Source organism: Miniopterus natalensis, chromosome 20 (assembly GCF_054644295.1).
Source record: "Miniopterus natalensis isolate mMinNat1 chromosome 20, mMinNat1.hap1, whole genome shotgun sequence".
Lineage (NCBI taxonomy): Eukaryota > Metazoa > Chordata > Mammalia > Chiroptera > Miniopteridae > Miniopterus > Miniopterus natalensis.
In genome coordinates this window covers 3,483,090-3,555,178 of record NC_142100.1, presented here as the reverse complement: position 1 = coordinate 3,555,178, position 72,089 = coordinate 3,483,090, and the positions used below count along the sequence as shown (strand labels likewise).

General features: G+C 39.5%; 3 protein-coding genes across 3 annotated transcripts; 1 reads left to right on the top strand and 2 right to left on the bottom strand.

Moving 5' to 3' along the window:
- The first annotated feature begins 15,102 nt into the window (after positions 1 to 15,102).
- On the top strand, positions 15,103 to 16,038 carry OR4D5 (olfactory receptor family 4 subfamily D member 5). Its single transcript, XM_016217462.2, is given in 3 exon segments — positions 15,103 to 15,930; positions 15,932 to 15,995; positions 15,998 to 16,038. Coding segments are annotated over 3 exon segments (933 nt in total).
- A 7,413-nt stretch (positions 16,039 to 23,451) lies between these two features.
- LOC107540659 (olfactory receptor 6T1) lies at positions 23,452 to 24,414 on the bottom strand. Its single transcript, XM_016217465.2, has one exon. It carries the CDS (start codon positions 24,412 to 24,414, stop codon positions 23,452 to 23,454), a length of 963 nt encoding a protein of 320 aa, XP_016072951.2.
- Positions 24,415 to 46,195: 21,781 nt separating this feature from the next.
- LOC107540658 (olfactory receptor 10G6) lies at positions 46,196 to 47,185 on the bottom strand. The gene is given in 1 exon segment (XM_016217464.2): positions 46,196 to 47,185. A coding segment is annotated over 1 exon segment (936 nt). The 5' UTR covers positions 47,132 to 47,185.
- Between the last annotated feature and the right edge of the window lie 24,904 nt (positions 47,186 to 72,089).

Genomic DNA, 72,089 nt, shown 5'->3' with positions numbered 1-72,089 from the left:
CAACAGCATGAAAAAAAATATGGAAACTATGAAGGAAATGAAGAGTGACATAGCAGAAATAAAGAATACATTAGAAGGAATAAACAACAGATTAGAGGAAGCTAAGGATCACATTAGTGAATTCAAAGACAGGGTAGAAAAAATCACTCAATCAGAGATCCAAAAAGAAAAAACAATTAGAAAACAGGAGGATTGTTTAAAGGAGCTGTGGGACAACATGAAATGTAACAATATTCACATTATAGGCATACCAGAAGGGGTAGAAGTAAGCAAGGGTTAGAAAACCTGTTTGAAGAAATAACTGCAGAAAACTTCCCTAACCTGGTGAAGGAAAAAGTCACACACGTTCAGGAGACACAGAGTCCCAAGCAAGAAGAATTCAAAGAGGCCCGCATCCAGACACATCATAATTAAAATGCCAAAATTAAAGACAAAGAGAGTCTCTTAAAGGCAGCAAGAGAAAAGCAATCTATTACCTACAAAGGAGCTCCCATAAGGTTGTCAGCTGATTTCTTATCGGAAGCCCCACAGGCCAGAAAGGAAAGGCATGAAATATCCAAGGTAATGCAAAACAAGGATCTGAAACCAAGACTACTCTATCCAGCAAGGCTATCATTCAAGATAGATGGTGAAAGAAAGAGCTTCCCAGACAAAAAGTGCTAAAGGAATTTATCACCACCAAGCCAGCACTGCAGGAAATATTTAAAGGAACTGGTGTAATTAAAAGTAGAAATAGAGAGAAAGAGAAACATAGTCATAAAGAATTAAAATGGCAATAGATAAGTATCTAGCAGTAATGACCTTAAATGTAAATGAAGTAAATGCTTCAATAAAAAGAAATAGGGTGGCTAAATGGATAAGAAAACATGACCCAAATATATGCTGTCTACAAGAGACCCACCTCAATACAAAAGACTCACACAGGGTGAGAGTGAAGGGATGGAAAAAAGTTTTCCATGGAAATGTAAAAAAAAAAAAATCTGAGGTACTAATAGTCATATTGGACAAAACAGACTTCAAAATGAAGACCATAATGAGAAACAAGGAAGGTCATTACATAATACTAAAGGGATCAATACATCAAGAGGCTATAAGCCTGATAAACATATATATACCCAATATATAAGCACCTAAATTTATTAAAAACTTCTAGAGGACTTTAAGGAAGAGATGGACAGCAAGACAGTCATACTAGGGGACTTTAACTCACCACTGATTTCACTGGATAGATCTTCCAGACAAAAAAAATCAACAAGGAAACAGTAACCCTAAATGACATACTAGATCAGATGAATTTAATTGACATTTACAGAACATTCTACTACAAAGCTGCTGAAAATACATTCTTCTCAAGTGCCCATCAGTAGATGAGTGGATAAAAAAGCTGTGGTACATGTACACCAGGGGATACTATGCAGCTGTGAAAAAGAAGGGTCACTTATCCTTTGGGGCAGCATGGAGGGAACTAGAGAGTATTATGCTAAGTGAAATAAGCCAGTCAGGGAAAGACAAGTACCACATGATCTCACTCATGTGTGGAATGTAATAAACAAAATAAACTGATGAACAAAATAGATTCAGAGACATAGAAGCATGGAACAGACTAAGGGATCTCAGAGGGAAGGTGGGGTGGGGGAGTAGGTGGGAGGGGTTAATCAAAGAACTTACATGTGTATAAGCATAACCCATGGACACAGACATTGTTATGGGGAAGGCCTGGGAGTGGGGTGGATGTGGGGTGGAAGGGACCAATGGGGGAAAAAGTAGGACATCTGTAATACTTTCAACAATAAAGATAAATTAAAAAAACACACTATCATACAAATCATATGGGCAGAATGGCCTTGATGATAGGAAAATAGCTTACATTTTATGGGATCTTACCATGTCAAGAACTATGCTAAGGTGGGGGGCAGTGCAGTGGAGGGGATCAGTGAGGAAAAAGGGGGACATCTGCAATACTTTCAACAATAAAGATAAATTTTTAAAAATACAACTGCCATGTAATCCAGCAATCCAACTGCTGGGTGTATATTTAAGGGATTGAGCTCAGGATATTTAGGGGATAATTGAACTCAGGATATTTAAGGGATTACTGCATTCTCACATTCATTGCAGCACTATTTACAATAGCCAAGATATAGATACAACCTAACTGTCAACTGATGAATGAATAGATAAAAAATATTGTGCTATGTATATCCAATGAAATATTATTCAGCCTTAGAAAAGAAGGAAATCCTGCCATATGCAATGTGGGGAGGAAAAATGGTATCTCTTCTATCATTCTACTTCTTCTGGCTGGTCCAATAATCAAATTGACATGAGACATATTAACAGGAGAAAATAACAGAATTTATTATATGTGTACATATGGGGGTTTCCTAAGAGTGTGGGATCTGAGCACACATTGGGCTCTTTCTAACATATGTTAACTGCTTTCAAAGTTCAGAGGCATTCTTGAATACTCCATTTCCAAGAATTTTAATATCTTACCCTCCTTTGTCTCTGTATTAAGTAGGGGGGTACCAAGCATGTACAACGATACCCTAGATGTTTCTTTTACTCAGAGAACAGTTGCATGAGCTAAAAGGAATGTGAGGGTTCTTAAGAGCACCAGAGTCATCTCAGATATTCAAATATATTCATTTGAATCAACCGATGCTGACTGAATTCTGTGTGACTTATGTGCTTAGAGGTGGCAGATTGAGACTAAGAGTATGTAACACACTGGTGGGCAAAGGAATTCAGTCAATTTATATGAGAATTTTGGCAGAAGACAGGCTTCTGTGGGAAACAGCAGGTTTGGAACAATAACACGGTATGTGCTTCAGATATTGGTTATCTAACCAACCCATGCGGTTCATTTTTAAATCTAATTAGAAGAAGGGTAAGTGAAGGGCTCTCTGAGACATGAGACATCTGTGCCCAGGCAATGAAGTAGGAATAATGGGGATTCTCCTACGTTCAGCTTGAATACATCTTAGTGTCCCTCTCTGTCTACAGCAGGGATATCAAAGAACAGAGCAGCATGTCCACCACCGTGATGGCTGCCTGTTTGGGGATCACTGAAAGACAGCTTCTCTGTCACTGACGTTCGCTTTCTCACAGGGGCATAGACTGCAATGACAGAGAGAAAGCTGTGGCTTCAAAGTGGCTTCAAAGGTGGTGTAAGTCAGCGAAGGGCAGCCAGAGCCAGGCAATATTAATATTTCATAACTACATACAGAACATCCTTCAGGGATTCCAAGAAACACTTGGTAGTAATTGTGCAAGAGACTGAGGTGAGGGCCTGGTATGTGTCTGGGTGAGAAGGTCAAGAGACGTGACACTTGGAATTTTATTGTGACTTCCTTTGTGTCCGCAGATTGGTGAAGTCAAGAAGCAATTGGGTCCCAGTTTCCCCTGCGTGCAACAGAGAGGGTAGAACTAATGGAAGCTGTCTTTTATGGACGTTTTGTTTATCGCTCATGCTTCCGCATTTCAGGCAAAAACACTTCTGGCAAAGCTCTTTGTATAATATTTTAAGAGTGTGGTATCATCACAGCCAACTCTGTCTAAGAATAATGGTTATTAGCAAAAGTAAAATAACATAAACAATCAAAGACTTTTAAAAGTCATGAAAGAGCAGGACAAAGAATGGTTATGATGCTGACAGTTATGATGCTGACTACCATTTTAGTGTATTTATATAATAAATTATTTTAATCATTTCATTTTAATCATTAAGTCACTGTACATTCTGTACTCCTGGGTACACAGAACATATTTTCTTTTTTTTAAATTTGGGTAACATTGGTTTACAACATTATATAAGTGTCAGATGTACAACAGTGATATTTAGTGGTCTCTAGAGCCTCCCATTTTTGAAAGTCTTGTCGTCGTCCTGGCTGGTGTGGCTCCGTGGCTAGACCGTCACCCTAGGACTGAAGGGTCTCGGGTTCCATTCTGATCAAGGGAACGAGCCTGGGTGGCAGGCTCCCCCCGCCCCGGTCAGGGGAGCGCAGGAGGCAACCAATCCATGTGTCTCGCTTGCATCGATGTCTCTCTCTCTCCCCCGCCCCCCACCTTCCACTCTCTGAGAAGCAGTGGAAAAATATCCTCGGGTGGGGGTTAAAATAAATAAAGTCTTTTGCTGGCAGATACAGACCTGTGGAAACAAACCAGGGATATTTGAAAGGACGCTGGCTCACGGTCCCCGCTAATCACTTTAGAAGACACATCAGAATGGAATAATGGGTATCTTGTTATTAGATTACGTCCTGTGCTTCAAACCTAACTCCCATAAGTCTATGACGTAACACGTACGTCATCGATCTGGCTGCTGATTATTTGAGAAGACGTTATGTAATGTGATGAAATCAGAGAGGTGTGAATTATAGGCAGGAAGGCAACGTGGAGGACATCAGCTTACCTCACTCAGTCCACCGAAACTGTAAAACGACATCCAGCTTGTTACTCATCCCTGGGTCAGAGAAACAGTTCTTTTGCACATATTTTTTCATTTCAGGTTAAAACTACTCATTCTTTAATTCCTACCCCGGAATTTCCCTCTCGATTTCAGGTCATTCCTTCGTGATAAATGAGTCACAGCTGCTCCTCTCGTTTCACCTTTTCCACCTCACTTTCTTCCAAGGTTCAAAGGTTTGCCTTCATAGTTCATTTTTCATTCATACTTTATGCTGTTACAGAAATAAATTTCTCAGTGCAAAGAATTAGAAAATGCAAATGCAGGAAACAAAAATAATCTGTAATTGAACCCGTTACAGCTGCAGGGGCAGCCTTTTGTTGTGTGTATTTCGAGGCTGTTTCAAAGTTCAAGTTATATCCGTGTACAGGGTGGGGCAGAAGTAGGTTTGCAGCTGCTTGTGTGGAACATAATACAGTAATTAATAAGTAATACAAGGGTAATGCTGGGTGTGAGCCAGGGGGCCTGTGGGCCTGCGGCTCTGGGTGTCCCGTCCACGACCCGACCGTCCTGCGCGTGATTCCGCGTGACGGTGACCTCATGTGATTCCGCAGACGGTGACCTCATGTGATTCCCCACGACGGCGACCTCATGTGATTCCGCACTAGGGTGACCTCATGTGATTCCCCACGATGGTGACCTCATGTGATTCCCCACGAGGGTGACCTCATGTGATTCCGCAGGACGGTGACCGCATGTGATTCCCCACGATGGTGACCGCATGTGATTCCGCAGGACGGTGACCGCATGTGATTCCCCACGATGGTGACCTCATGTGATTCCGCAGGACGGTGACCGCATGTGATTCCCCACGATGGTGACCGCATGTGATTCCGCAGACGGTGACCTCATGTGATTCCGCAGACGGTGACCGCATGTGATTCCGCAGACGGTGACCTCATGTGATTCCGCAGACGGTGACCGCATGTGATTCCGCAGACGGTGACCTCATGTGATTCCGCAGACGGTGACCGCATGTGATTCCGCAGGACGGTGACCGCATGTGATTCCCCACGATGGTGACCGCATGTGATTCTGCAGGACGGTGACCTCATGTGATTCCCCACGAGGGTGACCTCATGTGATTCCCCACGAGGGTGGCCTCATGTGATTCCGCAGGACGGTGACCTCATGTGATTCCCCACGACGGTGACCTCATGTGATTCCGCAGGACGGTGACCTCATGTGATTCCCCACGAGGGTGACCTCATGTGATTCCCCACGAGGGTGACCTCATGTGATTCCCCACGAGGGTGACCGCATGTGATTCCCCACGAGGGTGACCTCATGTGATTCCGCAGGACGGTGACCTCATGTGATTCCCCATGACGGTGACCGCATGTGATTCCGCAGGACGGTGACCTCATGTGATTCCCCACGAGGGTGACCTCATGTGATTCCCCACGAGGGTGACCGCATGTGATTCCGCACGAGGGTGACCTCATGTGATTCCGCACGAGGGTGACCTCATGTGATTCCCCACGAGGGTGACCGCATGTGATTCCGCAGGACGGTGACCGCATGTGATTCCGCAGGACGGTGACCTCATGTGATTCCCCACGAGGGTGACCTCATGTGATTCCCCACGAGGGTGACCTCATGTGATTCCCCACGAGGGTGACCGCATGTGATCCCCGTGACTACCTCGCACGCGGCTCAGCCTGATGCGCGGGTGGCTCGGGGCGCCCCTGGCGCGCAGCCCGCGCGGGACCCAGCCACGGAGGGAGCTGTTCCCGCCCCGCCCGCGCCTTCCGCGCTGGGGCCGCGCCCGAAGCCCCTCGCAGCCTCCCTCCCCCGACAAGGAAACTCCGTGCTTCACACGCTCACAGCTGTAAGCCTGCTTTTGTTCCGTGCTGTACATCTAAAATAAATCATGCTAACATTACTCTGTAACTTTTCTTAGTTTATTTTTATAACAAGCATCTTTCTGGGTCACTTACTACAAATCTATACAATTATTTTTTAAAAACAGCTTTTTCAGGGTATAATCGATATGCAGAGAACTGCACGTGTTTCATACATACAGTTTGATGAGTTTGGACCAATGCGAACACCCATGATACCAAATGGTCCTGTAAATTGCTGCACAGAAGCAGCGAATCATGAATGCACATACCAGTATAGCAGCCTATGAAACCCCGTGAAACTTTGTCTGAGGCATGCTGTTGTTTGTTTTGTGTGTTTTTTAAAATTATTATTTCCATGAGATTGTTCAACGGGCAAATGATAGCTCACATTTTAAAATTCACATATTAATTAGATTAATTTGAGACACAAAAACTGGGCACCAGCCCTAGATTTTACCACTTTCAGTTTGTCATATTGGGTTAAGTACTTCAACTGAGTCATAGCTTCTTTATTTAAGAAGGGAAGGTAATTATAACATTCAAAAGGAGCTGCTGTGGGGTTTAAATTAAAAAATATGTGTGACAATATCTAAGAGAGTTTTCCTAAAAAAAATATAGTTCATTCAGAAAGGATTGAGATGGGCTTAAAGAAATGAACAGAGCTATTTATTTTTTATTTTAATAAATAACAAATTATGAAAAGCTTAATTTGTAACTGAGGAATATTTTTAATGTGTACTGGATTAAATCCACTCAGATGGACAGATCAGAGACTATACACAGAAAAATAAATTGAACAGTGACATATTAAGAAATAAAACATTTATCAAAAAGTACGCTTACATTTCACCGATTATATAGATGATGTAAAATTCTCCCAACACTTTTTGTACATGTAGACATAGTAAGAGACTCAAACTTTGGTTATTGTGTGTGCACGAATTAATTCTAAGCATTGTACTTTGAGTTTTTGCCAACTCTGTTCCTATTTCTAGCTAACAGAAATATCTTTCAAAGATAAAATAAACCTTACTAGGTCCCTGAGCTACCTAACCCCAGTGAAAGTCGTTCTGATTTGCACCCTTACCACATACCCATCCAGCCATTGCTTGGATGACTTCAGTGTTGGGCAAGTTACTATCTCCCTTTAGCACCGGCTGAATGAAAGCTCTTATCTTGAATGGAAAACTCGGTAACTTCCAAATCCCCATTCATGCACTGACCTTACAGATGAAATACCAACCTTTTCACCATAACGGCCCTCAGATACCTCTGTGATCTAGATATCCTCCTAAGGGCCCCAGAACATCCCCCTGAGTTCAGCGAAACGTAAATTCTAGAATCTGTTTTTTGCAGATAGAGAATGTAGTAGTTGTGGTGAGTGACTCTAAAAAGGTTCAGGAATAAGTCAGTCATATCCAGCTTAGAGTATGTCTTCTCTGATTCCCATTTAAGAAATTTATACTGGAAAATCATTGATTCTCAGTTCTCAGGAATGTTTTGCTATATTTTGTCTCTTTAGTTAATTCCCAATCATTTTAATTATTTAGTAGCTGGGTTTTTTTTTATGTGGAATTTCATACAACTAACTCATCCACATGTGGCAGATGCAGAATCCTTCTCAGCATCCTTGCCGAGTGCGCACCAGAGAAGGGAGCTCAGGGCGTTGTTTGCTGTCTCCTCCCACCTTCGCGGTTCCTGGAATATTAGTCTTTCCGTTTAAGCTTTTGCTAAATGGTCTTGCATGCTCCAAATCACTGGATTAATGGTGACTTGAATTATTTTTAAAGTTACCCATCCTTTTCTATATACACTAAAGCTTTTTGTCTTGTATGAATTTTTTTCCTAAGAGGATGAACGATGTTTTTTCATGAGCTTATTTGCCTTAGAGACTTAGAGGAGAATAACCTGGGGATATGGGTCCAAAAAGCTGATTGATAATATTGTTATAAAACACTTTTTATCCTGAGCTACTTAGTCACGGTTACAAAGTAAGAGAAAGTGCCAAGCAGCCCTATCAGCGGCTCCTTGGGGATTTCCTCAGATACTTTGTTTTATCCACTTAAAAATCTATGAAGCAGCTCAACATAGAAAACTTCTATGCCCTGTGAGTGACTGCTGCAGTAGACAATATTCCCAGCCATAAACGTGCTGGAGTTTCAGACACCACCCTGCTCTGTATCAGCATCGGTTTTTTAAAAAGTTTTAAAGTTCCTGATGGTTCCGGCACATTCCTGGCCTTCTCCTTCCCGGCCTTTCCCTGTTCAGCAGGCGCAGCGCAGCTCTGCGAGTCCATCTCCCGCGCATCTCCGCCGCAGCTCGCCCTGCGCCGCCAGTTTTCTCTGATACCTGTGTGGATATATTGTTTCCGACAATATTTTCTTTAGACATTCTCCTCTTAACTGCAAACACTGTGACTTTTTATGCACATCGGTGTGCCTCTCGCTGGGGACAGGGATGGCGCGGCTGCCCTGCTGGGAGCGCGCCCCTGTCCTCCCAGCTCCCACTTTCAAAGTCACTGTTCCTTGGTTTATGGTAAAACTCCCGCAAGACTCATCCTATACAACCTTGTAAGTTTTCTTTTTCTCTGCCGTTTCTTTCCTGAGTTTCAAAAAGTAAACAACTGCCATAGTGTTCAAAAAAAAAAAAAAGGAAGCTGATGGAGGAGGGTATTTCTTTTTTTATATAATTTTTATTGAATTTGAAAACATGAAAATCACTCAGACACACTTAGTAGAGGCTTTTTCAGTGCTTCATGGTCTACTTCACTGTAACAATTACTGTCATTGCAGGGAACCTTAATGTCTGTAAACAGCTGATAAAAAGACTAACAGTTGAATTTCTTAATCTTACTTCCAATGCATATCACCTGCATTTCTCTTAAGCATCAACTTTGTTATTACAACCTGGATTTTTTTGAACATATAATGAAAAATTTTATTTTTTTCTGAATAGGTTTTATTAAATTGCCTTCATGTCTTTCATTATTTTGTAATTATATAATTTTTTTTTAATTTTTATATTCTATAATATTCTGTACTAGTTTCAGGTGTACAGCACTGTGGTTAGATAATCATATACTTTACAGTGTTCCCCCCAATATTTGCAGTACCCAACTGGCACCATATATGGTTATTACAATATTACTGACAGCATTCCCTATGCTGTGCTTTACATCCCTGTGACTGTTTCGTAATGACCAAATCTGTCCTTCTCAATTCCTGCAGCTTTCCACCCAGTCCCCAAACACCCCTCCCCTCTATGAGCCTGTTTTGTTTGTTTATTTTGTTCATTAGATCCCACATATAAATACAATCATACGGTAGTTGTCTTTCTCTGAGTGACATTTCTCTTGGCGTAAAACCCTCGAGGTCCATCCATGCTGTCGCAAATGGTAATAATTACATTCTTTTGTACGACAAATAATATCCCACTGTATATATGTACCACTGATTTTTTATCCACTTGTCTATTGATGGGTGTTGGGTTGTGCCCATATCTTGGCCATTGAAAATAACACTGAATGAACAGAAGAGTGAGCATGTCCTTTTGAATTAGTGTTTTGGGTTTCTTTGGATATACATCCAGGAGTGAAATCACTGGGTCATAAGGCAGTTCCATTGTTATTTGTTGTGTTTTTTTATCTTTACCTGAGGACATTTTCCCCCTTGCTTTTCAGAGAGAATGGAGGAGAGAGAGATTGATGTGATGAGTGCCTCCTGCACACGCCCTGACCAGGGCCGGGGATTGAGCCTGCAGTTTAGATACCCCCAGGGCCGGGGATTGAGCCTGCAGTTGAGATATCCCCAGGGCCGGGGATTGAGCCTGCAGTTGAGATACCCCCAGGGCCGGGGATTGAGCCTGCAGTTGAGATACCCCCAGGGCCGGGGATTGAGCCTGCAGTTGAGATACCCCCAGGGAAGGGTCCCTTCGCTGGAATCAAACCCGGGACCCTTCAGTCCACAGCCGAACACTCTAATCACTGAGCCAAACTGGCCAGGGCCATGGTTAGTTTTTTGAGGACCCTTCATAGTGCTTTCCACAGTGTCTGCACCAATCTGCTTTCCCACCAGCAGTGCACAAGGGTTCCCTTTTCTTTTCTTTCCTTTTCTTTTTTAAAATTGTTGGGAGTATTACAGATGTCCTTCACTTACCCCCCACCCCCTTTGTCTCCCTCCATCCAGCCCCCACCCCACCCCAGGACTTCACCACATTGTTGTCTGTGTCCATGGGCTGTGCATAGGTGCACATATGTTCCTTGGTTAAACAGTTCCAGTCCTCTCCCCGCTGAGGTCTGCCAGCCTGTTCCACGTAGCCATGCCTCTGGTTTATACTGACCATTAGATTTTACATGTGAGTGAGATCATGTGATGTTTTTCTTTCTCTGACTGCCTTATTTCACTTAGCATATTAACCTCCAGGCCCATCCCTGCTGTCCCAAAGGGTAAGAGTTCCTCATTTTCACAGCTGCATAGTGTTCCATGGTGTAAATATCCCACAGCTTTTCTGTCCACTCACCTACTCATGGGCACTTGGGCTGTTTTCAGATCTCAGCTGCTGTAAATTGTCCTGCTATGAACATCGGGGTGCATATGTTCTTTCTGATGGGTGTGTCAGCATTCTTAGGATATATTCGCAGAAGTGGGATCACTGGGTCAAATGGCAGTTCCATTTTTAATTTTTTGAAGAAACTCCATACTATTTTCTATGGTGGCTGCACAAATCTCCGTTTCCACCAACAGTGAACTAGGGCTCCCCTTTCTCCACACCCTCGCCAGCACTTGTTGTTTGTTGATTTATTGATGGAGCCATTCTGACAGGTGTGAGATGATATCTCATTGTGGTTTTAATTTGCATTTCCATTGATTCATGACTGAGCTTTTTTTCATATGTCTCTCAACCATCTGTATGTCCTCTTTGGAAAAGTGTCTATTCAGGTCTTCTGCCCATTTTTTAATTGGATTGTTTTTCTTCCTTTTGTTGAGTTATAAGCACTTTATATATTTTGGGGATCAACTCCTTACCAGATGTGTGATGGCAAATATGTTCTTCCATACAGTGGGTTCCTTTTTCACTTTGATGGTGGTTTCTTTTGCTGTGCAGAAGCTTTTATTTTGATGCAGTCCCATTTGTTTATTTTTTCCTTTGTTTCTTTTGCCCTAGGAGATGTATTGGCAAACATATTGCTATGAGAGATGTGAGATTTTGCTGCTTATATTTTCTTCTTGGATTTTTATTGTTTCATGACTTAGTATTTTCTTAAAATCCTTTGCATTTCTCTGGTGTCAGTTATTACTTCAGTTCTTTCATTTTTAATTTTATTTATGTTGGTCCTCTCTCTTTGTTTCTTAATGAGTCTTGCTGAAGGTTTATCAATATTTTTTTTTATCTTTTCCCAGAAACAGCTCTTGATTTCACTTATCTTTTGTATTTTATTTTAGACTCTATGTCATTTATTTCCACCCTGATCTTTATTATTACTTTCCTTCTATTCACTCTCGGCTTTTCTTGTTGTTCTCCTTCTAATTATGTTAGTTGTAGGGTTAGACTGTTTATTGCAGCTTTTTCTTATTTCTTGATGTAGACCTGTACGGCTATGAACTTCCCTGTCAGGATGCCTTCTCTGTGTCCCATAGATGTTTTATTGTTCTGTGCTCATTTTCATTTGTTTCCAGGTAGTTTTAGATTTCTTCCTTCATCTCCTTGGTAACTCATTCATTGTTTAATAACATGCTATTTAGCCTCCATGTGTTTAAATGTTTTGATTTTTCCTGTTGCAGTTCATTTCTAGTTTTATGCCACTGTGATCTGAGAAGATGCTTGATAAGATTTAAATCTTCTTGAACTTGTAAAGATTTATTTTGTGCCCTAACATGTGGTCTGTCTTTGAGAATGTCCCATGTGCACTTGGGAAGAATGTATATTCTGCAGCTTTGTGGTAAAATGTCCTTTAAATATCAATTAAGTCCACCTGGTTTATTGTCTCATTTAAGGTTGCTGTTTCCTTTTGATTTTTTGTCTGGAATTTTTGGCCAGTGATGTCAGGGGAGTGTTAAAGTTTTCTACTATGACTGTATTCTGTCAATCTCTCCCTTAAAGTCCTCCAGGAGTATTATATTTTGGTCCTCCTCTATCTGGTGCATATATGTTTACAAGGATTATTTCCTCTTGTTGGGGTGATTTTATTAGTATTATATAGTGACCTTCTTTGTCTCTTGTTTTGGCCTTTATATTAAAGTATATTTTGTCAGATATAGGTATTGCTACTGCAATCTTTTTTTGTTGGCTTCCATTTGCATGGTAATTTTTTCCCATCTACTCACTTTTAGCCTGTGTGAGTCTTTTGTTCTGAGGTGGGTCTCTTGTAGACAGCATACATATGGGTCATGTTTTCTTATGCACTCAGCTAGCCTATGCCATGTGATTGGAACATTTAATCCTTTTACATTTACAGTTATTATCAATAGCTACTATTTATTGCCATTTTTATTCTATACGGCTATGTTCCTCTCTCTATATTTCTTCTTACGGTAATCTCTTTAGCATTTCTTACAATGCCAGTTTGGTGGTAATGAACTCCTTTAACTTTTTTTTAGTCTGAGAAGCTCTTTATTTTGCCTTCAATTTTAAATTGATAGCCTTGCTAGATGGAGTAGTCTTGGTTTCAAGTCCTTGCTTTTAATTACTTTGAATACTTCATGTCAATCCCTTTTGGCCTGAATTGTTTCTGTTGAAAAATCAGCTGACAGCCTTTTAAGAACTCCCTTTTAGGTAACTGATTGTCTCTCTCTTTTTGCCTTTAGGATTATCTCCTTTACTTTAACCTTTGCCATTTTAATTATGGGTTTGTTTTGATTGGGACTCTGTGATTCCTGAACTTGTGTCACTTTTTTCTTCACCAAGTTAGGAAAGTTTTCTGTCATTATCTCTTCAAACAGGTTTTCTATCCTTTACTCACTTTCTTCTCCTCCTGGTACCTCTATGATGTGGATATTGTTACATTTCATGTTGTCCCAAAATTCTCTTGAACTATCCTCATTTTTAAAAATTCTTTTTGTTTTTGTTGCTCTGATTGGTTGTTTTTCTCTACCTTGTCTTGCAAATTGCTGATTTGATCTTCTGCTTCATCCAGCCTACTTTTAATTTCTTCCAGTGTATTCTTGATATCAGATATGATATTATTTATTTCCAACTGGTTCTGATTCATGGTTTCTTTCTCCTTTTTCATGCTGATGTATTTCCCACTTAGTTTTCTTGTAGTTCCCATTAAGTTACTTTTAGTTCTCACTAAATTCCTTGAACATCCTTATAACCACTACTTTGATCTTCATTTTTGACAAATTGTTTACCTCTATTTCATTTAGCTCTTTTTATGAAGATTCCTCCTTTTCTTTCATTTTGGGGTTATTTATTTGTATCCCAATTTAGCTGACCCTTTGTGTTTGTTTCTATGTATTAGATAGAACTTCTATAACTCCCAGTCTTCATTTGGTGGCTTTTTGTAGTAAGCATCCTGTGGGACTCAGTGGTGCCATCTCCTTGGTCTCCTGAACTGGATGCTCTTGGAATGTCCCTTATGCGAGTTATTTAGATGCTCCTATTGTAACTGTGTCTGGATTGTTGTTGTCCCATTTGTGGGTGGGAGCTCCCCTCATGTTGGCTGACTGTGCTACTCAGCCCCAAGCACATCATGTGAACTGTTGTACAGGTGCTGAGAAAGAGTGTTTGCTGAAACCTCTTTCTTTCCCCTTCCTCATTTTCTGGTCTTCTGCCTCAGGAAAGAAGAGTCTTTAGCATTAAATGCTCCACAGTGTGACCTTCACTTCATCTTTCAAGTTCTGCATTCAAACAAAATGGCCTAGTTAGTGATTTTTAAGCTTCAGTTAATACTTAAGGCTTACCTTTTTCTGCTTCTCATGTGAATAAAAATTATTCTTTGGATAATGTCCCCGAAATTAACATTGATACTTAAACTTTTTAGTGGTGGTATGATATTCTAATTTCCCTTTTCTTTATTTCCCTGGGGACTATAGTTTCTCAGAGCTATAATATAAGAAGCTTTCTTTTCCATGTTTTATTATATAACTTTAGACAAGCAGTAGTTCTTCATTACCCTTATGCAGTGCAGGAAAAGTACTGTTTGGTTCCCTTTATCATAAATGTAGCATCATCTTAGGGCTGAAAACAAAGCTCTAAGGTAGTAATATCTCAGAATTCAGCTAAATATTTTCCCAGGGGTATAATGTAGAGCTTGCATAGTTGTTGTTTTGGGATATAAAAGAGATCTATCATCCAATGAAAATTCTGTTTAAATATCTAGCATGTGGGGATTTCTCAGGTTTTCTTTAAAAGGCTACATACAGTTATAAGATATTAAACTATAGGAGACTTTGCAGATGTTTTGGCTAATTTATATCATAGATGAGGGAAGTGGGGCTTCTAGTATTTCAGAAGATTGTTTCTGTCATTTATGGGAGAATTAAAATGTTCAGTTTTGCAATCTTTCTTCTATAGGCCACTTCTCAATTTTGAAAGCTGATTATTTTTGATTCTCATAAATTGTAAGTAGTAACAGTGCCATCCTTAGTTTTATGTTTTTGGTGTTTGATTACACCAAATACTTAGTGTTCTATAGAACCACTTGCAACATTTTTTTTCTTATGTAAACGAGATAGGGGAGAATTCCCCAGAGTGGACAGAGGAAATCATTTCCAAGAAGTTTGTGGCTTGCATGATGAATATGTCCATTTTCCCCAGAAGGTTCATTTATCAGGTCATACCATGCAGATGAATCCAGAAAATTATCCTCAGGTGACAGGGTTTTCTCTCTTGGGGCTCTCTTAGGTAAGAGAAATTTGGTTCGTCTTCTTTGTTGTCTTTTCTGTTGTGTATTTCATGACTGTAACTGGAAATCTCATTGTGGCCATAGTGACCTCTTACCCATACCTGGACACAACCATGTACTTTCTCTTGGGAAATCTTTCTTTCCTGGGCTTTTGCTACTGTTTCATTATGGCACCTAAAATGTTGGCTGACTTGCTCTCAGGCAACCTCATCATTTCCTTTGTTGGCTGCCTGACTCAACTCTTCTTCCATTTCATTGAAAGCATTAAGATCTTCCTGCTGAGTTTCATGGCATATGACCACTATGTTGCCATTTCCCAGCCCCTGCACTACACACTTATTATGAATAGAGTGATCTGTGGGCTCCTCATGGCAGCTTCCTGGTTGGGGAGCTTCATCCACTCCACTGTAGAGGGTGAAATGACTATTCAGCTACCATTCTGTGGGCTGGACAAACTGGACTTTTACTGTGATTTGCCTCAGCTGATCAGATTGGCCTGCACAGATATCTTTGTCTTAGAGCTTCTGATGGTGTCTAACAATGGCTTGGTGACCCTGACGTGTCTCCTGGTGCTCCTGGGATACTACATAGCACTGCTAGTCATGCTCCAAAGCCACTCATGGGAGGGTCTCAGGAAAGCCCTATCCACCTGTGCCTCCCATATTGCTGTGGTGACCTTAATCTTTCTGCCTTGCATCTACATCTATGCAAGGCCATTTAGTATATTCCTCATGGATAAGGTGGTTTCTGTGCTATCCACAGAATGGTCACCCCATGCTGAATCCTGCTATCTATACCCTGAGAAACAAAGACATGACTATGGCCATGGAGAAGCTGTGAGGAAGCAAAAGAACCTTCTGGGTCCCCTGGAGCTCTGACCCCCAGATAGGCAAAGGTGGTACCTGAGGACCTAAAAAATGCTTCAATGTACTAACCTGCTTGAGAGGACTCACAAAGTAGCTAAAACCACTTGTCCACAGCTTCTCTATTGTTCTTACCCTCAGTCAACTTCTGGTGATCTAAACTTTTAACAAAGCTATGAAATAGAATGAGTATCCTAGAACTTCTCCCAAGAGCCTCCTAGAGACAAAGTTTCAAGTGCTATACAGAAATGATGTTTGGCTCAGAGAGCACTTTCCTATATGAGCCTGATAGTTGGTCCTGCTGAAAAACTTCCAAATGCAGTATGCATGAAGCTGATACATCTGGTGTTTCTTTTCTGATATGCCTTCTTTGATACAAAACACATCTGAGAAACTCAAAACAATTATAAACGTCTTGGAGACAGGAGGGACCTGGAGGTTTAAGTAAATATCATATGCTGATTTCTGATTTCAGAAGGCTGATTGAATTTAATGTCAATAAAGAGAAAATAAATTATCTTGGTCAAATTACTTTTCCCCTCATCATTTCTTAAGGCCCTATCATTATTATCTAAATAATATTTAAGAGCTTACTATGTGACAGACATTGTATCAAGTGATTTACATTTATTATTTATTTTAATTCTCTCAACATTTTTCTTAAAGACATATTTTTATTTTTTATTATTTATTTATTTATTTATTTATTTATTTATTTATTTATTATTTTTGATTTATTTAATTATTACCTGAAGATATTTTTTTCCATTGACTTTTTTTCTTTTTTTTTTTTTTTAGAGAGAGAGAGTGGAGGGCAGGGGAAGAGAGAGAAAGAAAGAAAGAGGGAGGGAGAGAGAGAGAAAAACATCAATGCGAGAGAGAGACATCAATTGGTTGTCTCACACACGTGCCCCAACTGAGGCCAGGGGTTGAGCCTGCAACCCAGGTATGTGCCCGTGACTGGGAATTGAACCTGTGACCCTTCTGTGCAAGGGCTCATGCTCTAACCCCTGAGCCAAAGCCGCCAGGGCAAAGATATACATTTAATTTGATAAAAAAGTAAGGTTTGTGTTTGGCTAGAAAATCACATAAATACAGTTTTAAAAAAACAAGCAACAAAAGTAGGGAAATATTTGTAACACATTACTGAGAAGGGCTAATTTTATTAACAGATATAAAAATTATTTTTCATGTTTGAAAAAATAGAGTTTGTGAAATGTTTGAGTAAACACATACTACCTCTAAAACCTTTTCTTGTTCCGTTCTGTTTTTAAATAGCTTTATTAAAATATAATTGACATATAGCCTATACTTAAGAAATTCAGTTTTGATGTATATATGAAACACATGGAAACATGAAAATAATGAAGGTATCTGTGATTTCCAAAGTTTCTCATGTCCCTGTAATTTCTTCCTCCCTCTTTCCTCTTACTCATCCTCAGTTTACAAGCAGCTATTGACTTGTCAGCCCTATAGATTAGTTTGCATTTCTCTAATTTTATACTTATAAGTGAAATTATTCAGGATAAACTCTTTGTTATCTGGCTTATTTAACTCAGCATAAATATTTGAGACTTACTGTTGTAATCCAGAAGTTCATTCTATGATGGCATAATCTATTTCAGTGCTAGTTTTAACTGAATATTGATTTTAGCAGCCAGCCACTTGGAATTCAGCCAAACTGTGAAGTTGGTGTTGAAACACATATAAAATCATAGGTATTTTAAAAATGTACATGAGTGAGATTAAACTATTTATGCTATATTTAATATTTTCTGAGTAACATATCTTTGATGTCCTCCATACCAGGCTATACCATCATAGGTATTTATTCAAGAGAAAAAAAAGCATATGTCCATACTAGCTTTGTACACTGATGCTCTTAACAGCTCCATGTGTAATAGCATCAAACTGGAAACAACCCAATGTCTATCAGCGGGTGAATAGCTAAACACATTGTAGAATATTCATACAATGGAATACTAATCAATAATTAAATTAAAAAATAATAAATTATTAATAACCACAACAACTTGGATGAATCTCCTGATAGGCAGGTATCATTCTTATGACGTAGGGATCATTTTTATGAGGTAGGCATCATCTTCATTTTAATAATAAGTCTATTGCAAGTTAGAGATATCAAATCATTTATTTAAGATTCCAGAACTTGTTTCTGCAATTCAGCTCATGTATATTTAACTTTGGAGCCCAAGTTATTGATGGTATTTAAAACTCTATATTGCTACTAAGAGTCAGTCTCTCTTTATGTGTTTGTGCCAGGTAAATTGACATCATGAATAGAGATAATATGTTAGTTGGTTTTGGCCTAGTGTGATTGAGAAAGTCAAGCAGACTAGATATTGCAATATAGGGGCATGGAATAAAAGATCATTTATGGACAACTGAACTCAAAAAAGAATGCAGAATTAGGTTATAATGTGGACAGGGAGATTATATTTTAGTCTCTAAATAAATAGTTGTCATTTTCTCTAGATCTCTGTTTTAAACCATTTATTAGTGATGATAAATTCTGTAGGAGGGTCTTTCCTGAGCCATTCACTTCCTGCATGGGGAAAATGGGTGGGATGGTTACCAGAAAGATCATGAAGCAGGGTGGGCTGTGAGTAGAGGGTTGGGTATTTGTCTTGAGAATTAAAAGTATGAAACACTTTTGTACACAACTGATTTAAAAAAAAAAATAAACACATTAAAAAAAGAAAATAAATATATAAGTACCTCTAGAAGTTCTACTTCAATTTAAGAGGGTATGGAGAAATGGCTATGGCCCTGTTTTCTATCATCTTTTTATTCTTTCCTAACACCTTAACTCCTTGATCCAGACTTCTGCATCTCCTACCACCAAGTTAATCAGTTAGCTTCAGAGGACCTGCACCTTTTTATCCTCATGTCTATACCTAATTTTAAAATAACAAAAGGAATTCTTTATTTAACTTGTTGAATGTTATTTAATCACTCAGCAACACCCTCTGTGGATGTGGGATAGGAAGAGAATGACATTTAACAAATGTATTTACAATCTTAACATTAAGTTAATACTCATCACTTACACTTTAGGAAGTAAATTAGTATAAGCAAAGTTTCTTTTTACACACAAAAATAGACAGCTGACAGGGACTGTTTAGTATACAGGACCTAGAACATGGGTGAAACTCAAAAGAGGAGAGGCATAGGATTAAAGAAAAGAGAGTTGGGATATTGAAAGAGAAGCTATGACAGCAAACACTGCTATTTAAAAAGAGTATACTTTAGTGGAAAGAGAATTCTGGAATCATAAGACTCAAGTCAGAGTTCTTTTTCCATGCAATTTAGTTTAGCAACAAAAGTCTAACTTGTAGCAGGCTATATGTGCAAATAAAATGTGTATTTGTTGTTTGTGTGTTGTGATATTTTTAAAAATTTATCTTTATTATTGAAAGTATTACAGATGTTCTCCTTTTCCCCCACATTGACCCCTTCCACTCCATTCCCATCCCCCCCTCAAGCATTCACTGAACTATTGTTTGTGTCCAGGGGTTATGCATATATGCATATCAGCTCTTTGGTTAATCTCCTCCCTCCTTCCCTCTGAAATATATCAGTCTGTTGCATGTTTCAATGTCTCTGGGTCTATTTTGTTTGTCAGTTTATTTTGTTAATTAGCTCTTCTTAAAGAAGACCTTTCAGCATTTTGTGTAATACTGGTTTGGTGGTGATAAACTCAATTAGCTTTTTCTTGTGTGTGAAGCTCTTTATCTGACCTTTAGTTCTGAAGGATAGCTTTGCTGAGTAGAGTAATCTTGGTTGTAGGTCCTTGCTTTTCATCACTTTGAATATTTCTTGCCACTCCCTTCTGGCCTGCAAAGTTTCTGTTGAGAAATCAGCTGACAGTCTTATGGGAGCTCCCTTGTAGGTAATTAACTGCTTTTCTCTTGCTTCTTTTAAGATTCTGTTTGTCTTTAACCTTTGGCGTTTTAATTATGATGTGTCTTGGTGTGGGCCTCTTTGAGTTCATCTTGTTTGGGACTTTCTGTGATTCTTGGACTTGTAAGTCTATTTATTTCACCAAGGGGGGGAAGTTTTCTGTCATTACTTTTTTCAAATAGGTTTTCAACTTCTTGCTCACTCTCTTCTCCTTCCTTACACACATAATGCTAATGTTGGTACCCTTGAAGTTGTCCTAGAGGCTCCTTACTCTATCCTCATACTTTTGAATTCTTTTTTCTTTTTGCTCTTCTGATTGGGTGTTTTTTGTTTCCTCATAATCCAAATCGCTGATTTCATTCTTGGCATCCTCTACTGTACTGTTGATTCCCTGTAAATTATTCTTCATTTCAGTTAGTGTAGCCTTTATTTCTGACTGCTCCTTTTTTATGTCATTGATGTTCTCACTAATTTCCTTGAAACTCTCACTAAGTCCCTTGAAGCTCTCATTAAGTTTCTTGAGCATCCTTATAACCATTGTTTTGAACTCTGTATCCTGTAGTTTGCTTGCTTCCATCTCATTTAGTTCTTTTTCTGGAGATTTCTTCTGTTCTTTCATTTGGGACATGTTTCTTTGTCTACCCATTTTGGCTGCTTCCCTGTGTTTGTTTCTATGTGTTAGGTAAAGCTTCTGTGTCAACTGGAATTGGTAGAGTGGCCTTGTGCAGTAGGTGTCCTTTCAGGACCCAGTGGCTCAGCCTCCCCAGTCATCTGAGCTGGGCACCCTAAGTGCTCCCCTAGGTGGGCTGTGTGCACTGTCCTGTTGTAGTTGAGCCTTGGTTAATGTTTTGTCACTGGGAGGCACTCACCATCAGGCCAATTGGCTGTGAAGACCAGCTGGGACTACAGTGGAAGAGCTGCTGTTCTGGAGACATCCCTATGGAGAAGAGAATCTTTGGTGCTCACTGAATCCAGCCCTTGAGAGTATTACACGTGGATGTGGTAGGGTTGTAATCCAGGGTGGTCAAAACTGACCACCAGGTGCATAGTCTCTGGGGTCTCCTGGGAAGTGCAAAGTCAGCTTCTGCTTGTGCCCTGCCCAGGGCCACCCAGCATGAGCTACACAGAAATCTGTAGATGGCTGCTACTTGTGTTGGGCTTAGACGTGCCCAGGAGAGGCCAAGCTATGAACCAAGGTGAGCTGCCACTAGTGATGAACCTGGGGACACATATCGAGAGTTATGGGGCACACTGAAGCCAGCTGCTGCTTGTTTGAGAGATTTTAATAAACTCTGAAGCATAAGGCAAGAGAGGCCAGTTGTATGGAAAAGCCACTGGAAATGGCTTGAATGAGCTTGCAAGTAAGGAGGGGTGTGATCTCAGGACGTCACCCGAGTGAAGTGAAAAGTGTGAGCCAGATTGATGGTGATGCAGATAAGGAACCTGCCTGCCTGCCTGCTGGGTCTGTGAGGGGACAGCTCATCAAAGGAGCAATGACCTTTGCCAGCACTTCTGTCTGGGAGAAAGCTGCTCCCTCCAGCTTTTTTCCTGATTCCAGGCAAGTTAGTTCCTCCCTGAGTGTCCCAGGTTCCTTTCAACCTGCTGCCCCAGAGCTGGAGCTCAGAGGGAGTGAATCCAATTAAGTCTGTGTGTGGGCCCTTTAAGAGGATCTGCCTGGGACTCTGTGTCACTCAGCCACAATCCCTGCTGGTTTTTAAAGCCAGAAGTTGTGGGAACTTCTATTACCAGCACTGGAACCCTGGGCTGGGGGCCTGGTATGGGGCTGGGACCCCTTCTCCTCTGGGAAACCTCCAGAGCCGAGATATCCCTCCCAATTTGAAACCACCACATGTGGGTGTGGGACCAGCCTGTTTCCCATCTCCACCCTCCTACCAGTTCCCATGTGGCTTCTTCATTAGTTCCCTAGTTGTAGGACTTCCATTCAGCTAGATTTCAGGTGGTTCTAAATGATGGTGGTTCTGTATTTTAGTTGTAATTTTGATGTGGTTTTGGGAGGCAGTGATTACTGTGTTTACCTTCCCAAGATCTCAACCAGACTGTTATTTTTTAAATAAGCAATATGATTTACCTCACAAGCATTATCCTGCTAGGTTGTAGGGAGTAAATAGCTAAAATTTAGGCAGGTCTAGTACTCCTATACACATAAAATCAAATAAACGCCTTAAGTAAGTGGTCATTCTCTTTAGAAAATAACTCAGTCCCTTGGATTCTACTCTCTCCCTCTTTTCAACTTTGTCTTATTTTAAAAATATGTCTTTATTGATTTCAGTGAGAGGCAGGGAGTGGGAGAGAGAGATAGAAACATCAATGATGAGAGAGTCATTGATTGGATGCCTCCTGCGCACCCCCGACTGGGGATCGAGCCCGCATCCTGGGCATGTGCCCTGACCGGGAATCGAACTGTGGTTTCCTGGGTCCTAGGTCAATGCTCAACTGCTGAGCCACACCCGGCAGGGCAACTTTGTCCTATTTTAAAGTGGTGTCAAATGTATGGGGGAGAAGTGTAGTTTATTAGAATGCAAGGTGGTGAAGGAAGACAGGGGCCTCAGGTCCACACGGTGTCTTCTGGGTGCTTGATGGTCTCTGTTGCAGAGTGGCTGCCTGGGCTGCTTTCTGGACCTGTGACTAGGACATGGGAATAATTGTCTCTGAGTGTTTTGATCACCCCTGTTGCAAAGGTTTGTGACTGATCATGCTCAGGGCTGGTTTCTCTGCTTGGTTGTGACTGGGTGGTGCTCCTGCTCCATCTTTGTCTCCGCTGAGCTTGTTTGTGTTCTGGGCCCCATTGAGTCTCTTGGTCTTTATCCATCTATTCCCAGACCAAGCTTTTACCCCAAAGGCTTAATCATCTCACTGTGGCCACTGTGAACTCCATGACACATCTACTGACTCTCAACTCAGACTTTATCTGTATTTACCACCAGGAGTGCACCAGATCTTGAGCTCCATCTATTCCACATGGACACTGGGTGTTTGGGAAGCTCAGTTCTCAGCCCATTCTTTGCCTCACCATCCTGCTTCTTTTAGATAAAATTTTACTGTGACCACATCCCAGGTTGTCCTGTGCACAGCCTGTTGAGGCTAGCTTGTTCACAACAGACCTAATTATAAAGCAGCAAGAGGCCTTCTGCTGCTGGGACTCCCCTCAGCTTGTCCTCCAAGGCTGTGTGGTAAAGGAATATCAAGACACACCTCTGATCAACAGGTTCCTCCACCTGTATACGTGTTTGTTTCCTCTCAGTGTTTCCCTCTTTTTTTACCTTTCTGTCTAGGACTTTCTTTAGGTGAAACTCTGTGTTGTAGTGAGTTTTTCAGACCTAGATCTTGATGTGGTAAGGGAGCATTAAAGGGATGTAGAAAATTCCTTTTTTTCTCAGCCAACAGCCAGATCTCATGACCACTATTATCTTGACAAATAGGTCAAAATAAAATTTTAAAGATCAAATAAAATTTTAATCTCCCAAACCAGTAGAATATTTCTTTTCACAGGTGACCCTCATTCTTTCTCCCAGCCATGGGTCTGTGCCGCCTCAGGGTGTCTCTTAGGGCTTGCTTCACCTTGTCATTGCGGAGACTGAAGATGAACGGGTTCAGGAGGGGTGTGACGATACAGCTCAGGACCGAGGCACCTTTGTTGAGCAGCGTGGATTGCGCCTCTGACATACGAATGTAGAGAGAAATGGAGCTGCCATAGACGATGACCACCACTGTAAGATGTGAGGCACAAGTGGAGAATACTTTCTTTCTCTCAGTAGCCGTGTGGGATCTGAGAACAGTGGCAAGAATGCAGGCATAGGAAACTGAAGTCACTGCCAGTGAGCCCAGTAATACTGATGTGGAGAGCACAAAAGCCACCAGCTCCAGCAGGTGAGTGTCCCCACAAGAGAGCCTCAGCAAGGGCCAACTGTCGCAAAAGAAGTGGTCGATGCCATTGGGGCCACAGAAAGGTAAGCTGGCCATGAGGATGGTGGGGCAAAGGACCCAGAGGAATCCAGCTATCCAGGAGGCCAGCACTAGCTGGAAACAGACGCGACCACTCATCAGGACCTCATAGTGGAGGGGTCGGCAGATTGCCAGGTAGCGGTCCAGGGACATGACAGCTAAGAGGAAGAAGTCAGTGGTTCCTAGGAGGAAGTAGAGGTAGGACTGGGTGATGCAGCTGGCAAATGAGATGGAGCCGTCCCCTGTGAGGCTGACGACAAGCATCTTGGGAACCACAACAGACACGAGCAGCAGCTCCAGGAAGGACAGGTTCCTCAGGAAAAAGTACATCTGTGTGTGCAGGCGCTGGTCCACCCAGCTGAGCCCAATAATCAGGAGGTTGCCTGTGGCTGTGACAGCGTAGGTCACGGTCAGCCCCAGGAACAGCAGAGACTGCAGGATGTGGCCGCTGGGGAAACCAAGAAGGACAAACACTGTCACCTGAGTCCAGTTTTCAGGACTCATTTCCAGTCACCTGCAAAAGAAAAGAAACATGATTTTGTAACTGGGCCCATAGCCTCCAATCATTGTTTAATCAGTCGATAAAGGAATAAGCACCTAACACTTCCTTACATTCTGAGAATGTATTAATCTACCTTTGTGCCTGCAAGCGACTTGCAAGGAGAGTAACAAATAACAACGGCAAGCAGTGTACCAACAACAACATGATGCTGTTGAACACCGAGTGACGCTCAAGGAGACCACGTGCAGAATCTCCTCGTGGCACTTCTGTCCCTACAGGCGAAAACTCTTCTGCGGTCAGATAGGGAGCAGGTGGTACAGGCAGGGTTCATACCAAGTCCCTGCGACCCTGACCCCGCGTTGCGTCCCCCGCTGGTCGGAGGAGACCTTGCAGAGTCAGTGCACCACGAGCGGAATCGGCATCAGTATCAAAAGCCCTCCGTGTTTGCGGCCTGTCTGTGTTCTGGCTTAGCATAAAATAACCGAGTAAAAGTCTGGGCTGTTAATATCTGTAAGATTTTATTGAATGGGATTGGATTATACAAAGCGCCAGACCTGTTGTTGTATTATTAAGACTTCCTTCTAGACGTTCCCAGAAGTCCTTGTTCCTAGTGTGACGTTTACTAGCCGCCTCTGTGTCAGCTCTCCCGACATCCTCATGGCATAAGGTGGGAAGGGAGAGGAAATGCTATAAAAAAAGACAGGCTATATCAACTTGCATCTTCAACTTTTGCCTTAATTTGGATATATGTTCTTTTGGTCCTTGAAGCTTTTGGCATCTTGTGAAACTCACTCATAAATTTTGAAGAATTGGAGTTCACTAGGTATCTTGGTTCCAAGATCCTTTTCTTACATCTGGCACCAGATACTCAGAATTACAGAGATCCTGCCTGTCGAAGTCAAAAGGATGCCAATCATCTTCAAGTTACTTTGTTAACTGGACAAGGAATGATGTGTTGAGAACTTGGACAAAGTTTAATCCAGGGTCATCTTTACTCCAGACATCCAGCATGAAAGATGTGATGTGCATATATTTTCTCAATCCTGCCTGAGGACACCTAGACAGAGAGTTTTTCAGGAACAAGTCCTGGGAGTTAAGTAGATAGATAGCTAATAATAAAGCTTCCTTCTTCTAGCCTAGAGCTCATATCTCCAAAATCAAATAAATACCTCAATAAAAAACCAGGAAAAGACGCTAAAGGACTGTTTCAGGATAACATGATCATTTCAAATACAGAAATATGTTAACTGTGACTCTTTACAAAGTATCAGGTAAATATTCTGATTAAAAGTAGCTTATAAAGACTACTTGTCAAACATGCAATATTAGCTTCTGGCTACTGTTGTAAAATACATACACTGAGGTCTTCTACTGAATATTCCATGATCAGTTAACCCGAATATTTGTGTACCTGTGACTTTTATTACTCCAGATAATAACAATATAATCCTTGTGTATACATGTTTAAAATTTGTCATTTTTAACCTCAAAATAATCTTGTTGGCTGACCTACTTAATGCCAAGAAGACTTGCCTAAATCCACAGTTAGAAATTATTAGTATTATTCTTGGAAATGGTTTCTTGTTCCCATGCACTTCGCACTAAAAATACTGCTTAGCAAGGTAATGAGAGCTTTGAGGGACACACACACACACACACACACACCCCTTTTATTCAGTTTACACAATGACTTCATTTACACAATAAAATATCTATTATTATTGTCCACTTTACAGTTGAGCAAACTGGAGCACAGCAAATTTAAAAGACCTTGGAAGGAGAGTCAAAATGCACATTTATGCTTGTCTGACTATGGAACTAGGAAATATGGTTATTTGAACTTGAAACTTAAATCTGCCAGGAGGGATAGGGCATTGAGTTGGAATGCCACAATATTATAATGAAGTGTAATAATACCAATTAACATTTAGTGAACAGTTACTGTGTGCCAGGAACTTTTAATTTATTTCATTGTTAAATTTCTCAGCAAGTATAAAGGTAATCATTACCTGCATCGTGTAGGTAAGGGGATTCGAGTTACAGATATTAAGGACCCATATTTAGTGAGTAGTGAAGTTAGGGATTGGAATTATAGAAAGTCTGATTTCAGGACCCATACTTTCAACTGCTTAGCCATATTGTCTTACTTTATTTCTTAATGATAGGAATTCTGCATGTGGAAGTTAATTGTTGTAATTTAAAGATTTGATCCTGAAAAAATGAAAATACCCCTCACAGTGTGTACTAGACTGGGCCTTGTGCCAGGGGCTCTTAGAGCCTCCTTCAGAGCAATGGAAGGTAGGTGTCCTGGCCCTGATCACCACTCCCGACTCCCAGAAGATGAACCCCTACCTAAATACATTGAGGAAACTTGTCCTTCAAGTTTTATCACAGGGTATGCTGGCTCAATATCATGTAGAGAGTGAACTATGTGGATTATTTATAGACCTAGACTCACACACACTACCTACCTATGTTATCAATCCCAGTGAGTATTCCCTCTGGGCATTGTACATTGGGCTTATTGCCCTAGATCTGGATGGAATCATCAAAGCCCTCCTATCTCCCTCCTGGGAGATGGGATGCTCCTGCATACTGTGCAGGTTTGAGTATGATTAGGAACAAATTCTAAGGTGTAAGAGAGGACTGGGTTGTAGGTAAGACAGAAAAGAACCCAGATGTGGTGGTAGAGCTAACTTTAACCTGACCCAGAACAGCTATAAATCTAGGCTTTTGAACTCTAACAATATTCTGATGGTCGTTTAATGCCCCGATATGTCCATGGATATGATAGTGAGCAAGGGCACGTAATAAGAACAGAGCCACAGTTGTTTAATAATTATTCACCTTACTAACTATAGATAAGAGGTTTTCTTACGGACCCTGGGAAACTGGAGGATGTGCTGCAAGAAGAAAGATAGGGCTGTAAACAGAAATTCATTTTGACCCCCCCAGGCATGGCTCAGTGGTTGAGCATCCACCTAAGATCCAGGAGGTCACGGTTCAATTCCCGGTCAGAGCACAGGCCCAGGTTTTGGGCTTGATCCCCAGTAGGGGGCATGCAGAAGGCAGCCGATCAATGACTCTCTCTGATAGTTCTCTCTCTCTCTCTCTCTCCCTTTCCTTTCTTTCTGAAATCAATAAAGATATATTTTTAAAAATATCCATTTCGAGAACAGACCAAGGACAGGACGCACTTTGACGTGGTTGCTGTGCGTGGATGCTGACCCTCCCCTGCTCCCTTCAGGAGTTTGTCTCAGGAATGCTGACCGTTCTCTGGTCCCAGGAACAAGCTGAGCTGCTTGTAACAACATAGAAGATTAGCCACCTTGTTATAGGACTTTGAGCTCCTGAAGGCCATGCAGAACCTCCCCTCCCCTGTCCCTGTTACACTGGCAGCTCGTAGCTGCATGTAGTTACCTTCTCCCTCACCTGTATATAATCAGCCAACTGGCAAGGGGAGTCAGAGGTGAATGTCCAGGGTGACTGACTGCTCTCCCCGTAGTGCAGGCATTATTGGAATAAACACTCATATATGATTCAACCCTGTCTCTGCTTAATTTGGCTCAAGTAGGTGACAGGTGGCCTTGAACCCATTGTCTGGCTTCAGATATACAGAGATTATTTTTCTTCAGGTGAGATTAGATTCAATTTTGAGCACTCACTATGTGTCAGGGACTAGGTACTGGAGATGCAAAGTTCAATAACCTGCTACTAGTGTAGTAAAGGTTAGATATATGCAAGTGATAAATTCCAGAAGGATTAAAATAAGGTCACAATTAAAGTAAAAGTCTTGTGGAGGCAGAGAAAGAAAAAGTGCAAATTTTGTTCGGGGCAGCACGGAACACTTCATAAGGTTCAAGGTTAATAACATTTAACTGAGTGTTTAAGGATGAATTTCTTCACATCCAGAAGGAATGTGAGTCTTTCACATTTGCGGTAACCTAAAGTACCAGAACTTTTGAATTTTTCAATAGAAAAATGAGCTTATAAAGAGTATTTATTTTTTATTATCAAACTAATGCTTAAAATATACTCATAGTTGTTATATAAGTATATTCTTCTTTTAATAAGAAGAATAAAGTTTTTCAAAAGCTGGGGGCTTGGTACTTCAGGCCTTAAGAAGAGGAAGTTGTGTGTCTCACTATCTGGGAAGTTGTGTGTCTCATTGTGGGTCTCATTATTCAAAACATAAAAATCAGAACTTCCCATAGTACAGTACTATACACTGGCTCAGGTGCTGGCCTGTGTATGTAGAACTCAACAACTGAAGACAGAAGTGGAAGGTTCTCATTCCTGTTTTTCCTCAGAAAAACTACTTGTATTGCTCAATACAATAAATCGTACCATACTTTTCAGTACTCCAAGTCTAGATGCTCTAGAGTATGTGTAAGCCAAACTTAATTAGAACAAGTTCAGTTCTAAGTCAGGAGTAAGAATACAAGTGGCCTGAGATAAGCGGAGGACATAAGTTGTTCTTGTACCTGTTCCAGTATTGCACTTCTCAGGCTCCTTCCTGGCCGGTTTGAAGAACGTGAACTCAGAGGACATGCCTGGCTCTTGTTTATGGTCAGTGGAGCACACAGAAGGCTTCCTGCATCAACAGGTCTTGTTGCTTCATGTGATACCAAGCAAATCCCCTTTGCAGTGTTGCAAAAAGTTTCTGTAACTTAGCAGGATTATTTCTTTCCACGCCAAAACAATTAAGATTCACTTTGGCTTGCTTTAAACTCCCAAAAGGGAACAGCATGGACTGAACTTTCCTAAAAAGAAACAAAGTAATTAAGTCCTCTGAGGCTATAGGGGCTGAGTTTGAGATTTGTCAGAGTGGCAAAAGACAGAGATATTTCTTAAGAATAAGGGAAATGAAAATTTGCTACTGCATTCAAATTTTGGGAAATTCTCTTAAGCTGCGTAGTGACTCGGTGAGGCCTTGTATATCTTAGCAATTCAATGACATTATAAAAATCATCTATATATCTATATAGATGTATATATACATATATTACAATCTTATATATGTATATGTATATTATCAGCACGAATAACAAAACAAAACATTTCTTTAATTTTTTAAAAAAAATTTAAGTGTAGTTACTATACAATCTTGTATTGGTTATATTAGCTTCAGCTGTACACATAGTGATTCAACATTTTTAAATCATACAATGTGGTCACCTCACTTATTTCAGTAATCACCTGTCAGCATGTTCAGTTATCACAGTACCACTGACTAACCCTCTTTTCACCCCTCCCCACCCCTCCCTCTGGTAGACTCCTTTTGGTCTCTGTTTCTATGAGTCTGCTTTTGTTCAGTTTTGTTGGGTTTTGTTTTGTTTTTTAGATTCCACATATAAGTGGAACCATATGGTAATTGTCTTTCCCTGCCTGACTTACTTCACTTAACATAATACCCTTCATGTTTTCCCAAGTTGCAAGATTTCTTTCTATTTTATTGCTGTGTAATATTCTATAATCTCAAAGTATCCATTTTCTCTGCCTAGCTAACTCCCCATCCCCACAATAAACGCTGAATTTGAAGTTCATTAAAACAACGCCATGGACTGTAATGAGCCTTAACCTTTGTAGGTGTAGTTCTGCTGAAAGACTTTGCACACACTGGAGCATGAAGTGAATTTTGAATAGTGTTTGCTTAACAGAGATTGAATGAAACCCAGTGGCTGTCTTTAAAAGTTCTATTGATGGTTGTCTGACCTTGGATGAAATTAAGAAATATAAAGTCATGTCAAATCGTGTATTGGTGATTTTTATTTGTAGTAAATTATGTCTTTTTCCTCTCTCCTTGAAAACAGGAAGCAATCTATAATACTGTTAGGGGTTCATGTGCTAAAGAAATGATGCGTTAAAATCTACACTAGACCAGAGATAATTTTATACTGACCTAGAGAGAAAAAATTTCAAGCATTCTAACATTCTCAGATGTTGTCTCATTAAATTAGATATAATAGTGAGGTCAATAAAAGCTATCCACTTTTTAATATGGGAAAGGTGGGTCAGTGGGGAACCAACCTTGCTCTGACTTTAAGGAATTGGAGAAAGTGTGTCCCAAGGGTGTTGAATGCTGTAGTAGCTACTGTGGATGAGCTAGTTCCACTTTATTGTTCTCTCCCTCATGGGCCATATCTACAGAGTACTTGGAGCCGATCCTGGAGTCTCAGTCTAGAATCCATTTCCTACGCACATCTGGTGATTTTATAAGCACTTATGCCCTGTAATCCTCCTTGCCTAAAATTCCAAGCATTGTTTCTGTTTTCTTCACTGAACTCTAACTGATATAAATTCCAATTAAAGCAGGACTCCTATGAACGATGACAGGAAGTTTTGCTGCCTTCCTGACCCCAAAGCTTTCTCTATAGAGACAGGCCAAGAAACAAGAAATCAGTTTGAATGGGCTGCTCAATAACACACCTGATGATATCTATGTTCATTCTGAGAGTAGAGATGGAATATCAGTCTGAGGTGAGATTGGTATAATGGGTTAAGGAAAACTAAAACCTTGAATTGACTGAGTTAGCTCAGGAACTACTCTATAATATCAAATTATTCTATAGGATATTGCCCAAGTTAGGAATATATTTTGAACTGTGTGAAGATTATCTTTGATAACTTCTAGAGTCTTTCTGTTGTCTGCTTATCTCCCTCCTAAACAACATAATTTAGAGGCTCTCTAAATACTTTGTGAACTGAGCCTTATCCTTTCCTTTTTCCTATATAAATTTACCATCATTTGTTATCTGAGTAAAGTATATAGAAAAAAGTGGTGGATTACTGACTGTGCCATAATACTTCCAGTTACTAGTATCCAAAAATAAAAAATAAAAAATCAGAGGTTATCCTAAGTGGATACCAGATTGGTAAGATTTCAGGAAACTTGAAAAATGAATGAAATAATATATTACAGTGTGGAGATATCTTTGTGGGTTGGACTTCAAAACCAACAACTCAGATAATATATATTTTATCTGAAACTATTAATAAAAATTTATTTTGATTGTAATCAGAAATGGAAAGAGAGTAGACTTGAATTCAGGTTCAATATGTCATCTAGAGATTTACTATTTCTTCAAATAGGTTCTCAATCCTTACTCTCTCTTTTCCTTCTGGTACCTCTATGATGCAGATGTTGTTACACTTCCTGTTGTCCCAGGGGCCCCAGAAACTATGTGCCTTTTAAAAAATTCTTTTTCTTTTTGCTGCTCTGATTGCTTGTTTTCTGCTCCCTTGTCTTCAGAATTGCTGATTCTGTCCTCTGCTTCAAGTCTTCTGTTGATTCCTTCTAGTGTGTTCTTCATTTCTGATTGGTTCTTTCTTATGGTTTATATGTTTGTTTGTTTTTAGTGTGGGTCACACTTTAATTATTAGTTTATAAATTGTATTTTATTTTCTTCTAACAATCTATATAAATATTATTGTCTATTTAAACAAAATCATCTGCAAAATTCAGCAAGACGGTTGAATATAAACTGAACCCTAAAAGTAAATGTTTTATATGTAGAAAGCACATTTTGAAAGACTTTTTGTGCCAGACATTTATGTGCAAAAGTTAAATTTACCATAAATAGAATAGGCATCTATTTTATGAGCAGAGAATTTTGACTATAAAAGAAAAATATTCAAGCCATGGTTAGAGGTTCATGCATTTATAATTCTAGGAACTCTTTTGGGACAATGATAAGAACCATTTATAATTAAATTTTTTTCTACTCTTATTTCATACAGTTATGTAGATCGCTTAAATACATTGTTAGTCAATGGACTTTTGAGAGAGTGTTGCCTACATATTCCTGTTCTCTAAATGCAGAAGAAAAAGTCTTCTTAAAACACATTAAAAGTCCCTTAAATTAGTAGCAATCTTTCCCATGTTTCTCAGGGCCATTCTAGGGGCTCAAAATGTGTTGTGATGGTATGAGAAGAGGAAGAACTGCACTGAAGGCTGGCTTGCCCCCAAGAGCACTGCAGCCCGGTTGAACCTTCTGCAATGATGGAAATGTTTGATATCTGCACTGTCTAATATGGTAGCTACTGCCACATTAAACACTTATAACAAAGCCTGTGCAGCAAAGAAACTGAATTTTAAATTTTATTTAACTTTAGTTTAAATTTAAACACCTACATGTTAGCTAGTGATTATTGTTTTGAGCCATGCAGCCTTAGATAATTTTTTAATCCAGTGTCAACTGGTTCCATGTTAAACTATACCAGAGTCGCCTGGAGAGCTAGTGGAAGGTACAGATTTCCTGCCCTATTCTGGAAGATTCTGATTTTAAAGTTTAGGTGGGCTTGTGAGTCTTTAAGTCACTTAGCCACTCCAAGTGATTTGAAGCTCTGCTGTATTAGAAAATGTCTGGTTTGTAATTAGGGTGAATAGGGCCTGTTACTGCCAGGTACCATGTCTCCTCAAGCCACAACAATGCACACAATCTTTAACACTTACAAGTGCACAGAAAGTGCCGGGCACTGCTAAATACTAAGCCTGGAAGCAACTGCAAACCTATGTCATGCTCAGGGCCCAGAAGTGCATAAGAAGGAATAGAGAATGTGACACCATCTGAAGGAATGGTGATGATAAATTTGGTCCTCAGTCATATGACATATTTCTTAAAGGAGCTGTTCTTTTAACATTTTAATTCCCAACCATTACTATGTTGTTCAGCAGGAATTTCAGAAGAAAACAGTCAAGGACTGTAGCTGAAGTGAATGACCTTGGGAAATACGACTACAGAAGTAAGAAGGCAGATAGCTTCACAGACCTGGCCAAGCCAGAGGTGTCAGAACTAGAGTGAGCATGGGGATGGAGCTTTTGTTACAAGCTCCAGGGAGAGAGAACAGAAACTGACAGACAACCTTAAGAGGTTGGAATCTTGGAAACCTCTTGGAACAAGGGAACTAATATAAATAATTCTGATTTATATCCCAAATCCCAAATTCTCAGTGATAAGTAGGACCTAGGAAGAAGGGATTATCTTTAATAATTTAAGCAAAAATGGAAATACGATTTATCCCCAAGGTCTTAGGGATCCTGACATTTACGGAATTCATAAGGTCTTCTTAAGCAATGAATCTTTCACTCACAGCTTTCCAATTGTTGACTAAAAAGTCCTTTGTGATGTACTAACCAACTTCAGGTTCTGCCACAACTTCAACTGTGTTTGCTTCATTGAAACTGAATGGAGATGTAGTGATGTCACACTCCGTATATCTGTTAAGTATCTGTGAGTCTTGACTGCAGCTCACTGCATGACCAAGTTGAATTCTTTCTTCTTCCTTTGTGTTATTAGTGTAGATAGTTAACAAAAAGTCCCATTCTGTATCACTTCCCAAAGTAATGCCATAACATAAAATCACGGTTTTTACTTGGATAAGGTATTTTATTCTCTGGATTGTTAACCAGTTTTTAAGAGTTCTCTTGACAGTCGAAGATAGTTTTCAAGACCCAACAAATGTGCAGTTCCAAAATGTTTTTCCAGTGACATTAGGACTAAATAGTCATCTTGCAATGCTGCTACATTTTCATGAATTATAGTTGAATAAACATTCCATACTGAGATAAGTCTCTTTAATAAATACCTTTAGATCCCCAGTAATATATCGGACATTTCCAAAACCCCTTATGTGTCTCTCATTCCACAGCTTTTCCTTTTGAGGCTTTGGTCAGCTTCTTGTTTGCCCCAACCTTTACCACCACCTCAGGCAGTTTCAACATTGAAAAGCCACCACTGATTTTGGCAGACACCCTGATGAAATGCTGTTCCCAGAGAGAAAGCTTTGAGTTAAGTCAACTAAAGATGAGCCCTGCAAGTAGGGATTTCTAGTTAGTTGCCAGATATGTCAAATAATGACAATTCAGTGAGAATTAGCTTTCGGGGGAGTTTCAAACCCATTCTGCCTCTCTGGTGATTGCTAGGCTGCTGAGTTTTATGGCACCATGATTAAAAAGTGGCTGACTTTCAGAGCTACCAAAGATCTGGGGATTGGGGATGGGGATGGGGTGAGTTGACGCCACAAACTTTTACATTCTTATTGAGATGTAACTGTTCCTCTTAAACATGCCTCAGATTTATTCAAGGCCTTGGTTACTTTCCCGAGTTCTGAAAAAATTGATTTTGACCATTGGAGGTCCTTGCTATACCATTCCGAAAGTGCTTCCGTCATTACAAGATGGATGAGGGATTGAATATAAAGAACAATAGGCAAGTTATTTGAAAGTGATGCTGGAGTGCATCCTGGGGAGGCCAAGGGGGGTCTCAACCTGATTGTGCGTCTAGGTCCTTGTCACCACACAAGAAAGAATTTGCGACTGAGACACAAAGATTCAGCAAAGCACAGTGAATTTATTAAAGTGAAAGTACGCACTCAAGAAGGGAGTGCAGGCAAGCCTGGAGAAGGAGACACCCCACTGGGGCCTGGGTGGGATGTGTTTATTAAACCTAGGCAAGGGGCAGGGTTAAGGCAGCCTTCGGCTTCTGACGCTGGTGGGGCGACTGCCGATACGGCTGGTCCTTTCCTTGTTCCTCCTCTCCAGGGAACAATTTCTTTCTTCGTTCTCCCAGAACTGTCGTGGTGATTGGGGGGTGTGGAGTGGGGGTGGGCAGAGTGGTTCCCAAACTGCAATGTAAATTTATTATAATGATATTATAATGGATCTGTTGGTCACTTGTAGGTCAATATGGAGGATGATTTAAGTTCAATGATTTCTATTCAAAGTTTGGGGAATTCTGTCTCAAAGAGAAGCTCCCTTGATTAAAGAATGGTAAAACTGGTTTTTGAACATCTGACTACAAAGCTTATACATTTATACAACATTCTGGGCAAACATTACCCCACCATAGTTTCGTTAAACTCGAGTTTTAATGTTTTCAGATACTTACCTTTATTTACATAGCAGAACTATTAGCAAAAATTAGAATGGGAGGCATGTGATATAAATAGTATTAAAAATATAAACTTTCCAAATAAAACTCTAAGTACCAGAATGTTTAAAAATGCTATTTTATTACATTCTAGTACTGGCAGTGAGGAGGAGACACAACTATATGTTTTGCAGATCTTCATATTATTTAAGCGGTAGCCTGAAATCATAAATCACCTGCATATTCATTATTTGAATGCCACTGCTGTTGGGAAAGTCCTTCATTCCGTGGGACTATCTAGTCCTTCGTGCTCTCTACCTTCGGGAGCACTGGTGGCTTCTGCCTCAGGAGCCTCATGCTTTGGGTGACTGAAAGTTAGATTGCTTAGTCAGTCACTCCTGTGGCCTGTCTTTTCCTGAAAATTATCATATTCAAATGATGCTTTTGTTTCCCGACCATTTCACATATTCATCATAAAGGAGTGTTAGTTTATGTCTTATTTGCACTGTAAGGAGACTGGAAAAATAATAGCCTCATGTAGTTGTCCTCCTTTTGCCAAGTATTTTTTTTCCCATTTTAATTAACACTAATTAATTCTATAGACCCTTTCCCATTAAATTTCGAGTGAAGGTATAATACAATAAATACATCAAATCTTTTAAGATTAAGAATCAAACCCAAAGACAGAAATATCTAAAATGAGAAAACAATTAGTCTCTTTCTCCTACTGGATAAAAAACAAATTTTATGACTTGATAAATTTGTTGTGAAGAATATGTGTGTGCATTGCTTTATTTCCAGATCTTGAGCACTGGGTTGAACAAATATTTTACTGAACTAATGTTTGTTTGGAACACTTAAGAATATAAGTGGTCTCTGCTCTTAAAGTTATACACATGAAACATCCATAACAATATGAGTTAGGATATCTCCTGTGCCATTACGAAGGTGTCTAAGAAACCAGTGTGATAAAGAACCCATGCTGCCAGAGTCAGATGGAAAAATGGAGGAGTAGAGTTTGAGAGAGTAAAGAATTTTTACTGAATGGACAGATATAAAAGTTGTAAGGCCAAAGTTGAGAAGGGACTAATAAAAGACTGGAGTTGCATAGCCATATCTTCTTCCATAATTTATCCTACCTTTCAAGAAAGCAACCATTTGGCAAGATAGAGTACTATTAGCTTTAGGACACGACCATAGCTTATTTTAGCACTATCTCTCATTCTATATTTGGCTTTTCATATATTCTACCTGTGCTTAAAGCCTACTCTGATAGCAAGAATAAATCTGCTTGGGCTACTTCTGTTTATTGCCTACAGATATATCAATATCTCCAAGATATTAGTACAATTGAGGTTAGCTCCGAGTTTTGGAGGAATGCTGCATATTCACTGCATTTCTCTCTTTTCTGGTGTTTTTTCCTTCCTGGAATGCCAGGTTCAGACCCTGCATTTACAGAGAACTAGGCACTGTTTAACGGTCAGGGAATCTTTATCTAAAAGAGGACCACCCTTGATTAAAGACCTAAAATGGCTTTGGGATCTCTAATGTAATTGGGAATTCATAAACGGGGCCTGGGGGTAGGTTCAGCTTTACTTTCTCTAAGGTATTCCAGTATGGTCAAAATGCGTGGTCCCTGAAGCCATATTGATTTGAATGGAAATCCTGGCTTCAAATATTACTGGTTGTATGACTTTGGAAAAGTTTCTTCATTTCTCAGAGTCCCAGTTCCCTTATCTGTATAATGTAAATAATAACATTGTCTTAAAATACAGTCTAAGGGGGAGTAATATAGAAAAGGTAACTGATGCAGTGCCTTGCATATGTGTGAACAAAGATGATTATGGTCACTATGCCAGTGCTAACAGCCTTTCAGTTTCCCCTGTCTTCTCTTTCATTTTTTCCCCTTTAAAACACCTCTACCATAATTTTGTAAAATGTTTCTCTATCTCCAGTGTCATCATCCAAGTTCAAAAATGTTTCCTCTCTTGTTGAGGATGTTACAATAGCCTGTTAACTGGTCATTCTAACACTTGTCTCTTTTCCTCTCTTTTCTCAATTATCCCGTGATCTAGCCTTTAAAGAATGTGGATTGTTCTTCCTTCTATAGATGAAGGAAAACAGGAGGAGAAGAAAGAGAGAAATGCCCCGTGCAGAATCCAAGCTCTTTACTCTGGTATTCAAGGCTCTTTCAGTCTACAGTGAAGTTTAGGGTCATTCACTCACTCTTTTTATTTAATGCAACACAACCCCCTCACCCCCACATTTATATGGCAAGCCGCTTTAATTAGGACATTGAGTTATATTCTGTCACCTGGGAGTCTAGAAATATCTCTTTTTTTTGTTAGCTGCTTTTTCCATGTTCAATGAAGATGAGAAACAATGAAGACCTCGAATAGCCAAAGCAATCCTGAGAAAAAGGAACAAAGCTGGAAATATCATATTCTGTGACTTCAAATTATACTACAAAGAGACAATAATTAAAACAGCATGGCATTGAAAGAAAAACAGACACATAGACCATTGAAACAGAATTGAGAGCCCAGGAAGAAACCCCACACATATATGGTCTTATAGTTTTTGACCAAGAAGCCAAAAACATACAATGGGAAAAAGAAAGCCTCTTTGATAAACGGTGCTGGGAAAATTGGAAATAAATAAATTGGAAAGCCACATGTGAAAGACTGAAACTAGACTAGTTTTTGTCCCCATATACAAAAATTAACTCAAAATGGATCAAAGACCTAAATATAAGACCTGAAACAATAAACTACATAGAAGAAAACATAGGTACAAAACTCGTGGACCTTGATCTTGGAGAAGATTTCATTAGTTGACAAAACAAAGGCAAGGGAAGTAAAGGCAAAAATACATGACTGGAACTATATCAAACTAAAAAGCTTCTGCACAGCAAAAAAACCATCAACAAAACCAAAAGGCATGTGAGCAAATGGGAGATGATATTTGAAAGCAAGAGCTCTGACAATGGGTTAATGTCCAAAGTATATAAATAATTCATACAACTCAACACCAAATAAACAAACAATGCAATTATAGAATGGGCAGAGGACCTGAACAGACACTTCTCACAAGAAAACTTACAAATGCCCAACAGATATATGAAAAGTTGCTCCTCAACTTTACTAGCTATTAAGCAAATGCAAATCAAAACTACAATAAGATGCCACCTCACGCCAGTTAGAATTGCTACCATCAACAAGACAAGTAATATGTGCAGGAGAGGTTGTGGAGGAAAAGGAATCTCACTCACTTCTGGTGGGAGTGCAAACTGGTACAACCACTGTGGAAAACAGTATGGCCCAGCAAACCTCTTTTGGGTATCTACCTGAAAATTTTTATTATTTATTTATTTATTTATTTATTTATTTATTTTTATTTTTGTTTAAAATATTACAGATGTCCCTTTTTCTCCCCAATGACCTGTTCCACCCTGTCCCACTCCTCTCCCCAGTCCCTCTCCCCACCATTGTCCATGTCCTTGGGTTGTGCATATATGCATATAAATTCCTTGGTTGCTCTCTCCCCCTCCACCCTCCTGCCCTCCTCCATCCCTCTGACATTTGTCAGTCTGGTCTGTTTCCATGTCATTGAATCTATTCTGTTTATCAGTTTATTAAGTTCTGTAGATTCCACATATAAGGCAGATCATGTGATGTTTGTCTTTTTCTGCCTGGCTTATTTCACTTAGCATAATTTTCTCCAGGCTCATCCATACTGTCCCAAATGGTATGAGGTCCTTCTTTATAGCTGCGCAGTATTCCATGGTGTAAATGTACCACAGTTTTTTTATCCACTCATCTACTGATGGGCACTTGGGCTGATTCCAGATCTTAGTTATTGTAAATTGCGGTGCTATGAACATAGGGGTGCATATATTCTTCCTGATGAGTGTTTCAGGATTCTTAGGATAGCTTCTTAAAAGTGGAATCACTGGGTCAAAAGGCAGCTCCATTTTTAATTTTTTGAAGACCCTCCATACTGTCTTCCACAGTGGCTGCACCAGTCTGCATTCCCACCAGCAGTGCACTAGGGCTCCCCTTTCCCCACACCCTCGCCAGCACATGTCGTTTGTTGATTTGTTGATGGTAGACATTCTGACAGGTGTGAAGTGATACCTCATTGTGGTTTTAATTTGCATCTCTCTGATGATTATCGACGTTGAGCATTTTCTCATGTGTCTCTTGGCCATCTGTATGTCCTCTTTGGAGAAGTGTCTATTCAGGTCCTTTGTCCATTTTTAAAATTAGATTGTTTGTCTTCCTCTTGCTGAGTGCTATGAGTTCTTTGTACACTTTGGAAATTAGCCCCTTATCAGATTCATCCTTGGCAAATATGTTTTCCCAGACCGTGGGGTTCCTTTGTATTTTGAGGCTGTTTTCTTTTGCTGTGCAGAAGCTTTTTAGTTTAATGTAGTCCCATATATTTATTTTTTTCTTTTGTTTCTCTTGCCCTAGGAGATGTATCAGTGAAAAGTCCACTACATGGAACGTCTGTGGCTTTACTGCCTATATTTTCTTCCAGGATTTTTATATTTTCATAACTTACATTTAAGTCTTTTATCCATTTTCAGTTTATTTTTGTGTATGGTGAAAGTTGGTGGTCTGGTTTCATTTTTTTGCATGGACCTGTCCAATTTTCCCGCACCATATATTGAAGAGACCGTCTTTTTTCCATTATATGCTCTTGCCTCCTTTGTCAAATATTAACTGACTGTAGTGCTGTGGGTCTATTTCTGGGGTCTCTGTTCTGTTCCATTGAGCTATATGTCTGGTGTTGTACCAATACCAGGCTGTTTTGTTTTTTAAATATATCTTTATTGATTTCAGAGAGAGGAAAGGAGAGGGAGAGAGAGAGATAGAAACATCAATGATGAGAGAGTCATTGATCGAGCCTACAACCCGGGCATGTGCCCTGACCGGGAATTGAACCCTGATCGCCTGGATCCTAGGTTGACACTCAACCGCTGAGCCACGCCTGACAGGGCTTTTTTTTTTTTTTTTTTTTTTTTTTTTTAAATACCAGGCCGTTTTGATTACAATGGCTTTGTAGTACAGCCTGATGTCCAGTAATGTGATCCCTCCCACTTTGTTCTTTTTTCTCAAGATGGCTGCAGCTATTTGGGTTTTTTTTTTGGTTCCATATAAATTTTCAAAATGTTTGTTTTAGATCTATGAAATATGCCATTGGTATTTTAATAGGGATTGTATTGAATCTATAAATTTCTTTGGGTAGTATGGATATTTTAATGATATTAATTCTTCCAATCCATGAGCATGGTATATTCTTCCACTTGTTTAAATCTTCCTCTATTTCTTTTTTCAGTGTCCCGTGGTTTTCTGAGTACAGGTCTCTTACATCCTCAGTTAAGTTTATTCCTAGGTATCTTATTCTACCTGAAAAATTTGAAAACATTTATTTGCAAATATATATACATATATACTATGTTCATTGCAGCATTATTTATGGTGGCCAAGACATGGGAACAACAAAAGTGTCCTTTGATAGACGATTGGATAAAAAAGCGGTGTTACCTACATACAATGGAACACTACACAGCCATAAGAAACATGAAATACTGCCATTTGTGACAACATGGATGGGTCTTGAGAATATCATACTAAATAAAATAGTTCAGACAGAAAAAGTCAAGAACTGTATGATTTCACACACATGTGAGATATAAAACTGAAATCAACAAATTAACAAACAAGACAAAACTTGTTCTGCAGAGTGTACATGAAAGGTCTGAGCATGGGGGTGACTACTGTAGAAAAGACAGCAGGTGCCCCGGCTCTGGCCCCACGGGAACAAGGCTGCAGGGAGAAACCGACAGGTGGTAGATAGTACAGAAGCACCCCTGAGAGTGGGTAGGTACAAGTGGAGACCTCATGCTGTGAGCCCTCGAGCTGTGCGAATCCGCAACAGCCGCCAAGATGAAGACGTAAGATAAGACGATGAGGATCAGGTGGGGTGCTGGTGAGCAGGGCAAGCTCGTTAACGGCTGTGTCTGCGCAGGCCAGCTGCAGCAGAGGGGGTGTCACAGAAGTACACCATGTGGTGTGGCCCACAGTAGAGCAAGCGGAAGGCGAGGAAGGTAATGGGCTGCAGAGCACACAGCACCTGTGGCCCAAGTGATCCCAGCCGGGCGGCACACATCCGCCTGTTCATCGCAGCTGGGCGGTGCGGGGCTGACAGGCGGCTAGGTAGCGGCCATAGGCCGTGACTGTGTGCAGGAAGCACTCAGTGCTGGCTGGGACGTGGGAGCAGTAAAGCTGGCGCAGCGCAGTCCTCAAAGGAAATCACCTTCCCGTCCAGAGTCAGGAGGCCTGCCGTGACCTTGGCATTGTCACTGTAGACACATGCATCCAAGAAGGAGAGGTGCCCCAGGAAGTGGTACACAGGAGAGGAGAGGGGAGGGTCAGAGCCCATGGTTATGAGGATGAGAAGATCCCCAGTCAAGGTGATGCTATAGCTGAGGAGGGAAAGGAGGAAGGAGACACTAGATTGTTCACCTGTGTGCATCAGAGCCTCCAAGAAGAAGTGGCTTACCAGAGTTTGGTCGGGGTCTTCTGTCTCCATGACCATCACACACAGAGGGGTGAGTTATCCTCTTGGCAAAAACTGACATCAACAGACATAAAAGAGCCCTTCCCATTTCCTGAATGTCACTAGCCACTAGGTGATGCCATCTCGGTCTTGCCCATAAATGAAAGGTGTGTAGGTTCAGTTCACTCTTTTGGCCTGTTCTAGTGTTTTCTTGCTGTTCTTTCAAAAATGGATCTTTCATTGTGGGATCCACAGTCTTTTTGAGGCACATAAAAGACTGTAAAGATTATTTGGAGAAATGTAATTCCTAAACGATGGCAATACAAGTATGGCTTAAATCCTACTCTCATGGGGCATATCTATTTTGCAAATATTCCAGAACTGTTTGCCTCTTCTCTCTTAATTCACTCTGTAAATAAGTAGGTTCCACTGCCACGTGTCCTCAGGAGTTGCATCCCATCATCTGGGGGGAATTGCCCAGTGTTTAGGTGCTATTACATCAGCCAGGAGCCCAGCAGCCCTATCTACGCTTCACCCAGAGGGAGTTCTTTGGATTTCAGCTACCCACAACTAACTCTCAGACAATGAGGCCTTAGAGAATTGACTGATAGTTATCAGGACAAATTATTCAGTACATTTCATACTCTTCCTGAAAAGCTTTATTTTAACCTTTTGGGAAATATTTTCCTATGCCTTTATTATCGAGCTGGATTGATATTTAAGAGTTTTAAACCTAATTAGATGTTGTATAAAGCAATTTTTTTTAACTGCTTATTTCTGTTTTATCTTTGATTCCCACGGGTTTTACTTAACTTTGCCTCTGCATGTTTTATACCTATATTTTCACAGTAGTGTTTTATGTCCCATCTCCCATGAACTTCTCTAACATATCCAATGATTCTGTATTTAGCCTCTTTGTCAGTCTTCTTAAAACAACATGTTTAATTTATCTCTCCCTTTTACTGTTCCCTCCTGCCTATGGCATAAATTGTATCCCTGTCTGATATTCAAAATTATCTATAAACTGTTTCCATTATTATCACAAGAGCGTTATCTCTCTGAAGAAACTCCTATCTCAGGATGATGTTTGCCACAGTCTCTCCTGATCTCATCACAGCATTCCTTTTTTCCACAGGAATAGATTTATTTATCTCTGCCTCATACATCTGCTCTCTATTGTTAAGTTTGAACATTAATTCCTCTACAACCCTGTGTAAGTGTTTTATCTCACACTGATTTATTCTTTCCTGAAACCTATGGTACTTATTATAATTATTAATAAATGCTTAAGCACGCACTATCTTGGATGACTTTGGTGTTCCATGTGCATATGCCATGTCTTCCTATGAGGAACACAGGGAAAATGTCAGATGCTTTCTCTGGTTTTCTATCAATATTTTTGGGCTAGAGAAGCAGAGATAGCAAGGAGCCGAGTTTATTTGGATTCTTATAAGTTTAAGTCTATGGTCAACCACTTAATAGTTGAAAGAGAGGGATTATGGTGCTGAATTTCTTTGTTCCTCTAGGTCATCCAGTTTAAGATGGGATATCATAATTTGTAATAGCTATTATTTTACTTAGGACAGAGTAGGACACATAGCATATAATCTTACATTTCTTAATATTTACTAATTATTCAAAGCACTGATATTCTCTATGATGCCCCCGACAAAATATTATATCCCTTTTGCTTGAACAAATGCAGTGATGGAGTAATCCCAGTTCCACAAGAAAGCTCATTCCAATGCTGGATCAATATACTATTATGTCCTTTACATCAGCTGTATATACAGAGCATATTAACCAAAAATAGGACACTTTAATGAGGTATGCACAAGGTGACTTGAAAAATAGAATAGGTATAGCTCATTCTGAGAGAGAAATATTCAATATAATGTGGATGGTAACTATTTTAAAAATAATTTCTAAATTTAACGTGAGCTCAATTGAGGTCATCATATTTGTTGATTGTTTACCATTTGGTAAAATATTTAAAATCTAACAAATAAATATGAGAAAATACCTGAAAATAATCTGAACATGATATGAATAGAAAAGAGTGGCAGAGTAACCCTACTGGGTATTTAATAGTATTTTAAATCTGCAGCTATCTAAAAAGTTTGGTAATGACAAACATATACTAATAGAATTTGTATATTGTGTATATATGTGTATAGATACATATGTACATATATAGTAAATAATATTCTGAAATAAGATTAAGTACATATAAGAATTTAGTATATTTAAAAGGTAGCATAGCAAGCATGTGCATGTGTCACAGATATTTAATAAGTAATGTGACAATAGGCTAGATATATGGGAGATAAAAGTTAATATAATTTTCCAATCTGCTTCTCTTTCTACTTAGAAATTCTAGCTAGATAAATTGTTTGTTTTAAAGTATGAAGCCAGGAAGCTATTTGAATATTTAAATATGCAGCTGAAGGGTAGAAAGAAGCCAAATCATATTTAATATTCAAACTAAATAGTATAGTTCTTAGTTACTATTTTCAAAACTGGAGAAATATTCAGGCTAACTACTTTTTCTCTTCTGCTTTATTTTTTCTCATTCTCAAAGTTAGATAACCTCAAAACAGTCTCGGAAACAAAAAACCTTCATAAGGGATGAAGCTGCATAAAGAATATTACTTCATGTGGTTCTTTCTAGTGGAAGGTTCAAGTTCACATATCAGCCCTGCTGCTGTTTTCACTGTGGATAAAAAAGTAACACTTTATGCTTGGTTCTATGAGATAAGTTTCTTAATTTAAAATGATGTAATATATTTCATATTTCTCTTTTAGAAGTTAAACAACAAGTTAAGTTCTTATGTGACCCTTCATTTGTGTGCGTGATATGTCATTGGCCGTGATGAGAACAGCAATCCTGGTGTTTGCTCGAATCTGACTTCCAGGTTGTCTCTGTTCTGGCCCAAGGGGCTCATTAACCGAGTTCTGCTTCTTCTTGCACATGGAATATTTAGATGCTCATGGAACCGCAGTTCTGTATGTTTGCCAAATAGTTTGTAACTGCCTTGTGCCAGCCCCAGGGCTGCTCCTCCTAAGATAATTAGACCTCTCAAGTGTATTCTCCTAGAACTAGCCTTAAGGGCTTCTGTTTTTTCTATCACATGAAGAATTCCATCAACTCCTTTCCCCTGATGGACTAGATTTTACAAGATCTTCAAACCATAGATTCTCCTTACTTTTCAGAATGCCAGATTCACAGATCCCAGACCGAATGATCTCTTTCTTTCTCCTTTCCCTGAATTACTACAATACTTACTGTGCACTCACTCAGTTATACCGAGTGTTTCTTATTTATTTTCTAGTTACATATCTCTATGCCTCATATGTAAATGCATTTTCTATTTGTAAGATTATAAACTCATTTAGAAAAAACAATGATGTCATAATTTTAGAATTATACTGAATACATTTTTGTTGAGTTGAATTGTATTGCCCATTCATGCATATTTTCACAAGAAAGACTTTCACAAGAAGACCAGTGAGAATGGGTTTCAGGTCTTCTTCTTGCATCCAGATACATGCTCCATCTCATCCTGCTTCACATTTCATACTCAACAGTTATGGAAAAATATAAGAATGTGAGAGCACGTACATTCTTCTACTATATCATCTGTTTCATTAAGATCCGTGGAAACATCATGGAGATTTAATCTATGTTTGTGGAGAAAAGAAGCTTATCCTTGACACATCTATATCAATTTTATGAAAGTGGAGTCCTTTGCAAGCTCAGAAGGCTAGACCTACGCAGGTCACGAGGCAGTGCACAGGCAATGGCTCCCTCACATTGTGGTGAAATTGCCCTCTCAAGTTCAAGTTCCTCGACAGTTTTTGTCAAAGTAAAAGGCAGAGTAAGGAGTTTGGAGAAGCCACTTATTTTCTTGAACTTCAGTTTCCCCATAGTTACATGGGAATAATAATACCTATCTCACGTAATTGTTGTCCAGGTCATATCAGGTGTTTACATGCAGGTTATTAGTAACATGTAAAAAGCTATATGGGTATCAACACAGAGAAATGTAGGTGGATGTCACAGAGAAACAGAGCTTTGATGTGGACATTTCTTATGTTGGATCTTTTCTGCAAGGTGCCATCCTTTTTGATTTCCATTGGTATAGAAGAAAGAAATATAGAATATCATTTTTTTGAAAGCAGGTACAATGTGGAACTTTCCAGTGTTCTCACCTCTGTACCTAGAAGTCCTCTCCTCTCTACATGAATCCTTCTTTCTCTTTCCGTTTTAAATCTTCCCAGTTATCTGGTGTTCCATCAGGTGTTCTAAATTTCAGTGTCTACTGTATGTGTGTGGTGTGTGGAGTCAGTGAGGCTACAAGTCCTTGCAATCACCCAGCCTCCACAATGCTGCCTTCATTTCTTTGTTGCGGAGTGTGTAGATGATGGGGTTGAGCAAGGGAGTGATGACCGTGTAGAAGACAGCTACCACCCCATCCAGGGCTTCCTGGGAGCCAGGGCGAAGGTAAATGAAGGTGCAGGGCACATAGTACACAATGACAACGGTGAGGTGGGCTGCGCAGGTGGAGAAGGCACTGCGGCGCCCATCAGCAGACCGGATTCGCAGGACGGCAGCCACTATGCAGCCGTAGGAAGCGAGGATAAGCGCAAAGCAGGTGAGCGCCAGGAAACCAATGTCCACAAAGGTTACTAGTTCATTGATGGTGGTGTCGGCACAGGCTAGACGCAGCATGGCAGGAATGTCACAGAAGAAGTAGTCCACGCGGTTTGGCCCACAGAAGGGCAGGCGGAATATGAAGCTTGTTTGGAAAAGTGAGTGGAGTGTGCCTCCTAGCCAGGTACCCAAAGCCAGGTAGTTACAGAGACTGGGGGTCATAATGGTGGCATAATGTAAAGGCTTACAAATGGCTAGGAAACGATCATAAGCCATGAGGGTATAAAGGAAACATTCAGTGCAGCCCAGGAAGTGGAAAGAAAAAAGTTGGATTACACAGCCCCCAAAGGAGATAGCCCTGCTCTCCAAGAGAAAGCCAGCTAACATCTTGGGGACAATGGCAGAAGAAATGGTCATGTCCAAGAAGGAGAGGTGACATAGGAACCAGTACATGGGGCGGTGGAGCTGGGTGTCCACCAAGACAGTGAGTGTAATGAGCCCATTGCCAGCGACAGTGAGGACGTAGATGACAAGGAAAGCTAGGAAGAGTGGCACCCCCAGCTGCGGTGGGTGGTGCAGGCCCACCAAGATAAAGTGAGACACAGAACTTTGGTTTACACTTTGCATTTCCTTGCTCTTTACATCTGCAAAAAGAAGTAGCAGAAGGGAAATCACAACACCCTTTAAGTTCTCTGGGCATAACATAACATTCTGTGTCCTTTCTAAATACGGACAGAAAGGATCTCAGAAAAGGTCTCAAAAAGAGAGGCCTTGCTCTGGTTCTGCCTCGTGGTCGTTCTTTCTCCCCACACTCCCCTCAAGTCCTTATTCTGAGATTCTTCCTGGTTCCAGAGAACATTTGTTCCATCCACGGTTAAAACCTTTGTAACAGGCTATGTCTATATAATTTAGGAAAGCTAAGGGAAGACCATACACAGAGCTTTTTACTTCAGGGAGAAGTATAATCATATAAAACCTACATAAATATATAAAGAAATGACTGGTCTGTTGTTTTCCTTCAGTTTGATCTCTGATCTCTGTACCAGAGAGTTAGGTTACAGCTTTTTTTTTTTTTTTTAAGAACATGAAAGTTGAAATCGTACCTTCTAGTCTAAGTATGCCCAATAAAAACCTGTGTAGACTTTTTTTAAATGTACTATCTGGGCTATACACTGAACATAAAATATTCAGAATCTTTGAAGTTTTAGATAAAAAGCATCAATTTTCATAAATTCTACTTTAAAACACACACATGCCATTTAAAATATTCCAGGATAGTGAAGCAATACAAAATCTCAGCCCTAGGGCAAAGTCCACCTATCTACCCATATGTTCATCCATCCATCTATCCATTTAGTAAAGCAGCATATACTGTATTTTAAGAGCATGGCCCAAAATTAAAAAATCCTAGATCTTCCACTTACTCACTGATGATCTTGGAAAAGCCACTTCAACCTTTTTTTGGCCTATTTCTATAAGTGGAAACAATCATAGTGCCTACTCTCTGGGATGGTGGTAAGGATTAAATAAATTAAATCATATAATTAACAGTAGCATGTAATAAACATTAGCTATTATTTTTCATCAACTATGTGTTGTGGTCCTGCACTATTAGCACCTCAAGTCATTATTTGTGCCTCAGGTATAAAGTGAACCTGTAGCTTCCAGTGAGTTGTCAAATAGTGGGCCTAAATCTCAATTTTGAAGCAGCATTGCAGAGCCTCTTCTCCCTGGACTCCTGGTGACTGGCATCAGCCACAGTGAAAGGAAGGAATTAGGAAGCTGCTTAAGGGGGTGCCAGAGGTCTTCTAGACCCTGAGGGGTCACGTGAGGTATATTCTTCCTAGTGACACCTTCCTTCCACCAATCTTTGCTCTAATAGTCTGCATACCAACTGGGGGCAAATATCCAAAATGGCATGTTATCTTGCTGAGGACTTGGGCCACTCAGAATCATTCAGAAGGCTTTGGGGGTGTGGAATGAAATTTGTTTTCCAGCTGGATTCCTAATGGCAAAAGAACCAAGGTTGCAGGTATGGCTTCCATCTGGCTACCTCCACTGTTCTTTCTACACCATGAATCTCCATGTACCCACATTCGTATCCCACTTAATTTTCACTTCCACAAAACCTACTCTTATCAGTGAAAACAGATTTTTCTGGAGACTGAGCAATTTTCTTGTTAAACCCAGAAGAGTCCAGGTCAAACTGAGACAGGTGGGCACCCAAGGTAAGGGTCTAAACCACATAGGAACTAAATAATCTCTCAACATGTAGCTACAGAATCTATTCTGAAACAATTTTTGAGAAATTTCTTAGAGATTTCCAAGACACTTCCTTGATTATCAGGGAAAGTCCAAACTTATTGGCATGACCTGTAGGAAAGCAAGCCTCCTAATCTGATGCTGACCTGCTTCCCTAGCCTTCTCTCTGCACTCTGTCCCACAAATCCGTGCTCTAGCCAAATATTCCTTCCTGTTTCCCTTTAATCTTGAATGGCCTTGCTCCTCTGATGCCTGATTCAAGACACCATTTATGTGTGACCTACTGAGTAAAGCCTTTCCTCTAAATGACACTGGTTCTTCATAGCTTCTACAGTACTTCGTTCATGCATCTACAGGCCTACTAAGCATGCTGCAATTTACCCTCCACGCGTCTGATTCCCCCGTTAGCCTGTGAGCTCCGACAGGGGCTTTGTCTCATTTTTCTTTTAGTCCCCAGTTTGCAGCATACTTTGCACAGGGAGATTCTTAAATCTCATTGAACAAATGTATTCTCCTCTGTACGAATGTCCCTGTTATTTAGCCACTGAATCCAGGATAATGTCAGTTAGGTCTTATAATCTAACTGCCAAAATCATAAGAATTCCAATACTGAGACTGTCACTACTAACCAGCTACATTATTTTGAACAAATGTCTAAAAAATTTTAGTCTCAGTTTTTCAGTTTCTCATTAAAAAAAAATAATGAAGAATTCGTGTAGATTCCCACCAAAAAAGAAATACCAACTTCTTCCACAGCCATATCAATTCACATTTTAAATTTCATTTTTACACACAGAAAATCAGTTTTCCTCCTAGCTCCAAATCCCTTTCGTACTATATTTTTCCTCTTATCTGTCAGCTGCCTTAGGTTCTCAGTCCTCATTCACTTTTATAATTTACTGTTCTCTCTGTACAGAAATAATAATTTCTTTCCCATGATGAGGCAGAAAAGTACCCCTGGTTTACCCATTAACAACTAAAATTGCTCCAGTTACGTGCTGTATACAACTTAGTCAGCACCACATTGTATTACCAGCATATTGTATATTCATCTGTGCAACAGGACAAGAAGCCTTTCTACAAATGGTCTTGGGGAAAAGGGCATTCGTAGTGCCCATGCTTTATCTGCGCGTTTAGCACTGCGTGTGAGCTGAGCTAGGCTTAAGGTACACCCTGAAACTCATCTGGGTCGGAAAACTCAGGGGCAAATTGGCCTTTGTTGGGTAGATTACCAAGTTCTTCCTTTCCCCCTCCAACTTATTTACAAAGCATAATGCTATTAAGAGATCTCGGCTGCCCCCTGTTTTCAATGTCTCTAACACACTTTTAATAAAGTATATATTTCAGGAGAATTTCCATTACTGCACCTCTACCTCCTCTCTGGAGTCTTCTCTGCTGGTGGCCACTACCTGGCTGTGAATCTGCTGTGCTCTTTGCAGTGTCTTGTGGAGACCACTTGGTCTCCTCCTCTGACATGCCCCTTCTCGATCTTGTCACTGTGCTCTTTCTGTACACTTCTCTGGCTCATCCCCCTTCCTTTAGCCTTTTTGAAAGTGTTGACAGCAGTGTCCTTAGACTTTGACCTCTGGAGTCTTGTTTTCTGTTAAGCAACTTCTTCCTCCTATAGTCCCCATGGGGTGGAGGCGGGCGGGGGGGGGGGTGGGGCAGACATCACTTCTATTTCACCCTCTAGGGGCAATTAGCTTGCATCCAAATACGTCGCAGTGGGCTTTGTTAACAACAAAACATGAACTAGGGCTATTCCAGGAAGTTTAATTGTTGCTTTTGGTGTCTCTATAACACAGGATCCTGCTAAGCGTATACACTTGATCAGAAGTCAGGAAGGATCACTCCTTCCATTTCACTGGGTTTTAGTTTTCTCATCTGTTAAGTGGAGATGATGGTGCCTTATCTACTTATCCCATAAAGGTATAGGGATGAAATTTGAAAAACTTTAAGGCCAGAGATTCTACCTGAATGCCATACGGTCATTACTTTGAAAGTACCCTTTTAATTTAAGTCATATTTGAAGAGTAAATTATTAAGACATTACATCAGAATAGATAATACTACTTTAAGCAGAACTGTCTAGGTTTATAATTATGTAAATGAAGACTAAACTAGATGGAGTATGAAAAACTTGGAAATCCCTTAGAAGTCAAACACATTTAGACTAGAGCTGGAAGGTCTTTTAGAAAAATGACCTAGAGCATACCCCCATTTTACACTTGAAAAAAACTGAGTTTTAAAGAGAATACGGACTTTTCCTAAGGTAAAAGGTCAAACTTGTATGAACAAAAATCTCATACAAGTCTATGGATATATAATATGGAATCACCCAACTATGAGAATAAAGGAACTTGTAGATCTAAGACATTGCTGGGCAAATTGTAGATCAGTAAATATTTGTTAAAATAATTCTTGTCTTTTAATATGTTTTAATTATTTACTTTGAATCATTGTTAGTGTGCAATTTTATGTAGCATATTGTGAGACACAGCATTGCACTTGGTCTATTTTTGAATGTGTCACTTTCCATGTAAGAAATCATATAAAGTGAGCATCAAGTGCTTCAGTTTGTATTTATCAGTACAGTTACCTATTACACAGACATGATTTTCTGTTTTTTAAAACTTTCTCATGATACTGAATTTGTCAGATTTAAGGTTCTGCTAAGAGATAATTCTACATGTAGAAAGAGAAATAGAAGGAATGTAAGATTTTAAACACCTAATAATCCCTTATGACAGGAGGCTTTCCAGTTCTGTGATATTCCTGATGGGAATATATATTTACATAGAATAATATGAGGCTAAAAAATACCTGATTATGAACTGAGGCTTTGGTTCCAAATTCCAGTATGGACCCTTGGCCTTGGAAAGTAAGAAAAGACCTCCTAGCCATATTAGGGAGCCTAAGCAGTTGTTTTTCACTCTAGACCTCCCTTTGCTTTCCATTAGATTTTCTGCATGGATGGGGCCATGGAAGGTCTCTGGGAGGGGGATGGCACTTTCTAATGCAAGTAACAACTTACAGGGAAGGTCTGAAAATATGAAATCTGCACATTTTCAAATAAAAGACATACTGAAGCTTAAGAACATTCTATGACTGTGATAAAATATGTCTTCCTTCATTGTAGCAACAGGGCTAAAATAGAAAAAAACAAAAAAACATATTTTGAATGTGATTTACTAATTATAGTATCAGATAAACTTATTTTGCTGGTACTGTCATTTAAAATTAGAGGATTATTAGAAAAAAGCAGAAGAAATGGAATAGGGATTAGTGGCAAGATTTGGGTGATGCTGTTTCTGAATACCCAATCCCACAGTGAATCTGCTGACCCAGAAAACAATGACCCCTCTTGCCCTCTCTGTTGACTCTGGTCTTACTTTACTTGGAGATCCATAAGGCCTCTCCTTCAAAGAGAAAGACTTTCCTCAGTCTCCCTCACATGTCTTTCTTCCCTCTTTAGTCCACAGTCCACCACCTTCCCCACATTAGTTTTAGTCAGGTTTCAATGAATTCCAAATGAGTTTGAACAAGGAGAGAAGAATGTAATTAAATATTTGGATAAATTATCAATATGCACTTTTCAGATTTCTGCACTTAGTGTGTTAGCTGGTCAGGTGATAGTAGCCTTACACTGTTTACCTATTGGTTGGTTGGCTGACACTTGGACTCAACAGTGACTTTTGCTAAACAAAGACATAGGGAAAGGAATCTAATGACTTGAGAAACTGGAAATGAGGAAGTGGATTTATCATAAATGTGCAGCCTGACCACTCATCTGCAGACCATGTGCCCTAAAAGGGCCAGTTACTCCCTTTACCAAGTCTCCAAGAATTATTGATGAAAGATACCATAAAGACCAAGAATAGTAGTTGGAACCAATGCAGTTGAAATGAGCTTTAAATTTTGATAATGTTTTAGGGATTATACAAGCCTTAACTACCCAACTATTGCTGGCAAGGAGCAGTCAAAGCAATGTGGTTGTCTAAAATAGACTAATAAATTATTTTGCCAAACCAGAAAGTCCATCCTTCATGATAATTATAACAAAATTCTATCAGGTCTCATAAATAGAGGCCAACATTGAGCCACCACGAGCACCAGGACCCTTAGCCAATTGCTGGTGAGTCACTTCGCTGGTTCGGTGCCACTTCGGCGAGGAAAGGCCAGGTGTTCCCGGTAGCAATGTGGAAACAGGCACTGTGCACATTCTTCCTAGTTCTCCCAACTGGACCTGTGCCTCTGCCATGGAGTAACTAGTCAAAGAAGATATCCACACCATTTTTAATTTATTAAACTCTGGCTTTGTCAGGTGATAAAGGGACATCTGAATCAAGTCCGCCTTAGCAGAAGTCACATTAACCTGCAATGATTTCCTCTATCGTGCGTGCGCAGTTGACATTGATGTTCTCAGCAACTGAGAATCTCCATATTGATTTCCTGACCCAGGAGTATGTAGGGACTGTTTTGACAGAAGAGTCATGTGGAATCCCCTGGTCTCCCTACTTCCACTAAAAGAGTCATAAAAATTTTTGTGTCTTTGGGGAGGTGTACAGAGATTAATACTACTATCAAAGATTTGAAAGACTCAGGATGGAAATTTCTATCATATGCCCATTTAACTCTGTAGAAGGACAGGTGCAGATGGCAGACAGCTGTTCTGTCTGATGAAGTAGTGACTGAGATCCTGACGGATATGTGGTCTTATTAGAATATAACATTATTGCCATTAGCACAGTAATTGCTAACTGATAAATGATTTCAGTTGTAAGTTTCCAAAGACAAACTGTTGTACATAAAAATTTCCACATACAAAATATATACATACACACATATAAATAATATTAAAACAAAATATGCATAACCACGATCTACTTTAAGAATCAACTGTTACAAGAACCACTGAGGCCTCTGTGTGCTTTACTCACATGGCATCCCCTTTCTCTCCCTAGGAGAGTTAATAACTCTTGAAATTTCTGTTAATACTTCTTTGATTTTCTTTTACAAGGTTACCAATTATGTGTTTATTCCTATTTTGAGCTTTGTATACATGGAGTCACTTAGAAGTAGTCTTACCTAAAAATTATGTTTTTGAAACTCATGGATTTTGATGGCTGTAGTTTTTTTCATTTTTTACTTCTGTGGTATCTAATTTTATGAGTAAAACACATTTTCTTTCTTCTCTCCCTTCTGTTATATTTTTCTCTCTTTTTCCAGACAACATTTTTTGCTTTATGCAAGAAGAGATGCTATAGATATATTTCTAAAACATAGTAGGAAATGCACATATACAAAATTTATGTAGATTCCTAGAAGTGGGCTGCCGGACCAAAGGGTATGCATATTTATAATCCTATGGAAGATCTAGTGTTTGTACCAATTTTCACATTAACTGGGAGTGTCAGAGAGCTCTTCTGGTTCGCATTCTTGCTAGTACTTGATATATTCAGGTTTTACAATTTTTTTTCACTAATATAAAAAGTACGAAAGATATTGTAGCTTTTTTTTTAAAAAAATATGTTTTTATTGATTGCAGGGAAAGGAAGGGAGAGGGAGAGAGAGAGAGAAACATCAATGATGAGAGAGTCATTGATCGGCTGCCTCCTGCGCACCCCCTACTGGGGATCTCGCCTACCACTCGGGCATGTGCCCTGAACTGGGAATCGCTCTGTGACCTCCTGGTTCATGGGTTGACGCTCAACCCTGAGCTGCACTGGCTAGACTCTTATTGTAGTTTTATTTTATTTTTTTAAAGGGATGACATCTATTCCTTTTCCAAATATTGCAGTAAAACCTGGTGGAAGAGAATGTTTTTAAAAGGTAGGAAAAAAAAGTACAAACCTGGGGTTTGGCCATTAAATGTTATTTACAACAATGGGAGAGGGGAAAAGACAAGAAGCTGTTTCATAGTACAGACCTCCCCTCCCACCCCAAAGCTTAATACTTGCTTACCAAGTCAAAAAAGTGACACAGTTGATTCACAAGCTGGAGGTTTGAACTTGAGTAAGACATTTATAAAAACCTAGACAAGGACAGTGTCCTCCCCTAACCCGGGTGCCACTAAGCACAGAACAAAAGATTAAAAACTCAACAGAGGGAAGGCTGGACACTCAGGATTTGGGACTGTAGGTACCTCACATCTGGCTCAGGGATTTGGGGAGAAAACAAAACCTACTTGGAAAAGAATTGGGGGAGAAAACCAGCAATTGCCTTCTGTAGGGTTGGGGACAGGGAAAGAGGTAGGGACAGGGGTAGGGTCATTTCACATCACTAACCTAACTTGGTTAGGAAGCTGCAAGGGACCATCTTCAACTGGCCTTAAGAGGAAGACCAGGTGGGCGACGGGAGAATCCACAGGAGGGAAAGGAGGAAAGGGACCGTGGCTGGGAGGGGCAGCAGCCCCTTCCTTTTGGGCACAGGAGGGCAGGGCACCAATGTACAGTTCCATGATTACTAATGAAGTTGACCATGCTTTCTTTGGCCTTCAACCTTTCTTGTTTTCCATTCTCTGAAAAGTCTGCAGCAGTGTGACTTTATTTTTTATTTTACTTCTTGATTTGAATATTTTTCTATTTTAAAAATACTAATTTTTAAATTTCCTCTTTAGTTTATGTGTGGTAAATAAATATCTTCTCTCAGTGAGGAGCTACCTTTTCTCTCTCTTTGTGATGTCTTTGTTACTTCAACCATGTTAAAATTAAGAATTTCTATTAGCTCTTTTTTGTCTTTTAAAGAGTAATCCTTCACTACACCTTGCATTTATTTGTGCAAAGCTAATTTTTTTTTTATCACCCGTGTGACAGGTAGTGTTTTGGATCATGGTTTTTATGTAACAACTTAACCTGTAGTGATTTTTCTACTCACAAACACAGGATATTATGTTGGTTGACTATATTGGTAAAAGCATGCCAATAGGACCTGGCAAATGGAAAATAAAAAATATCTCAGATGCCTGGCAAAGTCATATCTGTACCATATTGTGGGAGAAAAGTCTATGGAAAAAACAAACTGTCACCTCAAAAGCATTTCTGGTCATCTCTAGTTGCCTGGTCTTCATATTACAAGTTTGATTGTTTGGCTATTCTGTGTTGTTTGCATGTGTAAGAGAATGTGTTTAAACTAAAACATAGATTTTAGTTTAGCTTGCTTTTTCCACTGAAAATATGTATTGTGGACATCCCTACAGGTCAGTAGATCAATAACAAATTCTTTTATTTTTTGGTGTCTTTATGTATAAAATAATGCATATATATTTTAAAGTAATTAGATTATATCATGTATGCTATATTATTTTCATCTTTTAAAATTTTTGTCAGTTTTTCATCACCACCACCTCTCGACCCAAAATTAATAACCTCATTTGTATCCTGATTCTTTCTCTATGCTTCTGTAATGTACAGTTGCCATTGTCTGCTTTACAGAAGAAATGGCACAATGCTAATCACTCTTCTACACATCCTGTTTCCCCCATAGACAATATCTCATAAAACTACTCAAAGTTAACTAGTGTAGTTATAATTCAATCTTTTTAATAGTTGTTTAGTATTTCATGATGTAGAAGGACCATGATTAATTCAAGCATTCCTCTTTAGAAATATCCTCTTGGTTTTCAGTCTTTTGCCACTATAAACCCTGTATCCACACATGTCTGAATAAATATACTATATATTGGTGCTTTCATTATATATATATATAAATATTTCATTATATATATATATATATATATATATATATATATATATATATATATATATATATATATATATATATCTTTTTAAATTCAATAACTATTGTTGTATTGCTTTCCCCAAAAGGTGCTCTAATACACACTTATGCCAACAATATATGAGATGAAGTCCACAATAGATGTTGATTTAGTAACTTGAATTAGAATTCTTAATTTGTAAAAGTTCAGACATATCAATAAGAAAAAACCCACTACAATAAAAGGAATAATAATGTTTATGAAAAGCTATTTTACAAAATAAGATATATTATAGATTACCATGTATTACTCATGCTTATAAAAGCAATAAAAGTTGTAGCAATAGAATCTAATTATTACTTATATAACTGGGAGATAATCATGTGTCCTCAGGTATTTCTTTAGAAAACAATACTCTAAAACTCTAAAAAGCAAAAAAAAAAAAAAAAGCTGAGAAATATAGATGTTTTAAACCACCTTAAAAAGATGGTGAAATAGTGATATTGAGACAGATGTTGTGTGGGCACCTTTCTCAGTTCTGGTACTCTTGGCTGGAAAGCCCAGCCTGGGGTTTAGGCATCAGAGTCCTCAGTGGGATCCCCCCCCACAGCTGAGATCTCCCTCTGGACCTTTAGCTGCTGTCTGTGGGAGTCCAGCCAGCCCTCTTTCTTCCATACTTGCTGTCAATCAAACCTGGGAACAGGTCATTGGCCAGAATGGGCATGGCCACTGCGAACCCCTGCAGATTTGGGATATTTAATCCCCTGAACAAAGGAGCTCACTCTCTTGTGATCTTGCTGCTTTTGGGACTTGTGTGACTCTGGATTTGTGGGGCTGTCCTACATTCACCCATATGACCCATGGCCATGTGGACGCCACACACAATGGACTAATGGACTGCAACTAGCCTGATGCTGAACTGGACCTGGCTTCAACATGGAAAGGAAACTCTGAATCTGACTCTGCTTCCAGCTTTACTTAAGGGATGTAATTCCACAGGAAAAAAACCTTTCCACCATATCTCATCCTCCCATGGGGGCCTCTAGAAGTGCTTATTCTAGTGGTACCTCAAGAACCCCACTCTGACTAGCAACAGAGAAAGACCACACATGCTTTTCTCCAATAACACACTCACTCACTTACCCAGAGCAACTTCCAGTCCTATAATCTCCATTCATGGTAAGTGCCCTGTACAGGTGTACTATTTTTATCTTTTCTGCCACATTTTTAATGTACCTTTTCTATGATTAGACATGTTTAGATGCACACATACTTACCATTATGTTGGAATTGTCTACAGTATACAGTACAGTAACATGCTGTGCAGGCTAATAGTTTAGGAGCAATAGGCTCTACCATGTAGCCTAGGTATGTAGCAGACTATACCATCTAGGTTTGTATAAGTGCGCTCTATGATTTTTGCACAATGACAGAATTGCCTAGGAATGAATTTCTCAGAATTGATCTTATCATAAAGTGGTGCATGACCACACACACACACACACACACACACACACACACACACATTTAGTAAATGAGGTCTACAAGTAGGGACTAAGTTGTTACGGTGTGGACAAAGAACTCAAACACTGACACCTCTGGCCGACATTCCTGCCTTAAGTCTCAGGCTACCTTGCTATTCAATTAATGAAAATTTTCTTATTTTATCTGATTTTAATGCAAGATTATACTGATGATGGGATCCCACTGGTACAGTAAAAATTTCAGAGATATATTTGTTCCATTTTTGAGTTCTGATATCCATGTAAATAATTCGGATATTTCTGTCTCTGCTGTTTGATATAGCTCAAGCCACATTGCCTGGAGATAGAATACATTTTGTCTTGGATAAAAACAGAAATCCTCATTTCTCTCATATAACCAACAACTAAATTATTGGTTCTTTAAGTTTCCCCTATGACCTCTGGGGAGTAAATAGAATTCCAAATAGCCCCCAAATTTCCCACCCCCTGGTGTACACTGCCTGTTTAATTGCCTCCCCTTGAGTGTGGATGAGATCTGTGAGCATAATGGGATATCACTCTTTTGATTATGTTCTGTTACATAACACTTGGTCACAGCAGGCTGGAGAAAGATTTTCCAGTTAGCTTTGAAGAAGTAAGCTGCCATGTTATCAGATGATCAGGTGGAGAGGACTTGAGGGTGGCCCCTGGGAGCTGAGAGTAATGCTCCCTGCCAACAGCAAGTAAAAACAAACAAACAAAAGAAACTAACCAACTAAACAAACAAACAAAAAACAAGGACCTCAGTCCTGAAGCTGCAAGGATCTGAATTCTGCAAATAACCTCAATAACCTTAGTAGAGAATCCCAAACCTCAGATGAGATTCCAGAGCCAGCTGACAAGTTGATTTTAACTTGGTGAGACCTTGAACAGATCATCTAGCTGACCTGACTCAAAAAACTGCAAAATAGTAAATTTCAGTTGCTTTATGCTATTAAAGTTGTGGTAATTTGTGATAGAGGGTATACAGTACAGCATAGAGGAATGTTTATTATTCTTTTCTTAGCAGCTTTCAGGAACTGTGCTTTAATTAGTTCTATGTGTTTAACTTCATTCTTTTTAAAAAATTTATCTTTATTGTTGAAAGTATTACAAATGTCCTCCATTGATTCCCTCCACCCTCCACCCCCCAACAGGCCTTCTCCACACTATTGTCTGTGTCCATGGGTTGGTTATGTATCTATGCATGTAAGTTCTTAGGTTAATCTCTTGCCACCTACCCCTAGCTTCCCTCTGAGTTTCATCAGTCTGTTCCTTCCTTCTATGTCTCTGAATCTATTTTGTTCATCGGTTTATTTTGTTCATTAGATTCCACATATGAGTAAGATCATGTGATACTTGTCTTTCTCTTACTGGCTTATTTCACTTAGCGTAATGTTTTCCAGATTCCACCATGCTGTCTCAAAGGGTAAGGGATCCCCGTTTTTATAGCTGCGTAGTATTCCATGGAGTAAATAACTGAGAAGATGCTTGATATGATCTCAATCTTCTTGAACTAGTAGAGACTTGTTTTTTGCCCACACATGTGGTCTAGCTTTGAGAATGTCCCATGTGCACTTGAGGAGAATGCATATTCTGAACCTTTGGGGTGAATTGTTCTGTGAATGCTAATTAAATCCATCTGATCTAGTGTGTCATTTAGAGTCACAGTTTCCTTGTTGATTTTTTTGTCTGGAAGATCTATCCAGTGAAGTCAGTGGGGTGTTAAAGTCCCTACTGTGACTGCATTGCTGTCATTCTCTCATTTAAACTTCTCCAGAAGTTTTTTTTGTTTGCCCCTTCTCCCAGTCTGTGAGCCTTTTGTTCTGAGGTGGGTCTCTTGCAGACAGCATATATTTGAGTCATGTTTTCTTATCCATTCAGCTACCCTATGTTTTGAATGGAGCATTTAACCCTTTTATATTTAAGGTTATTATTGATAAGTATTTATCTATTGCCATTTTATTTCTTTATGCCCATGTTTCTCATTCTATTTCTACTTCTTATTACTGCATTCCCTTTAACATTTCTTGCAATGCGGGTTTAGTGGTGATAAACTCCTTTAGCTTTTTCTGATCTGAGAAGCTCTTTATTTCACCATCTATCTTGAATGATAGTCTTGCTGGATAGAGTAGTCTTGGTTTCAGATCCTTGTTTTGCATTACCTTGAATACTTCATGCCATTTCCTTCTGGTCTGTAGAGTTTCTGATGAGAAATCAGCTGACAGCCTTATGGGAGCTCCTATGTAGCTAACAGGTTGCTTTTCTCTTGCTGCCTTGAAGATTCTCTCTTTGTCTTGAAATTTTGGCATTTTAATTATGATGTGTCTGGGTGTGGGCCTCTTTCGGTTTTTCTTACTTGGGACTTTCTGTGCCTCCTGAACTTGTGTGACTTTTTCCTTGACCAAGTTAGGGAAATTTTCTGCTATTATTTTTTCAAACAGGTTCTCTAACCCTTGCATACTTTCTGCATCATCTGGCACTACTATGATGTGAATAGTGTTACTTTGCATGTTGTCCCACAGTTCCCTGAGACTGTCCTCTTGTTTTTAATTGTTTTTTTTTTCTTTTTGGTTCTCTGAATGATTTTTTCTACCCTGTCTTCTAATTTGCTAATTTGCTGATCCTCAGCTTCCTCTAATCTGCTGTTTATTCCTTCCAGTGTATATTTTATTTCTACTATGTCATTCTTACTTTCCTTCATAGTTTCCATATCTTTTCTCATGCTGTTGAGCATCCTTATGATCAGTATTCTGAACTCTATATCTGATAGATTTCTTATCTCTATTTCATTTAGCTCTTCTTCTGGAGAATTATTTTGTTCTTTCACTTGGGGCTTATTTTCTTGTCTCCCCATTTTGGCTGCCTGTTTGGATTTGTTTCTATGTATTATGTAGATCTACTAGGATTCCCAGTCTTTTGGAAGGTCTCTGGTGCAGGCCAATGTCAGATGCTCTCCGTGACTGGTCTTGAGTACCCTGCTTGAAACTTTCTGCACTTCATAGCTTGTGGTTCCCACTGCTGGAGTTGGGTGCATTTGGAAAGTACCAAGGTCTATGTTTCCCAGCCTTGGGTCCAGAAGCAAATCAGGCAAAGGCTCAAAGCACCCAGAGGCTGATTGTTATTCAGCCTCTTAATGAGCCTCAAGCTGTAGAAACTCCACAGGGTGGGGCGAGAGTTTTTCAGTGGGTGGGGCAATTGCTTTTCTGCCCCTGGGCAAAAGCTGCTCGGAAGATAAATGTCTGCCTGAGAAAGTTGTCCTCTGCAGTATGAGGGAATGACTGAGCACTGGAATCCAGATAGCTGCCCTCTGAGCTCTATCCCCCAAGTCATCACCCCTGGATTCTCCTCACATAACTCTAGTCCACTCTGCCCTTCCTCTGAAGGAGCCCAGGTTAGTGGCTGCACGTGAAACTTTGTTCATTGGCCCTTTAAGAGGCTACCTGCATTTTCAGCCACATCTCCCTGGCAGACAGAAATCCTGCTGCTTTTCACAGCCAGATGGTATGTGGGAACCTTTCTCAGTTCTGGTGCTCTGGGCTGGGGAGCCCATCCTGGGGTTTAGGCCCCAGAGTCCTCATTGGGAACCTCCAATATTTGAGATATTTCTCTGAAACATCAGCTGCTGCCTGTGGAAGCCCAGCCACCCCTCTTTCCTCCATACTTCCTACCAGTCTTTATGTGTCTCTGCCTTATCTTCTTGGTTATAAGTGTTCTCTCCAGCTAGTCTTCAGTTGATTATTCAGGATGGTTTTTCTCTATTTTAGTTGTAATTCCAGTTTGGTCCTGGGAGAGTGTCAGTGTAGCTTCCACTGAATCTGCCACCATCTTTGAGTTTCTTTAACTTCATTCTTAAATCCTTTATCTGTCTGTGAATATTTGCTAGTACTCATGCTTTACAAGTGGATGCAGTTCATTATGTGAATAGCAGGTATTCAAATTGCTATTGATCATTTGATTATCCCCAAACTAAACATTTTTTTTCTCATTTCTGTTGAGAAAGCATGGGAAGGAGCCTGTATCATTGCAAAACGTTCACTAAACATCATACATCCCTTACCTTCAAACATTGGTTTTTAAACATTTTTTCACCTCAATAGCAAAATAAGATAGCATCTCTTTATGTTCATATGGGTAAAAAATATGTTCTGTTTAGATCTTCTCTATTTAAAAAGAGCAAATTTCAAAGAAAATTGCTTAAATAAAGTGTTATTTTTATGTACACTGACTCTATTACTAAAATCAGTTAGCCACTGGTGCCTGGGGATTTAATTATGTACATTCAGCAGGCAGTATGAGATAATTAAAAATTCTATGACTCATTATTAAGTTTGTTGCTTATTTTCATGAACAATAAAGAAGCAAAATTGAAAGGGAGAATGTAAGGTGTAAATTTTGATTGTCTTGTCTAAGAATGCAAAATAGTAACTTTGTTTTGTGTGAGACAATCTGCAGACTATCAATATAAATTGTGTCAATTCTGAAAATTAATGTGTTTTTGTTGTTGTTAATACTCACCAGTGGATATTTTTTCCATTGCTCTTCAGAGAGAGAGAGAGAGGAAGGGAGGAAGGGAGGGGGAGAGAAGTAGAGAGAGAGAGAGAGAAAACCTGAAAATTAATGTTTTTATGGGAGATTTGTAAGGCTCTGAATCAACAATTATTGTATAGACATTAAGATAAGAAGAAAATGTGAAACAAACTGGTGTGAGACAGTCCTCCTGGGGCAGAGTGATGAATGATGGGGAAAGATTTATTCTTAAGGGTAAGGTTTAAGCTTACAGAAATGTTATTACTGGTTATGTCACTGAGCTGGAATAATTTCCAGAAATATGTCAGCTTGAAGGGAATGAAGCAAGATGAAGAACTGGAAACATCCAAAAGGCAGTGAATCCTCCGAAAAGGGTTTAACTTCTCAGATGAATTTTCCTTGTGCTATGAAAAAAATATTAAAGTATATATTTTATATGTTATAAATCTCTGTAGCCACCCATTAAGTGATCTGGTATAGCTTCACAACTTTGTGAGGAATATTATAAAGAATAGAGGCCCAGGCTGGTGTTGCTCAGTGGTTGAACATCGACCTATGACCCAGGAGATCACAGTTCCATTCTCCTGTCTGGGCACATGCCCAGTTGTGGGCTTGATCTGCAGTAGGGGCCATGCAGGAGGCAGCCAATCAATACGTCTCTCATCATTGATGTTTCTATCTCTCTCTCCCTCTCCCCTCCTCTCTCTGAAATCAATAAAGATATATTAAAAAAAAAGAAGAAGAAGAAAGTAAGTCCTGTTCAGTGTGGCTCAGTGTTTGGCTGTTCAGCACACCAAAGTGTCACCAGTTTGATTCCTGGTTGGGGCACATGCCTGGGTTGCAGGTTTGGTCCTTGGTCAGGGCACATGTGGGAGGCAACCTATTGATGTTTCTCACATTGATGTTCCTCTCTCTCTCCCCGTCTCTCTAAAATCAATAAAAACATATTTTATAGAAGAGAATAAAGGAAAAGAAACAGTGAAGAGACCTGTAGACAGTTACACTGGAAGAAACGGTCTTAAGAGCTGGAGTGCCTGTCATACTCCCCTCCAGACCCAGTGAGAAAAATGGATCACAGTACTTACATGCAGAACATACTAAATTGATCATAAAGGAGGCATGTTTCCAAGGGTTGTCTGGTCCTTCGTAATGTTTCTCAGGGCAACCAACATCTAGTTCTCAAGATTCTCTGTTGTATATTATACGTATAGTTAACATTATCCAGCTGCAGGAAAACTGAGAGGAACTCACACACCCATGAAGGATGACGTCTTAGCACACGGGATGCCAGTCTCCTTGTGCTAAGGAATCCAAGTACATTTTGTCTCACCTCCTGACAAACAGGTGTGGCCTGTGCAGTGATGGGACCTGGAAGCTGTACCTGGGCTGCTTTAGGGATTCTCAGTAGAAATGTACCTGCTGTGCACACTGTGCTTCTCCTCCTGCAGATGAGAGCAAAAAACAGTAATTTTATGGGAGAAAATCAATCCTTATGTTTTAGTAAAATAAACAAACATTTGAAGATGAAATGGTCTAGGATTATTTCAGCATAGTTCAAGGGATGATCACTGACACTGGATGAAGAACATGGGAATTTTTATACTATTGTCTACTTTTTCAAAATCGCACACTTTCCCCTTGAAGTCACAATTCTATTTTTATTTTTATTTTTCCCTTTGTTGTTATTTATTTAATCTCATTGCCTGTTGTTTTTTTAGTTTTGTTTTTTTTTTAAAGAACTATCTCTCTTTTTTTTTTTCACTTCTCCCATTGTTTTATTGAAAATGCTTGGCCAAAATCACGGATAGCATTCTAATTGTAATTTAACTGATGTGTTCAGCTTTCATCTAATTTGATTTCTCTGTAGCATTAGATATTATGGCCAAATCTCTCCTTAAAACTGCAGGAGCTTTTTATTCCTCAGCAACACTTGTATCTCTCTAGCTCCTTCCTAACTCTCCCCTCTTTGCTCTTTTCATGAAAACTGTTGTTCTCTGGGATGTCCTATACCTCTTGTCACAGCGTGTGCAATATCCCAGCATGGTGACATCCTCAGGCCCATAACCCCTAATCTCTCATCAAGTTACTGAACTAAATCCTGCCTTTTGCACGTCCTATAACTCAAACTGGTACCAGCTACCTTCTTCCCCTCTAGTCTGTGCTTCTTCCTATTTTACGTCTTATTAATGGTGCCATTGCCTACTCTTCCCCCTGCCTGGAAACTTGATTTCTTTTTTAACCTGGAACTCACTAAATCACTCACCTTCTATCAGTTTCTCTAATCTGGCTAAATCTTTGTATCTTTACTGTCATTACTTATTAATTTTTTAAAAATATATCTTTATTGATTTCAGAGAGAGGAAAGGAGAGGGAGAGAGAGACAGAAACATCAATGATGAGAGAGTCATTGATCGAGCCCGCAACCCGGGCATGTGCCCTGACCGGGAATCGAACCCCAATCGCCTGGATCCTAGTCGACGCTCAACCGCTGAGCCACACAGGCAGTTATTAAATTTTTAAAAAATTAAATCTATTGGGGCGACAATGGTTAATATGAACATATAGGTTTCAGGTGTGGGTTTCTATGTTACAGGATCTGTATATTGCACTGTGTGCCCACCACCCAAAGTCGTATCTTCTCCCTTCACCATGTATTAGGACCCTATTCATCTCCCACCCCCTCCCCTCTGGCAACTACCACATTGCTGTCTGTGTCCACGAGTTTCAGTTTTATATCCCACATATGAGTGAAATTGTATGGTTCTTAGCATTTTCTGACTGACTTATTTCACTTAGCATAATATTCTCAAGGTCCATTCATGTTGTTGCAAATGGCAGGATTTCATCCTTCCTTATGGCTGAATAGTATTCCACTGTGCACATGTTCCACACCTTCTTTATCCAGTCCTCTACCGCAGGACACTTTGGGTGTCTCCATGTCTTCATACCATGAATAATGCAATGGACACAGGGGTGCATATACCTTCATGAATACATGTTTTCAACTTTTTTGGGTATGTACCCAGGAGAGGGATTGCTGGGTTGTATGGTAGCTCTATTCTTATTTTTTTGAAGAATTGCCAGGCTCCTTTCCATACTGGTTGTACCAGTCTACATTCCCACCGGCAGTGAATGAGGCTCCCTTTTTTCCACAACCTCTCCACACTGGTTATTACCTGTCTTGTTGGTAACAGCCACTCTAACAGGTGTGAGGTGGCATCTCGTTGCAGTTTTGATTTGCAATTCCCTAATTGTTAGTAAAGTTGAGCACCTCTTCGTACATCTATTGGCTGTTTATATGTCTTCTTGGGAGAGGTGTCTGCTCAGGTCCTCTGCCCACTTTTTGATTGGGTTGTTTGTTGGTCTGGTGTTGTATTTTATGAGCTCTTTATATATTTTGGAAATTAAACCTTTGTCAGAGCCCCTTTGCTTTGTTGTCAGTTGCTTTTGCTGTTCAGCAGCTTTTTAGTTTGATACAGTCCCAGTCATTTATTTTTTGCCTTTACTTCCCTTGCCTTTGGGGTCAAGTTCATAAAATGTTCACTATGACCAAGGTCCATAAGTGTGGTACCTATGTTTTCTTCTATGTCACTTATTGTTTCGGGTCTCACATTTAGGTCTTTGATCCATTTTGAGTTAATATTTGTCCATGGGGACAAACTGCAATCCTGTTTCATTCTTTTGCATGTGGCTTTCCGGTTTTCCCAGCACCATTTATTGAAGAGGCTATCTTTACTCCATTGTGTGTTTCTGGCTCCTTTGTCAAAAATTATCTGCCCGTATGTGGTTTTATATCTGGGCTCCCTATTCTGTTCCACTGATCTGTGTGTCTGTTTCTGGGCCAATTCCATGCTGTCTTGATTAGCGTAGCTCTGTAATATAACTTAAAGTCAGGTAGCATGAGTCCTCCAGTTTTATTCTTTTTTCTCAGGATAACAAAGCTATTCAAGGTCTTTTGTGGTTCCTTACAAATCTGATGATTTCTCATTCTATTTATAAAATAACATTGAAATTTTGATGGGGATGCATTAAATCTGTATATTGCTTTGGATAATGTGGTCATTTTAACCATGTTGATTCTTCCAATCCATGAGCACAAGATATGTTTCTATTTTGTTCTGTCTTTTACAACCTCTTTTAATAATGCTTTGTAGTTTTCAGCATGTAGGCCTTTCACGTTCTTCATTAAGTTTATTCCTAGGAATTTTATTCTTTTGGTTGCAATTGCAAAAGGAATTGTTTTTTTCATTTCTTTTTCTGAAGTTTGTTGTTACTATACAAGAAGGCAGTGGATTTCTGTACATTGATTTTGTATCCTGCAACTTTACTGTATTTGTTTATTGTTTCTAATAGTTTTTCTTTGGTGGAGTGTTTAGGATTTTCTATGTATAGAATCATGTTGTTCCCCAAAAGTCACAGTTTTACTTCTTCCTTCCCCATTTGGATGTCTTTTCTTTCTTTCTCTTGCCTGATTGCTCTGGCTGGGACTTCCAGAACTATGTGGAATAAGAGTGATGAGGGTGGGCATCCTTGTCTTGTTCCTGATCTTAGAGGAAAAGCTTTCCGTTTTTACCACTGAGTATGGTATTAGCTGAGGGTTGATCATATGTGGCCTTCATTATGTTAAGATACTTTCCTTCTACTTCTATTTTATTGAATGTTTTAATCATAAATGGATGTTGTATCTTGTCAAATGCTTTTTCTGCATCTATTGATAAGGTCATATGATTTTTATCCTTTCTTTTGTTAATGTGGTTTATTACATTGATCGATTTACCTATATTGAACCATCCTTGTGCCCTGGGATGAACCCCACGTGATCGTGATGTATTATTTTTGATGTACTGCTGCATTCGACTTGCTAGTATTTTGTTCAGGATTTTGCACCTGTATTCCTTAGAGGATATTGGTCTGTAGTTTTCTTTTTTTGTGGTGTCCTTGCCAGGTTTTGGTATCAGGGTTTTATGGCCTCATAAAATGTGTTAGGAAGTATTGCCTCTCCTTCAATTTTCTGGAAGAGTTTGAGAAGACTAGGTTTTAAACCTTTTTTGAATGTTTGGTAGAATTCACTGGTGAAGCCATCTGGTCCTGGACTTTTAATTTTTGGGAGGTTTTTGAAGGTTGTTTCAATTTCCTCACTGCTGATCGGTCTATTTAGATTTTCCAGTTCTTCGGGATTTAGTCTAGGAAGATTATTTATTTATAGGAACTTATCCATGTCTTCTAGGTTATTGAATTTGGTGGCATGTAATCTTTCATAATATTCTAGTATGATCCTTTGTATTTCTGTGATGGCTGTGGTGATTTCTCCTTTTTTTTTTTTTCTGATTTTGTTTATAAGGGCCTTTTCCCTTTTTTCCTTAGTGAGTCTAGCCAGGAGTTTGTCAATTTTATTTGTCTTTTCAAAGAACAAGTTCTTTGTTTTATTAATTTTTGTATAGCCTTTTTGTTCTCTATTTCATTCATTTCTGCTCTAATTTTTATGATTTCCTTTCTTCTGCTGACTTTGGGTTGCTTCTGTTCTTTTTCTAGTTAAGATGTGACATTAGGCTGTTCATTTGGGGTTTCTCTTGTTTCTTGAGATAGGCTAGTGATGATATAAACTTCTGTCTTATTACTGCTTTTGCTGCATCCCAGAAGCTTTGATATGTTGAACTGTCATTTTCATTTGCCTCTCTATATATTTTGATCTCATCTTTTATTTCTTCTTTGACCCAGTTATTGTTTAATAGTATGTTGTTTTATTTCCACATATTTGTGGTTTTACTTCCTTACTGCAGTTGATATCTAATTTCAAGGCACTGTGGTCAGAGAATATGATTGGTATAATTTCAATCTTCTTGAATTTGTTGATGCTAGTTCTGTGATCCAACCTATGGTTTATCCTTGAGAACGTTCTATGTGCCCTGGAGAAGAAGGTATAAGCTGGTGTTCTGGGATGAAAGGCTCTGAAAATGTCAGTTATGTCCATTTGGTCTAGTGTTTCATTTAAGGTCAATATTTCTTTATTGGTTTTCTGTTTATTTGATTTGTCTAGAGCTGTCAATGGAGTATTAAGGTCCCCAACTATGATTGTGTTTTGATCTGTTTCTCGCTTTAGTTCTGTTTGTAGCTGCTTTATATATTTTGGTGCTCCCTGGTTGGGTGCATACATATTAATACGTGTTATGTCTTTTTGATGTACTGTCCCCTTTATCATTTTAAAGTGTCCATCTTTGTCCCTTCTTATATTTGTTGTATTGAAATCTATTTTGTCAGATATGAGTATGGCTACACTTACTTTTTGTTGGATGTTAATTGCTTGGAGAATCATTTTCCACCCTTTTACTTTGAATCTATCTTTGTCTTTGCAGCTTAGATGTGTCTCTTGTAGGCAGCATGTATTCACTCTGCTACTCTGTGCCTTTTTATTGGTGAATTCAGACCATTTTCATTTAGGGTAATTATTGATTATGAGGATTTCCTGTAGCCATTTTATCTTTTCTGGTAGCTCTGTGCCTCCACTGGTTCTTTTCCTTTGTTCTTCTGTCTGTTGTTTTTGTTGGGTGGTGTTTCATTCATCTTTCCTCTGTTTCCTCCTTTATTAAGCTGTGTGACCTGGTTTGGGGATGTTTGTGTGTGGTTACCATTGGGTTTATAAAAAATAAACTTGCATATATACAATAGTTTTTCTTCTTTCAAGTGCATTTGATGTTCTTCCTCCTTTGCCAGTTTAGACCTTTACCCTCTCCCCCTTTGTGTTTTTGTTGCCACAAATTATCCCTGTTTATGCTCTAAGTTTTTTGGTGATCTCACTTGTAGTGTTGTGACCTTATGTACTTTATTTCAGGTAGAACAACTCCCTTGAGTATTTCCTGCAATGGGGGTTTTATGGTTATAAAATCTCTCAGCTTCTGTATGTCTGAGAATGTTTTTATTTCTCCTTTATATTTAAAGGATAATTTTGTTGCATATATTATTCACGGCTGGTAATTTCTCTTTCAGAAGTTTGAATATTAGGTCCACTCTCTTCTGGCTTGTAGAATTTGTGCTGAGAAGTCAGATGAAATTCTAATGGGTTTTCCTTTGTAGGCCACTCATTTCTTTTTCCTGGCTGCTTTGAGAATTTTTTCTTTGTCGGTAATTTTTGACAGTTTTAATACAATGTGCCTTGGAGAGGCCCTCTTTGGATTGAGGTAACTAGGGTGTTCTGTTTGCTTCTTGGATTCAAGGATCTAGTTCTTTCCATAGGTTTGGGAAGTTCTCATCCATTATTTGTTTGAATAGACTCTCTGTTCTCTTCTCCCTCTCTTCTCTTTCCAGAATGACTATTATTCTAATATTGCTTTTTCTGATGGAGTCAGATAGTTCTCATAGAGCCCTTTCATTTTTCTTTATGCTCAGGTCTCTCTCTTCTTCCCCCTGCATCATTTCTAGGTTTTTATCTTTGATATCATTAATTCTTTCCTCTATCTGCTGGCTTTGTTTTCTATGCTCAGTATCTCATTCCTAATCTCCTTAATTGCATGTTTCTTTTCCAGGATTTCTGATTTTTTCTTTTTTAAAGTTTCAATCTCTTTGGTAAAATACCCATTTTGTTCATTGATTTGTTTTCTGAGCCCACTGAATTGCCTGTCTGCATTTGCTTACATCCCGTTGAGTATTTTCAGAACTGCAACACTGAAATCTCTGTCATTTACATCATGTACTTACATGTGTTCCAGCTTGCTTTCTGGGGATTTTTTATTTTCTTTCTGATCATCCTCCTTACCATGGTTATTCATGGCATTTTCTCCTCTCCTTTGTCTAGGCATGAATATACCTTCTATAGCAGCTTTCTCTGAAGAGTTTTTTCTATGTTTTCCAGTAGATGGTGCTAAATTTCACTTTTTTTTTTTTTAATTCTGTGATCTCCCAGACTTGACCTCCATGGATTCCATAAGCCAGTACAGTGGGGATGCTTGGTGGTGGGGCTTGTTTTGCTCCCACCATAATGGCAAGCCTGAACCCTGGACCCTGGAGCCATGTGGCAGAGCTCTGCACTCTGTCAGGTGTCTTCTGGCTCAGTCACTGTTGGCTCCACTTGCTCTGTTGTACTGCCCCCTGCAGCTTTCTGTTCCTTCCTGCTGAAGAAAGTGTCTGCTCCCACTGGTTTCCTCCTGTCTCCTGGCCACTCTGCAAGCTCCCAGCTACAGGGCTGTGTGTGAGGTTTCAGGGCTCCTTTCTTCCTATCCTGCCCCCCTTCTTATTCCTGGCTGTCCACCTTTAGATGTTTTGATGCACAGGTCTCTCAACTGCGCATCTGTGTTGAGTAGGGAATTCTTTGTTGAATTATAGTTGGTTTCTTGTAACTTCAGGGGGAAAGGCCAAGGGTATCCCTTATTCTGCCATTGTTCTGATGTCACTCATTACTTATTAAAATTTAAGAGACATAAACCTATCAGCCCAGGAATCCTACCCTTAAGGCTCTATTGCATAGAAATAAAAGCATCAATATGTAAGAATATAATAACATAAATTGTCATGTTATGTTCCCTCTTATTCTCACGATCTTTCTGTTTCCCTAGTCCATAAGGGTCAAGGGTCAAACCAATAGAAAACTCCAGGGCAGCTGACAGCCCTAACAGCAAGTTGGCCTTGATATAGGGCTCGTGAAGGGTAAGAACTCATTCCCACAGCCACCAGAAATGCTGACTTCTGAGGCTTGCAGTTCCCAAGACATAAAAGATTGTCCAGGAGCATCCTGCATTCCATGACAAACTGAACTCTCTTGCTCCATTCAGGATGACTCTGAAGCACCACCCCAAATCCAGAGCTCTTGGTGACGCTGACTAACATTTCTTGTGTTCAATGCATCTCAGTTCAACTTCTGCTCAAACCTGATTCCTTGAAACACTTAACAGGTGTAGTTCCTCGGTATACTTCCTAATACACTTCTCACAGAAAAATCTCTGCCTTAGCATCTCTTTTCCAAGGAATACAGATTACTACTATGGTAATTGGTTATGTATCACTTATTATGTGCCAAGAACTCTTTTAAGGGCTTTACATCTCTAAATTCATTTAATCCTTACCAAATTCTTATGTAGTAGGAAGCATTATCTGTAAGACCTCAAAGCTTTTCAGGAAAAGGCTTTTTAAAATTTTTTATTTAAGTACAAGTTCTCTGACTTTGAGCTTAGTGCATACCATGGTTGCCTCTTCAAGGAATCAAAACAGGTTTACTCTGCCTAGATACAAAGGCAATTCTGACAAATAATTGTCTGTACTTTATAAATGATACTGGAATGCAATGGTTTGGTGTATCAGTCCATTTCTTTTGCTTTCAAGATACTGGTCTATTTCCTAAATGCCTGCCTGATTAAACTTCTTTAGGCTATCCAAATGAGGAACCAAGTTTCTCCAAAACTTCCTAAATTTTGAATAGTCATTCCCTTTTGTGATACTACTAGGTGACACTCATGTCAAGGATCTTGAATCCTTTCTGCTCTTCATTTAACCCTACTTAATATCAACTAATCCTGGAACTTATAATTCTAACTCTAAAATTAGACCTCCTTAGTCATGCATGTTTACCTTCTTTCAAGGCTTCAGT

What these genes read in the sequence shown, in the direction of transcription:
- LOC107540659 (XM_016217465.2), bottom strand. Translation starts at nt 24,414, where the DNA reads ATGAGTCCTGAAAACTGGACTCAGGTGACAGTGTTTGTCCTTCTTGGT.